At 45.2% G+C, this 72,089-nt stretch overlaps 1 protein-coding gene across 1 annotated transcript; it reads left to right on the top strand.

Moving 5' to 3' along the window:
• The first annotated feature begins 29,989 nt into the window (after window positions 1–29,989).
• On the top strand, window positions 29,990–57,042 carry GZF1 (GDNF inducible zinc finger protein 1). Its single transcript, XM_089658848.1, has 6 exons — window positions 29,990–30,122; window positions 33,862–35,219; window positions 37,093–37,187; window positions 41,176–41,343; window positions 46,485–46,642; window positions 56,518–57,042. Exons 2-6 carry the CDS (start codon window positions 33,877–33,879, stop codon window positions 56,851–56,853), a joined length of 2,100 nt encoding a protein of 699 aa, XP_089514974.1. The 5' UTR covers window positions 29,990–30,122; window positions 33,862–33,876; the 3' UTR covers window positions 56,854–57,042.
• The last annotated feature ends 15,047 nt before the right edge of the window (window positions 57,043–72,089 follow it).

Genomic DNA, 72,089 nt, shown 5'->3' with positions numbered 1-72,089 from the left:
GCTTTTTACATTTTCTGCTTCAAAGAAATGAATCAATTATACCAAAGCATTTTTCTTCTCCGCCTGCTAGTACGTGTACCTGTTAAGGACAAAGAAACAGATTTGCTGGATAGCAGGCAACCTTCAGTGCTTGTACTTAATGTCTACTTGCTACTCACCACCCTTTTTGCTCTCCAGAACCCCCCCAAATATGCTGTGTAAGGTAGAGGTTGGATTAGAGTTGGAATCCTCACTGGCCTGCCTCGCCGCTGGCTAGCCCCGCTTCAGTCGATCCTGAATACGGCTGCCAGACTCATTCACCTTTCCAACCGCTCCATCTCCGCCACCCCCCTCTGCCAATCCCTCCACTGGCTTCCGATTGCACAACGGATCAAATTCAAAATCCTAACGCTGACGTACAAAGCCGTCCACCATACTGCCCCGAACTACATCACTGACCTAATATCCAAGTACCACCCAGCAAGCACACTCCGCTCCTCACAAGACCTCCTTCTCTCTAGTTCCCTGGTCTCCTCCTCCCATGCCCGCCTCCAGGACTTCTCCAGGGTGTCACCCATCCTCTGGAACTCCCTGCCCCAACCCATCAGATTATCACCTACTCTCCTCTCCTTTAGGCGCACCCTGAAAACCCACCTCTTCAGGGAAGCCTACCCCACCCCCTGCTAATTGCCGAACTCCTCCACTCTTCCCACCACTCCATCCCCCACAGGCATTTCCTCCTGTACCACTATCCCCTCCCTCCTAGATTGTAAGCTTGAAAGAGCAGGGCCCTTGAACCCCTCGTGTATCACATTGTATTGTTATTGTACTGTCGCATGTTCTGTCTCCCATTGTAATGTACAGCGCTGAGCGAACTGTTGGTGCTTTATAAATACTGTATAATAATAATGTAGCATATTGTGGGTTCAGGCACCAATTTTTGGCCAGAAAATCAGGTTCTCCCAAGGTTGCTTCAAACCCAAACCTCATCTCTAATATCTACCTAGAGATGGTTGTAAGGATAACTGTTGCTCTAAATTCTATACAGCTTTCCACAAAACTCAGTAAGTCAAATACAGGAATACCGGAATTAAAACTCTTCGAAATAAAAAATGTTAAGGTTGCATGAAGGTGACATATAAATGTTTTGTTTGTTTTTTAAAAAATTAAATTCCCATCAATGTGCATGTTGACATGAAATGTTATTTTTCACAATATGTATTTATAAATTGTTTGGGTAGCATTTATACTATAGGTCAAAATTTGAAATGTCGAGGGGGGTTTGTGCCCAGGATGATCAGGGATGTTATGTTACTGTATAAACATCTGGATGCATTCAGTCATGAATTGTCGGTGAAGGGGAATATTTCAGCTGATACATATCCACCCATCATAAGACAGACATACATACATAGGAGCTGGTTTATATTAATCTGGGAAAATATGAGAGAAATGTTAAAATCAACAAGTGGGCATTGTCTAAAGGAATTATATACATTTCTTGAATGGTAATCCTCTTGAGTTTCCAAAAGTAGTTTGGAATGCATTCCTACTCCCACCACACAAGACAGACCCAAGATACCTACTAACAGTGGAGAGCAAGAAATGGGAATATGCATCATTTCATTCTCAGATATACTGTATATTGTAACAGCTGAATTTAAATACTGAATTAGTAACAGTAAACTTTTAAAAATGTACCTCATTAAGAAGCTTTCTGCTATACCTACCAACCGTATGAGTTGCTTGCTCACCGACAAAACCTTCTCGATTCCCTACAGTCTGGCTCCTGCCCACAACATTCCACTGAAACTAGGTAAAAAACATATAAAGATCCCCCTGCGCTCTTATGTATAAAGTTATAATTATATAAAATAATTAAAAAGCAGCTAGCATCCTATCCTATACCATACCTGGCCCTGCAGGGTCATGAAGTAGAGGTGAGAGGCCATTGCAGCCATTCCTTTGGGAATCACATTGAGGGTGTTTTGACATCTACACCGTGCATGAACAGGAGGATCGCTGCACCAATTTATGGACTTTTAACCACCTTATATATGATGTGTGTTTCACATAGTGTGTTGCTTTGATCCCTTATCAGGGATTCACGTTAGCGTTTGCTACCTTGTGTCCCATTTGGGTGCTTGGGGGTCACTATTTATTATATCCCCATGTGGATTGGGGTCACGTGTGTTATATGATCACTGGTAGGTCTAATTCTTTGGACCTTTTTTTAGTTCATTTGTTTATATACTCTTTCACTTATACAGTTGCAAGAAAAAGTATGTGAACCCCTTGGGATTACGTGGAGTTTTGCATGAATTGGGCATAAAATGTGCTCTGAACGTCATCTAAGTCACAACAATAGAAGAACACAGTCTGCTGAACATAATACTACACAAACATTAGATGTTGCCATGGTTTAATTGCACATAACATGTAAACATTCACAGTGCAGGGAGGAAAAAGTATGTGAGACCCTAGCTTAATGACTTCTCCCAGAGCTAATTGGAGCCAGGAGTGAGCCAACCTTGACTCCAATCAGTGTGATGATATTGGATGTGTTGCTGACAGCTGTCCTGCCCTTAAAAAACACACACCTGTTTTGGGTTTACTGGTTTCAAGAAGCACTGTCTGATGTGAACCATGCCTCGCAGAAAAGAGCTCTTAGAAGACCTACGATCAAGAATTGTTGACTTGCATGAAGCTGGAAAGGGTTACATAAGTATCTCCAAAAGCCCTGATGTTCATGTGTCCACGGTAAGACAGACTGTCTACAAATGGAGAAAGTTTAGCACTGTTGCTACTCTCCCTAGGCGTGGTCGTCCTGTAAAAATGACTGCAAGAGCGCAGCGCAGAATGCTGCATGAGGTAAAGAAGAATCCCAGAGTGTCAGATAAAGACCTACAGAAATCTCTGGCACATGCTAACATTTTTGTTGACACCTCTACAATAAGGAAAACATTAAACAAGAATGGAGTACATGGGAGGACACCACAGAGGAAGCCATTGCTGTCCAAAAAGAATATTGCAGCACGTTTGAAGTTTGCAAAAGAGCACCTGGATGTTCCACAGCACTACTGGCAAAATATACTGTGGACAGATGAAACCAAGATTGAGTTGTTTGGGAAGAACACACAACACTATGTGTGGAGAAAAAAAGGCACAGCACACCAACATCAAAACCTCATCCCCACTGTAAAACATGGTGGAGGGAACATCATGGTTTGGGGCTGCTTTGCTGCCTCAGGGCCTGGATGGATTGTTGTCATTGATGGGAAAATGAATTCCAGAGTTTATCAAGACATTTTGCAGGAAAACGTACGACCATCTGTCCGCCAACTGAAGCTCCACAGAGGATGGGTGATGCAACAGGACAATGACCCAAAGCATACAAGTAATTCAACAAAACAATGGCTGCAACAGCACAGAATACGCCTTCTGGAGTGGCCCAGTCAGAGTCCTGACCTCAACCCGATTGAAATGCTGTGGCATGACCTTGAGAGAGCGATTCACACCAGACATCCCAAGAATATTTCTACACTGAAACAGTTTTGTGAAGAGGAGTGGTCCAAAATTACTCCAGATCGTTGTGCAGGTCTGATCTGCAACTACAGGAAACGTTTGGTTGAGGTTATTGCTGCCAAAGAAGGGTCAACCAGTTATTAAGTCCAAAGGTTCACATACTTTTTCCTCCCTGCACTGTGAATGTTTACATGTTATGTGCAATTAAACCATGGCAACATCTAATGTTTGTGTAGTATTATGTTCAGCAGACTGTGTTCTTCTATTGTTGTGACTTAGATGACGTTCAGAGCACATTTTATGCCCAATTCATGCAAAACTCCACGTAATCCCAAGGGGTTCACATACTTTTTCTTGCAACTGTAACTGTTTATTCTGCTATTATAGCGCTGCATCATTATATGTATATGTGATTCCACTGAAACCGCCCTACTAAAACTCAGTAACGTCCTACTAACTGCCACAACCTACTAAACCAATGGCCATTACTCCATACTCATACTCTTAGACCTTTCCTCTGCCTTTGACACAGTCAGCCACCCAGTCCTCCTCAGTAAATTCCACTCCCTTCACTGGCTTACACTAGCCCAACATATAAAATTCAAAATACTAACCACAACGTACAAAGCCATCCACAACACTGCCCCTAACTATATTATTATCCTCATCTGCAGATATTGTCCAAATCGTCCGCTCCGCTCCTTCCAACACATCTTGCTCTTTTTACTTCCACCCATGCTCACCTCCAAGACTTCTCCAGAATCTCTCCCATACTCTGGAACTCCCTACACCAGTATGTCCGATCAGCCCCCTACCCTGTCCACGTTTAGGCGATCTTTGAAAAATCTCTTAGTCAGGGAAGCCTACCCCACCTCCACCTAAAATTCTCCCCTGCAGATATTACTGGCACAAGTTTCGTTTGTGTTCTTACCTTCTTGCTGCAGTCCTGTTCCTGATCCCTTTCACATGTGTGTTTGTCTGTGCTCATCTATGGGCATTGTCTGCTGTCCTCTGGGTTTTATTTCCTTTCCTTCCATCACTTCCTGTCCCGCCTCCTTGTCTGCCTGTCTATATAAGATGTGCTCAGACTAGGCCACTTTGCCTGAGCAACTTCCTAGTTGTTGGAGCTCCCATGTGGTTCTGCTGTCTGAATCCTATATTATCTACTCGTGTACCAACCCTGGCTTCGTTCTCTGACCTTGCTTGTTTTCCTCCTGTCCTGACCTCGGCTTGCCTATCGGATTCCGTTTGTCTTCTCCCGTTATACTCTGCTCCCACGAGCGGAATCCTCCACCTCAGCTGGGTGTACCTGGGGGCCATGACCTGGTCCCAGCTTGCTGAAAGTCCATCCCCACCATCAGGGGCTCTGGTGAACAAGCAGGCTGGGGCTTAGACTCCACGCCCTGGGGAACCCCAAGTTGAGAATCAGTAGAACTCACTACCACAGGTGCTGACAATTACCTTTTGTACCACCTCCCCTTCTTATTGCCTCACACATTGTCCTCATTTAAAATGCAGGGCCAGTGACCACATGATGCCCGCATTCGATGCTACAGAAAAGAGAATTAGAGCACCAGCTGTTGCAGTATAAAATATCCTGTTTCATGTCATCCTCTAGGCTACTGGTTTCCAAACTGTGAGCTGGATGCAGCCCTTTGCTTGTCCTTGGCAGGCACTTGGGGCACAATTCCTCCCACTGACACCAACGATGAGGCACCATTCCTTCCACAGACACCAACAGTGGGGGATCATTTCTCCCACTGACACCAACGATCAGGCACCATTCCTTCCACAGACATCAACAATGGGGCATAAATTTCTGTCACTGACACCAATGATGAGCATAAGTCTTTTTCTGACACCAATGATGGGGCATTATCCCTCCCGCTAACACCAATGATGAAGAACTATTCCTCTTATTGATACCAAGAATAGGACACTATTCCTCCCTCTAGCACCAATGATGGGGTACTATTCCATCTACTGACACCAAGGATGAGGCACCATTCTTTCCACAGACACCAACAGTGGTACATAATCTCTCCCACTGTCTCCAATGATGGGGCACTATTCCTCCCACTGACACCAATAATGGAACACTATTCCACTCACTGACACCAGTAATGGGGCACTATTCCTTCTACTGACACCAATGAGGCACCATACATTCCACAGACACCAGCAGTGGGGCATCATTTATTCTACTGACACCAATGGGGCACTATTCCTCCCACCGATAACAATAATTGGCAATATTTCTCCTCCTACCGACCACTGGCGCTATGCAATTTGTGTTCTCCCACTGACCACCAAGCTTGAGGTATTGTTACTTCCACTGCCAATGGGGCATTTTCTACTCCCACTGGCCATAAGCCGGCCATAGATGGTTCAAATCTTGGCCGGTGCACCAGGGACAGGCTGATATTTGAACCATCTATGGGCAGGATGATTGTACCCAAGTCGACCCATGAATCAACTTGGGTACTACCAGCATTTTGGATTTTCAGAATGGGATTATTGCCAGTGGCTATACCCACTAGTAATAATTATTGTGTTCTCCCTGCAGGGACAGCTCCCTGCGCCCCCCCCTCCCTGCTGGGAGAACACAATAGCTCAGTGGGAGAGACTCCCCTATAAACACTGACTGTGTCAATGGAGGAATCAAGCAATTTTCTTTTCTGTAGCCTGTGGTTGCAGGAAAGAAAATTGCAAAATCTTTGGCCTGCCATAGTTTGGCCCCTCTACAGTCTGAAGGACAATAAACCGGACCCCTGCTGTAGGCAACACAAGCATTTGATATTGTATCCACAGTAGGAAAAAGGATGGGGAAAGGCAGCATATTCATTGGTTTTGTTACTTTCTGAAGTTCAACTTTAAGGTTGGAGCCTTTTATGTACTTACTTAGAATCTTGAGGCAGCTTTTTAATTCCCAGAAATGTTCCTGATCTCCCACCACTGATATCAATGGCTGGACGGAGGGATAGTTGGATAAAAACGGCACCAACGCACGTAAAGTAAAGTCATTTTGCTTGGCTTAATTTCTTCTTGGAAACAAATCTCACAAGAACAGTACAAGCAGTTTCTGTCATCCTGAGCTTTCCAAAAGCCGCAATATCCTCTCACCTCCGTGTGGAGGGATTTTTCGATTAGTCTGCTAAAACCATATGAAAGAAGTTTAATTTAGAGAAGCACAAAAGAAAGTTTTCCTCAAGCAGTTGCATCCTGAACATGATTTCCAGGAATAATATTTGTAACTCGGAAATCATTACAGAAACATATAAGAGTGACGGCAGAGAAAAAGACCAAGCGGTCCATCGAGTCTGCCACTTTTTTTTTTAATTTATATTTTTTTGGGGAAGAGGGGGTGGACGGGGGTTTTTTTTTTTAATGTTTACATTTTTGCCTGAATATACTGTAGAAAGGTTTATACCAAGCATATGTGATCCCACGTATTAATGACAAACTCACTACTAACCTGCTGGAAGTCTAAATCAAGCATCAAAACATACTTTCCAAGATTAATTCTGAACTTTCCTCCTGCTAGTTTTAAGTCAAGTCCCCAAGTTCTTGATCTTAGCTACATATTGAAAACACTACCCTCATGAACCCTATATACACCCTTCATGTACAGGCTCGGATCTAGGGGGGTGCTGATGTAGACTATGCCCCCACAAATTTTAGTTGTGCCACCCCTGACTTCTGAGAGTGCATCTACAAATTCATGAGGCACGATGGGGACATTTGATGTAAGGGGGAACTCTGATGGGGATAGTTAATGTCAGGGGGAACTCTGATGGGGACATTTGATGTAAGTGGGCACTCCAATGGGGACAGTTGATGTAAGGGGAACTCTGATGGGGACAGTTGATGTAAGGGAGCACTATGGTGGGGTCAATTGATATAAGGGGGCACTCTGATGGGGACAATTGATGCAAGGGGGCACTCTGATGGGGACAGTTGATGTAAGGGGCACTCTGATGGGGACAGTTGATGTAAGGGGCACTCTGATGGGGACAGTTGATGTAAGGGGGGCACTCTGATGGGGACAGTTGATGTAAGGGAGCACTATGGTGGGGACAATTGATATAAGGGGGCACTCTGATGGGGACAGTTGATGTAAGGGGCACTCTGATGGGGACAGTTGATGTAAGGGGGCACTCTGATGGGGACAGTTGATGTAAGGGACACTCTGGTGAGGACAGTTGATGTAAGGGGCACTCTGATGGGGACAGTTGATGTAAGGGGGGCACTCTGATGGGGACAGTTGATGTAAGGGAGCACTATGGTGGGGACAATTGATATAAGGGGGGCACTCTGATGGGGACAGTTGATGTAAGGGGCACTCTGATGGGGACAGTTGATGTAAGGGGGCACTCTGATGGGGACAGTTGATGTAAGGGACACTCTGGTGAGGACAGTTGATGTAAGGGAGCACTATGGTGGGGACAATTGATATACAGTAAGGGGGCACTCTGATGGGGACAGTTGATGTAAGGGGGGCACTCTGATGGGGACAGTTGATGTAAGGGAGCACTATGGTGGGGACAATTGATATAAGGGGGCACTCTGATGGGGACAGTTGATGTAAGGAGGCACTCTGATGGGGACAGTTGATGTAAGGGGGAACTCTGATGGGGATAATGTCAGGGGGAACTCTGATGGGGACAGTTGATGTAAGGGGGCACTCTGATGGGGACAGTTGATGTAAGGGGCACTCTGATGGGGACAGTTGATGTAAGGGAGCACTATGGTGGGGACAATTGATATAAGGGGGCACTCTGATGGGGACAGTTGATGTAAGGGGCACTCTGATGGGGACAGTTGAAGTAAGGGGGCACTCTGATGGGGACAGTTGAAGTAAGGGGGCACTCTGATGGGGACAGTTGATGTAAGGGGGAACTCTGATGGGGACAGTTGATGTCAGGGGGAACTCTGATGGGGACATTTGATGTAAGGGGGCACTCCAATGGGGACAGTTGATGTAAGGGAGCACTATGGTGGGGACAATTGATATAAGGGGGCACTCTGATGGGGACAATTGATGTAAGGGGCACTCTGATGGGGACAGTTGATGTAAGGGAGCACTATGGTGGGGACAATTGATATAAGGGGGCACTCTGATGGGGACAGTTGATGTAAGGGGGCACTCTGATGGGGATAGTTAATGTCAGGGGGAACTCTGATGGGGACATTTGATGTAAGGGGGCACTCCAATGGGAACAGTTGATGTAAGGGAGCACTCTGATGGGGACAGTTGATGTAAGGAGGCACTCTTATGGGGACAGTTGATGTAAGGAGGCACTCTTATGGGGACAGTTGATGTAAGGAGGCACTCTGATGGGGACAGTTGATGTAAGGAGGCACTCTGATGGGGACAGTTGATGTAAGGAGGCACTCTGATGGGGAAAGTTGATGCAAGGGGCACTCTGATGGGGACAGCTGATGTTAGGGGGCACTCTGATGGAGACAGTTGATGTAAGGGGCACTCTGATGGAGACAGTTGATGGAAGGGGACACTGATGGGGACAATTGATGTAAGGGGGCACTCTGATGGGGACAGTTGATGTTAGGGGGCACTCTGATGGGGACAGTTGATGTAAGGGGCACTCTGATGGGGACAGTTGATGTAAGGGGCACTCTGATGGGGACAGTTGATGTAAGGGAGCACTATGGTGGGGACAATTGATATAAGGGGGCACTCTGATGGGGACAGTTGATGTAAGGGGCACTCTGATGGGGACAGTTGATGTAAGGGAGCACTATGGTGGGGACAATTGATATAAGGGGGCACTCTGATGGGGACAGTTGATGTAAGGGGCACTCTGATGGGGACAGTTGAAGTAAGGGGGCACTCTGATGGGGACAGTTGATGTAAGGGGGCACTCTGATGGGGACAGTTGATGTAAGGGAGAACTCTGATGGGGACAGTTGATGTCAGGGGGAACTCTGATGGGGACATTTGATGTAAGGGGGCACTCCAATGGGGACAGTTGATGTAAGGGAGCACTATGGTGGGGATAATTGATATAAGGGGGCACTCTGATGGGGACAATTGATGTAAGGGGCACTCTGATGGGGACAGTTGATGTAAGGGAGCACTATGGTGGGGACAATTGATATAAGGGGGCACTCTGATGGGGACAGTTGATGTAAGGGGGCACTCTGATGGGGATAGTTAATGTCAGGGGGAACTCTGATGAGGACATTTGATGTAAGGGGGCACTCCAATGGGAACAGTTGATGTAAGGGAGCACTCTGATGGGGACAGTTGATGTAAGGAGGCCCTCTTATGGGGACAGTTGATGTAAGGAGGCACTCTTATGGGGACAGTTGATGTAAGGAGGCACTCTGATGGGGACAGTTGATGTAAGGAGGCACTCTGATGGGGAAAGTTGATGCAAGGGGTCACTCTGATGGGGACAGCTGATGTTAGGGGGCACTCTGATGGAGACAGTTGATGTAAGGGGCATTCTGATGGAGACAGTTGATGGAAGGGGACACTGATGGGGACAATTGATGTAAGGGGGCACTCTGATGGGGACAGTTGATGTTAGGGGGCACTCTGATGGGGACAGTTGATGTAAGGGGCACTCTGATGGGGACAGTTGATGTAAGGGGCACTCTGATGGGGACAGTTGATGTAAGGGAGCACTATGGTGGGGACAATTGATATAAGGGGGCACTCTGATGGGGACAGTTGATGTAAGGGGCACTCTGATGGGGACAGTTGATGTAAGGGAGCACAATGGTGGGGACAATTGATATAAGGGGGCACTCTGATGGGGACAGTTGATGTAAGGGGGTACTCTGATGGGGACAGTTGATGTAAGGGGGAACTCTGATGGGGATAATGTCAGGGGGAACTCTGGTGGGGACAGTTGATGTAAGGGGGCACTCCAATGGGGACAGTTGATGTAAGGGAGCACTATGGTGGGGACAATTGATATAAGGGGGCACTCTGATGGAGACAATTGATGTAAGGGGCAATCTGATGGGGACAGTTGAAGTAAGGGGGCACTCTGATGGGGACAGTTGATGTAAGGAGGCACTCTGATGGGGACAGTTGATGTAAGGGGCACTCTGATGGGGACAGTTGATGTAAGGGGCACTCTGATGGGGACAGTTGATTTAAGGAGGCACTCTGATGGGGACAGTTGATGTAAGGGGCACTCTGATGGGGAAAGTTGATGTAAGGGGGCACTCTGATGGGGACAGTTGATGTAAGGAGGCACTCTGATGGGGAAAGTTGATGCAAGGGGCACTCTGATGGGGACAGTTGATGTAAGGGGCACTCTGATGGGGACAGTTGATGTAAGGAGGCACTCTGATGGGAAAAGTTGATGCAAGGGGGCACTCTGATGGGGACAGCTGATGTTAGGGGGCACTCTGATGGAGACAGTTGATGGAAGGGGACACTGATGGGGACAGTTGATGGAAGGGGGCACTCTGATGGGGACAATTGATGTAAGGGGGCACTCTGATGGGGACAGTTGATGTTAGGGGGCACTCTGATGGGGACAGTTGATGTAAGGAGGCACTCTGATGGGGACAGTTGATGTAAGGGGCACTCTGATGGGGACAGTTGATGTAAGGGGGAACTCTGATGGGGACAGTTGATGTAAGGAGGCACTCTGATGGGGAAAGTTGATGCAAGGGGGCACTCTGATGGGGACAGCTGATGTTAGGGGGCACTCTGATGGAGACAGTTGATGGAAGGGGACACTGATGGGGGCAGTTGATGGAAGGGGGCACTCTGATGGGGACAATTGATGTAAGGGGGCACTCTGATGGGGACAGTTGAAGTTAGGGGGCACTCTGATGGGGACAGTTGATGTAAGGGGCACTCTGATGGGGACAGTTGATGTAAGGGGCACTCTGATGGGGACAGTTGATGTAAGGGAGCACTGTGATGGGGACAATTGATATAAGGGGGCACTCTGATGGGGACAGTTGATGTAAGGGGCACTCTGATGGGGACAGTTGATGTAAGGGAGCACTATGGTGGGGACAATTGATATAAGGGGGCACTCTGATGGGGACAGTTGATGTAAGGGGGTACTCTGATGGGGACAGTTGATGTAAGGGGGAACTCTGATGGGGATAATGTCAGGGGGAACTTTGATGGGGACAGTTGATGTAAGGGGGCACTCCAATGGGGACAGTTGATGTAAGGGAGCACTATGGTGGGGACAATTGATATAAGGGGGCACTCTTATGGGGACAATTGATGTAAGGGGCAATCTGATGGGGACAGTTGAAGTAAGGGGGCACTCTGATGGGGACAGTTGATGTAAGGAGGCACTCTGATGGGGACAGTTGATGTAAGGGGCACTCTGATGGGGACAGTTGATGTAAGGGGCACTCTGATGGGAACAGTTGATGTAAGGAGGCACTCTGATGGGGAAAGTTGATGCAAGGGGGCACTCTGATGGGGACAGCTGATGTTAGGGGGCACTCTGATGGAGACAGTTGATGGAAGGGGACACTGAAGGGGACAGTTGATGGAAGGGGGCACTCTGATGGGGGCAGTTGATGGAAGGGGGCACTCTGATGGGGACAATTGATGTAAGGAGGCACTCTGATGGGGACAGTTGATGTTAGGGGGCACTCTGATGGGGACAGTTGATGTAAGGGGCACTCTGATGGGGACAGTTGATGTAAGGGGCACTCTGATGGGGACAGTTGATGTAAGGGAGCACTATGGTGGGGACAATTGATATAAGGGGGCACTCTGATGGGGACAGTTGATGTAAGGGGCACTCTGATGGGGACAGTTGATGTAAGAGAGCACTATGGTGGGGACAATTGATATAAGGGGGCACTCTGATGGGGACAGTTGATGTAAGGGGGTACTCTGATGGGGACAGTTGATGTAAGGGGGAACTCTGATGGTGATAATGTCAGGGGGAACTCTGATGGGGACAGTTGATGTAAGGGGGCACTCCAATGGGGACAGTTGATGTAAGGGAGCACTATGGTGGGGACAATTGATATAAGGGGGCACTCTGATGGGGACAATTGATGTAAGGGGCAATCTGATGGGGACAGTTGAAGTAAGGGGGCACTCTGATGGGGACAGTTGATGTAAGGAGGCACTCTGATGGGGACAGTTGATGTAAGGGGCACTCTGATGGGGACAGTTGATGTAAGGGGCACTCTGATGGGGACAGTTGATGTAAGGAGGCACTCTGATGGGAAAAGTTGATGCAAGGGGGCACTCTGATGGGGACAGCTGATGTTAGGGGGCACTCTGATGGAGACAGTTGATGGAAGGGGACACTGATGGGGACAGTTGATGGAAGGGGGCACTCTGATGGGGACAATTGATGTAAGTGGGCACTCTGATGGGGACAGTTGATGTAAGGAGGCACTCTGATGGGGACAGTTGATGTAAGGAGGCACTCTGATGGGGACAGTTGATGTAAGGGGCACTCTGATGGGGACAGTTGATGTAAGGGGGCACTCTGATGGGGACAGTTGATGTAAGGAGGCACTCTGATGGGGAAAGTTGATGCAAGGGGGCACTCTGATGGGGACAGCTGATGTTAGGGGGCACTCTGATGGAGACAGTTGATGGAAGGGGACACTGATGGGGGCAGTTGATGGAAGGGGGCACTCTGATGGGGACAATTGATGTAAGGGGGCACTCTGATGGGGACAGTTGATGTTAGGGGGCACTCTGATGGGGACAGTTGATGTAAGGGGCACTCTGATGGGGACAGTTGATGTAAGGGGCACTCTGATGGGGACAGTTGATGTAAGGGAGCACTATGATGGGGACAATTGATATAAGGGGGCACTCTGATGGGGACAGTTGATGTAAGGGGCACTCTGATGGGGACAGTTGATGTAAGGGAGCACTATGGTGGGGACAATTGATATAAGGGGGCACTCTGATGGGGACAGTTGATGTAAGGGGGTACTCTGATGGGGACAGTTGATGTAAGGGGGAACTCTGATGGGGATAATGTCAGGGGGAACTCTGATGGGGACAGTTGATGTAAGGGGGCACTCCAATGGGGACAGTTGATGTAAGGGAGCACTATGGTGGGGACAATTGATATAAGGGGGCACTCTTATGGGGACAATTGATGTAAGGGGCAATCTGATGGGGACAGTTGAAGTAAGGGGGCACTCTGATGGGGACAGTTGATGTAAGGAGGCACTCTGATGGGGACAGTTGATGTAAGGGGCACTCTGATGGGGACAGTTGATGTAAGGGGCACTCTGATGGGGACAGTTGATGTAAGGAGGCACTCTGATGGGGAAAGTTGATGCAAGGGGGCACTCTGATGGGGACAGCTGATGTTAGGGGGCACTCTGATGGAGACAGTTGATGGAAGGGGACACTGATGGGGACAGTTGATGGAAGGGGGCACTCTGATGGGGGCAGTTGATGGAAGGGGGCACTCTGATGGGGACAATTGATGTAAGGGGGCACTCTGATGGGAACAGTTGATGTTAGGGGGCACTCTGATGGGGACAGTTGATGTAAGGGGCACTCTGATGGGGACAGTTGATGTAAGGGGCACTCTGATGGGGACAGTTGATGTAAGGGAGCACTATGGTGGGGACAATTGATATAAGGGGGAACTCTGATGGGGACAGTTGATGTAAGGGGCACTCCGATGGGGACAGTTGATGTAAGGGAGCACTATGGTGGGGACAATTGATATAAGGGGGCACTCTGTTGGGGACAGTTTATGTAAGGGGGTACTCTGATGGGGACAGTTGAAGTAAGGGGGCACTCTGATGGGGACAGTTGATGTAAGGGGGAACTCTGATGGGGATAATGTCAGGGGGAACTCTGATGGGGACAGTTGATGTAAGGGGGCACTCCAATGGGGACAGTTGATGTAAGGGAGCACTATGGTGGGGACAATTGATATAAGGGGGCACTCTGATGGGGACAATTGATGTAAGGGGCAATCTGATGGGGACAGTTGAAGTAAGGGGGCACTCTGATGGGGACAGTTGATGTAAGGAGGCACTCTGATGGGGACAGTTGATGTAAGGGGCACTCTGATGGGGACAGTTGATGTAAGGAGGCACTCTGATGGGGACAGTTGATGTAAGGAGGCACTCTGATGGGGACAGCTGATGTTAGGGGGCACTCTGATGGAGACAGTTGATGGAAGGGGACACTGATGGGGACAGTTGATGGAAGGGGACACTCTGATGGGGACAATTGATGTAAGGGGGCACTCTGATGGGGACAGTTGATGTTAGGGGGCACTCTGATGGGGACAGTTGATGTAAGGAGGCACTCTGATGGGGACAGTTGATGTAAGGAGCACTCTGATGGGGACAGTTGATGTAAGGGGGAACTCTGATGGGGACAGTTGATGTAAGGATGCACTCTGATGGGGAAAGTTGATGCAAGGGGGCACTCTGATGGGGACAGCTGATGTTAGGGGGCACTCTGATGGAGACAGTTGATGGAAGGGGACACTGATGGGGGCAGTTGATGGAAGGGGGCACTCTGATGGGGACAATTGATGTAAGGGGGCACTCTGATGGGGACAGTTGATGTTAGGGGGCACTCTGATGGGGACAGTTGATGTAAGGGGCACTCTGATGGGGACAGTTGATGTAAGGGGCACTCTGATGGGGACAGTTGATGTAAGGGAGCACTATGGTGGGGACAATTGATATAAGGGGGCACTCTGATGGGGACAGTTGATGTAAGGGGCACTCTGATGGGGACAGTTGATGTAAGGGAGCACTATGGTGGGGACAATTGATATAAGGGGGCACTCTGATGGGGACAGTTGATGTAAGGGGGTACTCTGATGGGGACAGTTGAAGTAAGGGGGCACTCTGATGGGGACAGTTGATTTAAGGGGGAACTCTGATGGGGACAGTTGATGTTAGGGGGCACTCTGATGGGGACAGTTGATGTAAGGAGGCACTCTGATGGGGACAGTTGATGTAAGGGGCACTCTGATGGGGACAGTTGATGTAAGGAGGCACTCTGATGGGGACAGTTGATGTAAGGGGCACTCTGATGGGGACAGTTGATGTAAGGAGGCACTCTGATGGGGACAGTTGATGTAAGGAGTCACTCTGATGGGGAAAGCTGATGTTAGGGGGCACTCTGATGGAGACAGTTGATGGAAGGGGACACTGATGGGGACAGTTGATGGAAGGGGACACTCTGATGGGGACAATTGATGTAAGGGGGCACTCTGATGGGGACAGTTGATGTTAGGGGGCACTCTGATGGGGACAGTTGATGTAAGGAGGCACTCTGATGGGGACAGTTGATGTAAGGGGCACTCTGATGGGGACAGTTGATGTAAGGGGGCACTCTGATGGGGACAGTTGATGTAAGGATGCACTCTGATGGGGAAAGTTGATGCAAGGGGGCACTCTGATGGGGACAGCTGATGTTAGGGGGCACTCTGATGGAGACAGTTGATGGAAGGGGACACTGATGGGGGCAGTTGATGGAAGGGGGCACTCTGATGGGGACAATTGATGTAAGGGGGCACTCTGATGGGGACAGTTGATGTTAGGGGGCACTCTGATGGGGACAGTTGATGTAAGGGGCACTCTGATGGGGACAGTTGATGTAAGGGGCACTCTGATGGGGACAGTTGATGTAAGGGAGCACTATGGTGGGGACAATTGATATAAGGGGGCACTCTGATGGGGACAGTTGATGTAAGGGGCACTCTGATGGGGACAGTTGATGTAAGGGAGCACTATGGTGGGGACAATTGATATAAGGGGGCACTCTGATGGGGACAGTTGATGTAAGGGGGTACTCTGATGGGGACAGTTGAAGTAAGGGGGCACTCTGATGGGGACAGTTGATTTAAGGGGGAACTCTGATGGGGATAATGTCAGGGGGAACTCTGATGGGGACAGTTGATGTAAGGGGGCACTCCAATGGGGACAGTTGATGTAAGGGAGCACTATGGTGGGGACAATTGATATAAGGGGGCACTCTGATGGGGACAATTGATGTAAGGGGCAATCTGATGGGGACAGTTGAAGTAAGGGGGCACTCTGATGGGGACAGTTGATTTAAGGAGGCACTCTGATGGGGACAGTTGATGTAAGGGGCACTCTGATGGGGACAGTTGATGTAAGGGGCTTTCTGATGGGGACAGTTGATGTAAGGAGGCACTCTGATGGGGAAAGTGGATGCAAGGGGGCACTCTGGTGGGGACAGCTGATGTTAGGGGGCACTCTGATGGAGACAGTTGATGGAAGGGGACACTGATGGGGACAGTTGATGGAAGGGGGCACTCTGATGGGGACAATTGATGTAAGGGGGCACTCTGATGGGGACAGTTGATGTTAGGGGGCACTCTGATGGGTACAGTTGATGTAAGGAGGCACTCTGATGGGGACAGTTGATGTAAGGGGCACTCTGATGGGGACAGTTGATGTAAGGGGGCACTCTGATGGGGACAGTTGATGTAAGGAGGCACTCTGATGGGGAAAGTTGATGCAAGGGGGCACTCTGATGGGGACAGCTGATGTTAGGGGGCACTCTGATGGAGACAGTTGATGGAAGGGGACACTGATGGGGGCAGTTGATGGAAGGGGGCACTCTGATGGGGACAATTGATGTAAGGGGGCACTCTGATGGGGACAGTTGATGTTAGGGGGCACTCTGATGGGGACAGTTGATGTAAGGGGACACTCTGATGGAGACAGTTGATGGAAGGGGGAAATCTGATGGGGACACTTGATGCTAGGGGGCACTTTGATAGTGCAATTGATGTAAGGGGGCACTCTGATGTAGAGATGTTTTGTGGGGGCACTCTCATGAGGACACCTGATGAAGGACTGACTCCTACAGGGGCCCTGATGTAAGGAGGAACTCTGAGGAGAATTTATGATATAAGGAAAGACTGTTAGAGAAATCTGATAGAAGGGGGGAACAGGTTCTGCTTAACTGCCCTAAACTAATGATAGCCTAATTCGGACTAGCCTTGCACCGCCTCTGCATTACCTGTCAGACATTACTTCCGGGTTATGACTCGGTGGTACAGAAGTGTGCTGAGTGAACAGGGGATACTGGTTCCATGCATCTCTGTCGCACTATTGACATTATGCCCCCTGACTTTTTTCACTGCAACCCCAGATCAGAAAGGCTAGATCCAGTCCTGTTCATGTATACTGTATAAAGGTTTCAGTCATGTCCTCCCTTTTGCCTTCTTTCTTCCAGACTGTACATAATAAGTTCCTGCAGTCTCTCCTTTAGACCTGTCACCATTTTTTTGCCCGATTCTGGACTAATTTCAACATATCAATATCTTTTTGTAAGTGAGGTCTCCAGAATTGAATGTGGTATGCTAAATGAGGTTGAACTAAAGATCTAAATAGGGGAAACAGGACCTCCTTCCTCCAGCTGGTGACCCCTCTAGTGATATAAAGATCTATATAGAGGAATCAGGACCTCCTTCCTCCTGCTGGTGATCCCTCTAGTGATATAAAGATCTATATAGAGGAATAAGGACCTCCTTCCTCCCGCTGGTGATCTCTTTAGTGATGTATCCTAGAATGCTATTTGCTTTTTGCCAATAGCGACCCTTTCATACTCAACACTGGGACTGTAGAATTCTTACCTAACATTAGGCGGGTTCAAAATTTGCAGTTCCTGTAAATTAATCCAGAAATTTGCCAGACTGAATTATTTTTAACCATAATGCATTGCCTGGTCTTTGAGGCTAGGCCAGCTGTCTTAGAAGGGTCAACAAGGGGACTTTTTGGATAGGCCAGCCCCTTCAATATAATAAGGGTGAGGTCACAGTATTGACATATTGACAATGTGCATTATTTGATATAGGAAAATGTTGAGAGTGCTACTGAAAAACTGCATAGGGAGATATTAGTATAGCGTTTGTAGGCCCTGGCAGGTCTGTTAAAGTGATAAAAACCCATACTGAAGGACATGATGGTAGCAAAATGATGTGTACTTTAGAGAACTGGGGGGCAGGGGGTACCTTTTCATTCATTCTGGCAGGAAGCTGGGCATGGTGACCAGGGAAATCCTTAAATATGACAGAGCCTTTGAAGAGAGGAGTTGGGTGTAAGATGGATTGAGAGAAGGCTGGAGTGTGGAGCCTGGGAGGAGGCCCCAGGGAGGGGAGCCTACCTACAGGCTGATTGCTGGATGGGAGGATCTCTACTGCCTCAAGGTCTCCTTTGGAGGACAACCTGTTAGCAGGGAAGGAGCCAGCTCAGGGGAAGCCCTCAGTGCAGCTGGGCGAAGAGGAGAAATAATCCAGGGTCTGAGGAGGTACACCAAAGGGGCATGAGTGGTCCTTACTAAAGACTGTTGCTAATCCACATTTTTGTGCATAGTTGCTGAGTTGTTGTTCTTGAGTTCTAAAGTTTTTTGGGCATCCCATATACCCCCAGATCCCATCCAAGTTCCTAACCCCTAATAAAAACCATAAAACTAAGTTAAAGGACTGTTTTACTAACTATGAAAGTGTGGAAAATGCGTGTTGCCTGACCATGCAAAGCTTAGGGGGACCCAATTCAAATCCAGCAGCCCCTAAGGTGGTAGTGCTACATATAAACAGTGGGAAGGTTGGGCTCAGGGAGACTTTCCAGGAGGCCCTGACTTGTGCCTACTGCCATGGAATGGGGTCGCAAAATGAATCTACCTTGGAACCAGGGGCGGACTGACAACTCATGGGGCCCCCGGGCAATAGGGGATCATGGGGCCCCTGTGCCCTTGCCCAAACTCAAAAAAGCCTATGAAAAAGGTACCAGGGGAATCTCATGGGGCCCCCTACTGACCCCGGGCCCTCGGCAGTGCCCGAGTTTCCAAATGATCAGTCTGCCCCTGCTTGGAACACAGGACCTGGCTTCAGTTAGCCAGTTAGGGTTAGATCATTATACTTCATGTTATCGTGAACTTTTGCAAGCACTTTAAGTAAAGCTTTTAACAGCTTTGAGCCTGGTCTGAAGTTATTCAAAGGGGTGCATGGTAGATTTTTGCATATCAGAAGAACAGGTCCTTAAGGAGAGTATGCTGATCACTGACCTTGCGGCATTGTTGAGAAAGTTAATCTGCCAGCAGGTGGCCAGATGGAATGCTGCAGGTGGGACCAGAGAGTGTGTGTAGGCCTTATTGAAGAAGAGAGAATGACCGCCAGAATTCACCAGATGTCATCAATCGAGTGAATGAGTCCCAAGCATTACCAAGGGCAGGGAACACTGACACTTGCTCCACCTTTGCTATTTATGTGCCCATAGCTGCACATAGTTATTAGAAGTTGCGGCCTAGTTCCTTCAGCCACTATAGTTTGACCGTACTCAACAAAGCCTTATCATCAGAGCTGATAACAGGACAGTCAGTCCACAGGCTGAACCACTGCTGTGTCATCACTATCATCAATTCACTCTATTAAGGAGGCCTTTTCCTATTGTGACAATAGTCTTTCAGTCTGAGGAGGAGTTGCCCTGTGCCAATAATCACCTCTGCCAGCTTAACCACTTGTTGCTTTAGATTTACTAGTGACTGGTGCTTTAAAGGCATATTACACCAGTCAATTGCTTCTTCCTAGGGAAGTGCTGTTTACCCTTCCTTTATTGCATTGTTCCTCCGAGAATCATAATTCACTCTTCTTCTCACTGTGCACCAAGTGGGCCCCATCACGCGCACAGAAGACTCTTCACTGCCTTTAAAGAACATTGGTTGTTTTGGGGTAAAGAGCTCTTTCCTTATTTCAGGCTACCTCCTTGACATCAGGTCCTGAGGGCCCGAAGTGAGCTGTTTGATAGTTCTCGCTGCTCACTGGGGACTATAAAGCCACCTCAGGTTGAAGGTATTGGGTTAGTTTCTGAAAAGCAGGTCTGCTAACCCTAGCTGAGACTATGTGATTATTGTTGTTTTCTTTCCTTGTTTAAAGTTGACACAAGTAGTAAATGATTTTGCGTGTGTCAATTCTGTTTATGTTGTAACCAAGCTGCCTTGAGGTTGGTATAAACCTCTTACCAGGTTACCGCAATCGGTGTGTGAGTCTGCTTATTGAGGGTGATTCATCCGGTTCAGAGTGTACTGTGGAGTCAGCAGGGGTTGGGCTTTCAGAAAGGGTTCAGAGAAACAGGAAGCCCGAAAATAACTCAGCGACTCCTAAGGGGGTAGTGCTTCTCAAGGATGTCTGTACTTCCAGCACATATTGGACCACCTCCAGCCAGTTGTACATTCTCAACATCCAGTGGTCCACTTTTTTATTTACAGCCTTGCCATCCGTGCCCATGTTTGCATTCCTAAAGCCAGGGGCACCTTGGGGGAAAAAATAATATAATAAAATAATAACAATAATTTTAAAAGTAAATCGGTAAACAATGTTCAATTAATTATAAAACACAAATGGACGTATGTTAATGTGGGACCACCCCAACCATGACCTGGGGTCTTTTTTCACCAGCTAGAATAGAATCAACTGAAGCAGTTGAAGTGTAAAGCAGCTTTGCCTGCTTCCAGGAGTTGGCTGTAGAGACGTGGGGTGGTTGTTGGGGACTTTTTACTTCCACTGCAGTGTGACTATAGGAAGGTCTAATGAATCCCAAATTATGTGTACAGGATGGGGACGTGCTAGTGAACACCATGCAACTCTCATTTTCCCAGGAACTCAAAGGTTGGTAACAAGGCGATCAGATTAAAATCTCTTGTCTGTGTTAAAGCGGTATTAAACCAAAAAGCAAACATTTATTATATTGCAGTTTACCATTTCTTAGAAGTGATGGCTGCATTAGTTTTCTTTTTTCTATTTTTAACTGGGGATCCAGTCAGTAAGTCTGTTCAAAAGAACAAGCTCTTTTCCAGATATATCACTTTACAGAGATAAGACAAACCATTTACCCCCCCACCACCACCACCGTCACCACCACCATCACCACCACCGTCACCACCACCACCACCATCACCACCACCTTCCCTCTCTTCCACCAAGTCTTTGAACAGTTCTTACATGGTAAAACCAGACATACTCACCTCAGTCCCCCACCCTTGTCACTGCCATTTCTAGGTGCAAGGGATCACTGTTACAGTGTTGCAAATCTGCCCAAAACCACCAGTTCTCTTCCATCCCCTTGAGGTGACGTCAGTCTTTCTAGGGGTCCTGAGAGGACCACTCAGCTGAGCAGCCAATAGGAAGTATCCATGTTCCTGAAGAAGGACCCAAAGGAATTAAACAGAAGTATAGAGAAGGATCAGGCCATCGGTGCCACGGGATTGTAGCTTCCACTAAGTAAAATTAGCAATTCTTTTTTTTTTTGCCAGTAATTATTTAGAGGGGCTGTGAGCGGAGCTGCTATTATCCCAGAGAGGGCCTTTAAATGTGTGATTCACAGAATTTCACTTTTTTTCTTCATTATTTGTTGTATGATATGTAACATTTATGTATCAAATAATTCTGAGGAAGACCTGGAGCTCCACCTGGTGGAAAATCTGGATCAATAAAGTAAATATTAGACAAGTTCATGAAGATGCAAACTTAAAGCCGGCTCCAGGAATATTTTAAATGATCCCATCGCAGTGGTGCTGCACCCGACCGCAAGGCTTAACTGACAGCTGTACAAGAAGACATTCAAGACCTTCAATGTGTTGGAGCCCACATTTTTTCATGCTTGGATGTGGTAGAAACCTCCTGCCTGTCCATGGTTGCTCCTCACAATTCACCTGAATCTGACCACAGTGCAAATATCTTGTAACCCACCCATCTCCAGCTGCAAATTAAGGATCTTGAAGATAGAAGCTGGAGAAATAATGTCCAAATCAGAGGCCTACTAGAGGCTACACCACCTTCCAGAAGGAGCCAAAAACTACATTTGCCTAGTATTCTATGCTAAGAGGGTGCTACAACAGTATACCATCATATAGTTGCCAACCTGGGGCGGAGTGACCATTTGGAAACTCGGGTACTGCCTGAGGGCCCAGGGTCAGTAGGGGGCCCCATGAGATGCCCCTGGTACCTTTTTCATAGGCTTTTTTGAGTTTGGGCAAGGACACAGGGGCCCCATGATCCCCTATTGCCTGGGGGCCCCATGAGTTGTCAGTCCGCCCCTGTTGCCAACTGTCACGGATTGCCTGGGACGGTCCTGGATTTTAAAGCCCTGTCACAGCCAGTCTTCGTCCTGAAAATTGGAAATATTCCAGGATAGTGTGTCCCCTGTGCCGGGTGGCCATCGCCCGGGTGGCCAGCTCCACAATTCACTCCCCCTCCCCAGCAGCTCTGTTCAGGCGCTCTGATTGAGGACTCCCTATGAGGCTTTGCAGGGGGAGTGGGTGGGAAGGGGTGTGGCCAGCATCACAGATAATCGCACCCAGCCCCTCCTTCTTTTACCTAGGGCAGCATGAGCAATGAAGGTAAGTGCTGTGACAGTGTATGTAGTGTATGTATATGTAGCGTGTGTGTATGTAGTATGTCCATGCCCAATATTTAGCGTAATGGAAACCATGCCCATTTTTTGCTGCGGTGCGCATTGCAAGCCGCATTTTTTTAAATTGATGTTGAGACACACCCACAATTGAATGCCCCACCTATAATTAACCACTGCCCGTCTGGCCCATGTATATAAACGGCCAGATGGGAGCAGTGCAGCAGCGGGTGGCCGTTTATAAAAGTCCTCCCGCTTCCCTGCCTGTGCGTGCTCCCTAGGAGCGCCAAGCACCACAACCCGATGCCTGCTGTGTCCGGAGGACACAACAAAACACCAATCGTTGTACAGGACCTCTGTGTGAGGTCCCGATCATGTGATCACTGACTGGCCAATCAGTGAACACATGAATAGTAGTAAGCTAGGTGTCACTTCTTGACAATTGCTTAATACTAGTGAAATCTGTGAAGATCACAGAGGTCACATGGTACAAGGATATTCACAACAGCCTTGTACCATGTGACAAGCTGTGACCAATCACAGCTCACACAGTATTTCTCAATGGCTGCAAGAATGCAGCCAGAGAGAAGGAGAACTTATTGCTTTTACAGCCTTTATGGGTGTAAAAGCAATCAGTGTAAAAAAAAAATTCTTCATCACCCCCCACAAGTAGTACAGTGTCACTATGGTGACACTGTACTGCTACGATGACAGTATGTTAAAAAAAAACAAAGTATAAGAAAACAAAATAAAAATGTAAAACAATTTTTGAAAAATTATAATTTTTGGTTATAAACTAGTTTGGGTTATTATTTTTTTTACTAAAAAGATAACTGAATACATTTTGGCCAAGATTTATGAAGAAAGATTATTTATTTGCAAAATTTTATAATAAAAACATTTTTTCAAAATGTTTGGAGTTTTTCATTTATATAGCAAAAAAAATAAAAGTCCCAGTGGTGAATAAATACCACCAAAATAAAGTTTTATCTGTCTCAAAAAAATGCTAAAAAATTCATATGGGTACAGTGTTGCATGACTGCGCAATTGTCATTCAAAGTGTGATAGCGCTGAAAGCTGAAAATTGGCCTGGACAGGAAGGGGGTGAAAGTGTCCGGACTTGAATTTGTTAAAATGTTACTCCACCCATAGCGCCTTTCTGGATATACAGAAAAAAATAAGTGTCCCTAAAAATTTTTGGGAAATGTTGACAACTATGCCATTACATCCATTGATATGTTTGTTGAATAAATGATTAAAAATGCAAATTAAATGTGGTATTTTAATAAGTATGACACCTTCATCTGTAGGCACTGACTGAATAAAGATCTAATGTTTACCCATTCAAATGTGTTGAAAAAGTCAACAGTTACAATGCGATGTTCTGACTTTTTCACATTTGATATATGTGGAGTATATATGCTATTGTATCTGGAGAGGAACTTGTATTAGTTGATATTATTGTCCATTACGGAATATTTGTGGTTGCTGTTTGTAGTGCAGAGTTACACAGCTGTTATTTAATTGCAGCGCTATGTAATAAATTCCATTTTAATTCTCAGAATTTCCTGTCAAAGGAAGGAGGTAAGACTTCGAATCCAAAGTAGGTGCCACGTACCCAGGGGCGGACTGACCGTTTGGAAACTCGGGCACTGCCTGAGGGCCCGGGGTCAGTAGGGGGCCCCATGAGATGCCCCTGGTACCTTTTTCATAGGATTTTTGAGTTTGGGCAAGGACACAGGGGCCCCATGATCCCCTATTGCCCGGGGGCCCCATGAGTTGTCAGTCCACCCCTGCACGTACCTTTGAAACGCGTCGGCTATTTCCCTTTTTAGGAACCGTTTACTGCTTTTGATAGCGGTTCACATTTATGTGATCTTTGGATTTGGTGCTCCCACCACCAGCTGTTGGCTTCTTAACTAACATTCAGTCAGTAAAATTGCTTTCACATGTAACTTTTTCTTTTTAATGTTCTAATGGAAGACAAATTTAAAAAAAAAAAGGCACCCTGAGGTTTTTCAATGTGTGCATGCTGTTCCTTTGATTTTTGCTAAACCAGTTCTTTGTGTTCTGCATGCGCTTGTAGCCATATTGAAGCAATAACATCTAAATAAAATATTATAATGCCGCTCTTCTCAAAACTCAATAAACATTAAACATACTTAAATAAATACAAATAGCAACAAATATAATAAAGATTCAAAATTCGTGAGTCCTCGAAGTTGTGATTGAGATATAAATAATATTGTGACATCCTTTTCTCAAACCTATATCTGTATTCTTATGAAGACATGCACATCTTCATTTTCCAAAATCCGTGCTTCTTCACCCAACACCACAATTGTGCCCTCACCTGAATATTTTGACCTCACATATAATGCTTGGTCAGAATGCACTTGTGTCCCTTTAATGGACTGGGGTGGCGATGAACCATGAGGAGGAATCTTCTTTCAAAGTAGACAGATCACCTTCTCCACACACCTCTTACTACTCCTTTCTCCTAAAGTGTGCTCCAGCCAGGAACCAGGAGCCCTCACAGTGAAGGTCTCTCACACCCCAGTGCTCCTCAGAGTGGACTTTGTACACATTTAGGCTGCAGTCAGCATAGGTACTGCAAACACGGATCCACATCTTCATATTTCAAAATCCGTGCTCCTTCACCAAACACCACAATTGTGCCCTCACCTGAATAATTTGACCTCACATATAATGCTTGGTCAGAATGCGCTTGTGTCCCTTTAATGGACTGGGGTGGCAATGAACCATGAAGAGGAATCTTCCTTCAAAGTAGACAGATCACCTTCTCCACACACCTCTTACTACTTCTTTCTCCTACAGTGTACACCAGCCAGGAACCAGGAGCCCTCACTTCGAAGGTCTCTCACCCTCTGGTGCTGAGCCTGGGACTATGGATTTAGGAGAAGAAGAAGAAGGGCTCGCTCACTCCCTCCATTCTAGAAGCAGCTTCTGACTGAAGCCCTCCAGGAATGGCTGGCACTCGAGAGACAAATAGTGGGTGTTTGCAGTGCTTGTGCCAACTGCAGCCTCAATGTGTACAAAGCCCACTCTGAGGAGCACCAAAGGGTGAGAGACCTTCGCTTTGAGGGCTCCTGGTTCCTGGCTGGTGCACACTGTAGGAGAAAGGAGTAGTAAGAGGCATGTGGAGAAGGTGATCTGTCTACTTTGAAAGAAGATTCCTCCTCATGGTTCATCGCCATCCTTGTCCATTGAAGGGACACAAGCACATTCTGACCAAGCATTATATGTTTGGTCAAAATATTCAGGTGAGGGCACAATTGAGGTGTTTGATGAAGGAGCACAGATTTTGGAATACATGTCGTGTCTGGGAACACGATTCTTCACTTCCCCTAGTAAAAACACCACCTAGTGTACACCAAGGACATAGCTAGGCACACAGGTAACCCTTTGATCACCCTGATGTTAACCCCTTCCCAGACAGTGTCATTAGAACAGTGTCAGTGCATATTTTAGCACTGAACACTGTATTAGGGCTCATGTACACTGCAGCTGATAAACTGATGTTTAAGAGCTGTTCAGCATTTTTTCCAGCAGTCCCTGAACTCTCACTAATGTTTTCCTATGTGTCCATGTACACATCGTCGTTTACAGTCGTTTACAGGCATTTGAGTTTACAGTCATTTTTTTGAATGCAGAAAACTTGCGTTCAGCGGATTTTATCAGGGTTTCAAACACAAACGCTTGTGAACGTGTGTAAATGCGGCTAACCTCATTTGTAGGTGTTTGTGTTTGAAATTTTTTTTTAACTCTTCCATTTCCAGATGCTGTCCAGAGCCTTTTTTTCATCATGAAAAATGCATGCAAAGCGTTTTCCCAGTACTCAAATGGACCCGGTACTCCATACTTTGAGGTTTTGCATGAAAGAAAATATGTTAGACACTGCTGCAATAATTTCTGCACAGAAATGAGCCGGAACACATCCAAACACCACAAAAACAAAGACAGCTAATCTCAACACATACTGCTCTCTCTGCTTCTGCTCTCTCTATTTCTCTCAAAATGTCTGAAATAGTTAATTTTGTACTGTTTTTCAGTGCATTGTGGGCATTTTAGAAGGTCTCCTGAGGTTATCTTTAAAAAACACTTCTAAATGCAAACGCTCATAAATGCGGTATGCAAACGCAGCTAAACAGATGTTTTTTAACCTACGTTTTGCAGCCATCAGTTTCCATCGTTCAAAAGTGTCCTGTGTACATGGGGTCTTAGTGTCACTGGTTCCCACAAAGTGCCAGTTAGTGTAAAAACGCCGCAATATCGCAGTCCCACTATAAGTCGTTGATCGCTGCTAGTGCTAGTATTAAAAAAAAATTAATTTAAAAATTCTAGTAGATGTTCCATAGATGTTTTGTGCAAACTAATCAATATACGCTTACTGGGATCTTTTTTTTTTTTTACCAAAAATATGTAGCAGGATACATTTTGTCCTAAATTTATGAAGAAATTTGTTTTTTTTAGTTTTTTAATGTGATATGTTTAGTGGCAGAAAATAAAAACTATATTTTTTTTTTGTCAAAGTTGTCTTTTTTTGTTTATAATGCAAAAATTAAAAAAAGGCAGAGGTGATCAAATACCACCAAAATACCACCAAAAGAATGCTCCGTTTAATAGCAAAAAGTCAAAAATATATTTTTTTTCTCAAAATTGTCGATCTTTTTTTTATAGTGCAAAAAATTTAAAAACGCACAGGCGATCAAATACCACCGAAAGAAAGCTCAATTTGCGGGATAAAAATGACATCAATTTAATTTATGTACAGCGTTGCATGACTGAGCAATTGTCAGTTAAATTAACGCAGCACCACATCGCGAAAAAAGTGGCCTGGTCAGGAAGAGGGCATAAATCAAGTAATGTGCAGATGCACAGATTTCTATGTATATGAAAGAAACAATTGAGTACTGTCCGCGATACTTTTTTTATTTGCACTAACAATTTCGAGGACAAGCTTTCGGGGAGTGTCCCCTTCTTCAGTTCAAAGCAGTACTGATCACAAAGGTATAGCAGAATGTTAGAAGAGATGTATGGGATGCAAAAAAAAAAGAGAACAGAGATAAGACACAGCAAAAGCAAAGTCTGGGGGGGGGGGACATAACACTCACAGAGGGAGTCATGCTTGAGGTGATAATGAGTGAGGAATCCCATGTCCAAATTCAGGCCGTGTCAAATAGAATTATCATTCTTAGTTCAAAAGTTTTTCTTTCCTGAATAGATTTGAAATTTCCTTTAAGAACTAAAACATTGAGGTCTCCCAAAGTGTGGTCTGGTTGTGCGAAATTGTGTCCCACAGGTGTGCAGAGGTCATCTTCTTTATGTTCCTTGATGGTATGTCTGTGCAAATTCATCCTTGTTTGCAACTTCTGTCCTGTTTCGCCAACATAAGATCCTTTGTTACGTATATGTATATATGTATATGGAGAAATCGTATATGTATATATGTATATGGAGAAATCGTATATGTATATGTGTATATGGAGAAATCGTATATGTATATGTGTATATAGAGAAATCGTATATGTATATGTGTATATGGAGAAATCGTATATGTATATATGTATATGGAGAAATCGTATATGTATATATGTATATGGAGAAATCGTATATGTATATGTGTATATAGAGAAATCGTATATGTATATGTGTATATAGAGAAATCGTATATGTATATGTATATGTGTATATAGAGAAATCGTATATGTATATGTGTATATGGAGAAATCGTATATGTATATGTATATGTGTATATAGAGAAATCGTATATGTATATGTATATGTGTATATAGAGAAATCGTATATGTATATGTATATGTGTATATGGAGAAATCGTATATGTATATGTGTATATGGAGAAATCGTATATGTATATGTGTATATAGAGAAATCGTATATGTATATGTGTATATAGAGAAATCGTATATGTATATGTATATGTGTATATAGAGAAATCGTATATGTATATGTGTATATGGAGAAATCGTATATGTATATGTGTATATAGAGAAATCGTATATGTATATGTGTATATAGAGAAATCTTATATGTATATGTGTATATAGAGAAATCTTATATGTATATGTGTATATAGAGAAATCTTATATGTATATGTGTATATAGAGAAATCTTATATGTATATGTGTATATAGAGAAATCGTATATGTATATGTATATGTGTATATAGAGAAATCGTATATGTATATGTATATGTGTATATAGAGAAATCGTATATGTATATGTGTGTATAGAGAAATCGTATATGTATATGTGTATATGGAGAAATCGTATATGTATATGTGTATATGGAGAAATCGTATATGTATATGTGTATATGGAGAAATCGTATATGTATATGTGTATATGGAGAAATCGTATATGTATATGTGTATATGTAGAAATCATATATGTATATGTATATGTGTATATAGAGAAATCGTATATGTATATGTGTATGTGTAGAAATCGTATATGTATATGTGTATGTGTATATAGAGAAATCGTATATGTATATGTGTATATAGAGAAATCGTATATGTATATGTGTATATAGAGAAATCGTATATGTATATGTGTATATGGAGAAATCGTATATGTATATGTGTATATGTAGAAATCATATATGTATATGTATATGTGTATATAGAGAAATCGTATATGTATATGTATATATGTATATAGAGAAATCGTATATGTATATGTGTATATGTAGAAATCATATATGTATATGTATATATGTATATAGAGAAATCGTATATGTATATTGAGAAATCATATATGTATATGTGTATATAGAGAAATCGTATATGTATATGTGTATATAGAGAAATCGTATATGTATATATGTAGAAATCGTATATGTATATGGAGAAATCGGTAACTATCGCACAGCTCCACAACACTGCCAGCTGTAATTGATTGGTTTTAAAAATATCTGCTCCCGAGCCCTCCCGGTCGCCATTTTGCCGAAGCCTATCATCTGAGACGGATAGCATATTAAAAGTTCACGCCTATATCCCCAACAGCAGCCAATCAGCGCTCTATCTGCAGCAGAGGGAGCCGCTCAGGTGCTGTATATTTGCATAGCGCGCTCTGATTGGCTGTACGGCAGCCTAGGCTTGGGGAAGCGTTCGGCTGGGTTACCGTATATCTTCATTACTTCCGGTCCTAACCGTAATCATCCGTGATTGAGCGACACCGTGCGAGTGTGTTTGCTGGCTCTCTGAGTGCTACCGCTGGTAGGTAGCCGGCTGAGGTGGGGGGAGGGGAATGAGAGAGAGGGCGCTGTGCTCTGCATTTGGGGGGCATTCATTGTCTGTAGAAGGGGCCCCTAGCAAGTTGGGGTCCCTTTATCCAATATCTGCATTGGGTGCCATCCAACTGACAGCTTCCTTATTAGGAATGTCAATTTTGTGGCAAATGATTGTGTTTTGCTACAATGTACATTTTTTTGTTTGTTACTATATATAGATATACATTGTAGCAAAACACACTATAATTAGAATGAACAATGGATAGATTTCTGATTTTCTAATTTTTTTTTTCTATACTTCTATCCATGTAAGTAACACGTGAACCACTTCCATACCAGAGGGTTGTGTGGTTTTTTTTTTGCATGTAATCTGCATTTTCTGCTCAGAATGCCTTTAACACCCCCCCCCCCCCCACCACCAGTTATGTATTTTAACCAGCATAAAGCCCTCGAGAATAAAATGGTGGCGGTTGCAATTTTTCTTTTTATGCAGCATATTTGTGAAGGTTCTTTCTTTCCTTTTTTGTATTGGTGTGGTTGTGGTGGTTTTTTGTTTTTTTGTGTTTTTTGTTTTTTTTTTCTATTTTCAGGAATAAAATCCATAATGCACTAAAATGAATTTAAGTGCAAATGCACCTAATATTGTATCCATTTTTTATTTTTTTTTTTGTAAAATATAAAAAGATGAGGTTGGACCGAACAAGTAGATACCCAACATGCCAAGCCTTAGGGCCGGTTCAAATTTATTTATTTATTTTTTTTATTTTAAAATATTTACAAAAATGTGAGGGGTGTACTCACTTCTGTGAGATACTGTATATGACGCCATCAATTTACGCAGTGTGCTTTACATCTATATTGTACATTCACATCAGTCCTGCAAAATGCATAGATGTGAACCTATATTCAAAGTCGAAAAGGTGCCTGCACTACTTTGGTGTGACGTTTCATGCAACTCTGGTCCAGAGAATGTAAAGTTTCATCAGTCATTTATTTCAGGTACTTATATAGCGCCATCAGTTTACGCCGCACTTTACATATATATTGTACATTCACATCAGTCCCTAACCCAGACCTTAATCCTTGAGAAAATTTCTGGAGGGAGCTGAAACTTCCAGTTGCCAAGCAACAGCAGGACAGCACAGTGGCTAAATGGTTAGCACTTCCGCCTGGCAGTACTAGGGTCATTGGTTCAAATCCCAACCATGGCACCACCTACCTGGAGTTTGCATGTTCTCCCTGTGACTGCGTGGGTTTCCTCCGAGTGCTCCGGTTTCCTCTCACACTCCAAAGACATGCTGGTAGGTTAATTGGCTCCTGTCTAAATTGGCCCTAGTATGTGTATGTATGAATGTAAGTTAGGGACCTTAGATTGTACGCCCCTTGATGGGCCAAGAAACCTTAGGGATTTAGAGAAGACCTGTAAAGAGTGGACCAAAATCCCTCCTTAGATGTTTGCAAACCTGGTAACCAACTACAAGAAACGTCTTACTTACTTACTTGGTGGAAAAAACCCTTGTTGGAAAGCACATGTATAATACATAAGGGGGATATGATCTCCATGTATAATACATAAGGGGTGATATGATCTCCATGTATAATACATAAGGGGGGATATGATCTCCATGTATAATACATAAGGGGGGATATGATCACCATGTATAATACATAAGGGGTGATATGATCTCCATGTATAATACATAAGGGGTGATATGATCTCCATGTATAATACATAAGGGGGGATATGATCTCCATGTATAATACATAAGGGGGGATATGATCACCATGTATAATACATAAGGGGGGATATGATCTCCATATATAATACATAAGGGGGGATATGATCTCCATGTATAATACATAAGGGGGGGATATGATCTCCATGTTTAATACATAAGGGGGGATATGATCTCCATATATAATACATAAGGGGGAATATGATCACCATGTATAATACATAAGGGGGGATATGATCCCCATGTATAATACATAAGGGGGGATATGATCACCATGTATAATACATAATGGGGGATATGATCTCCATGTATAATACATAAGGGGGGATATGATCTCCATGTATAATACATAAGGGGGATATGATCTCCATGTATAATACATAAGGGGGATATGATCTCCATGTATAATACATAAGGGGGATATGATCTCCATGTATAATACATAAGGGGGGATATGATCTCCATGTATAATACATAAGGGGGGATATGATCGCCATGTATAATACATAAGGGGGGATATGATCGCCATGTATAATACATAATGGGGGATATGATCGCCATGTATAATACATAAGGGGGGATATGATCTCCATGTATAATACATAAGGGGGATATGATCTCCATGTATAATACATAAGGGGGATATGATCTCCATGTATAATACATAAGGGGGGATATGATCTCCATGTATAATACATAAGGGGGGATATGATCGCCATGTATAATACATAAGGGGGGATATGATCTCCATGTATAATACATAAGGGGGGATATGATCGCCATGTATAATACATAAGGGGGGATATGATCGCCATGTAGAATTCATAAGGGGGATATGATCTCCATGTAGAATACATAAGGGGGGATATGATCTCCATGTAGAATACATAAGGGGGGATATGATCTCCATGTAGAATACATAAGGGGGGATATAATCTCCATGTATAATACATAAGGGGGGGTATGATCTCCATGTATAAATACATCAGTGGTTCATATAGTGAACTCGGTGTAGTTATTCACCCTGAGGTCATCACAGAGTACAAGGGGGCGCTCTTTACATCTGGAGGAAAAGAAATTTAATCTTCAAACACGGAAAGGCTTCTTCACAGTGAGAGCTGTGAAAATGTAGAATAGACTCCCTCAAGAGTTGGTTGTGGCCAGCTCAGTGGATTGCTGTAGGAAAGTCCTGGATTCTTTCTTGGATACACAGAATATAACTGGATATAACATTTATAGGTAAACTCAATCCAGGGAATATCTGATTGCCTCTCGGGGGGGTCAGGAAGGAATTTTTTTTTCCCTTGCAGGAGCAAATTAGATCATGTTTTGCTGGGTTTTTTGCCTTCCTCTATATCAACTGTGGGTATAGGATTATAACTTTTTTTTTTTTTAATGGTTGAGCAAGATGGACTTGTCTTTTTTCAGCCAGACGAACTATGTAACTACAAAGTCATGTATTGCTTTGGAACCAAATACTTATTTTATGCACTGGACTGTGGGGGGGGGGGGGGGGGTTCTGGATTTTTGGTTGATATTCTGGCTCTATCATTTTAAAATACACCTATGATAAAAGAAAATTTTAGACCCTTCATTTCCTTGTAAGTGGGCAAATTTACAAAATCTGCAGGGGATCAAATAACTATTTTCCCCACTGGATGACAGGTCCAACTGATCATAGTAACCCCTGCAGCACTAGAAGAAGGGTATGGGGGGGGCAGGGGACTTCAGACTAAGAGTTGAGTTGGTGGATCTACTAAGAGAGCAGCCATTAGCACAAGGGACATTTCATATTGAATAGAATTACCATCCCTTGTGCTGATTTTAAAAGACAAATAACTAAACTTAGACTGCTCTGTGGTCCTGGAGATCTATTATAAGTACAATGGTGCCATCCATTTGCCACTTTGAACACATCTGTATGAATAGAAGCAATGGTAATCATGCAAATTATTTACTGGCTTTTCCTCTGTTTCTGCCAAATTCCAGGAGGGCCCAAGTACAATGGAAAGCACCACAGTCTTGCTGGAATCCAAGTCTCTACCCATCCATCTCTTAAAGGAAATGCACCAATTCCGGCTGCTGGGCCACTTATGCGATATAACTGTCAGAGTGGAGCATCAGGGGACCACAGAGGACTTCAGCGCCCACAAAACCATCTTGGCGGCCTCCAGCAAATATTTCAAGGAGATCTTTACCAGCGATGGACTCCTGGGTTGTAGTTCTGTCTTGTTGAATGAAATATCAGCCGTGGATTTTGCCTTGTTTCTGGAATTTGTCTATACAGCCAAGCTGGAAGTAGACGAAGACAAACTCCAGCGGATAAGTGATGTAGCTGAAAAACTAAAATGCTTTGACCTGGCCAAGGCCTGCAGTCAACATAAGAAGCAGATGCTGGAGGAGTCGGTGTGGTTGGATCTGCAGAATATTGCAGAATCGCAGGACACTGAGGATGACATGCAAGAACTGCATATAAATTCTCTTACAGACATCCAGTCCTCTGGAGCAGATGAGGTCCAAGGTACGGATAACTCTGTTTTTCCCAATGGCCAAGACGGCAAACTCAGAGAGTTGTCATGTTTGGACACCTCCTCAACCATAGTAGTGGAAGAGTATATGGAAAAAAAGGAGCCCTCAAAGCATTCAAGCTCCAAATCCAGAAGGTCAAGTGGGCGCCTAGCTGGGAGGAAAGCCGTCGTTGAAATTCCCAAGAAGAAATACACAAGACGACTTCGGGAACAACAAGATGGTGAAGATGTTGACTCCTTACTGAACGGCATTGGCAGAGAACCATTTCCATGTAATGAGGAGCTGATCAGCGAGCAGACTGAGGACAGCATCAAAGCTGAAGAGGACGAGGACAGTCCATGCGAATTAGCAGAGAGTGGAAAAATCTCCAATGATGATGATAATCCTCAAGCTACCAGTAAATACGTAGTATGTTCTATCTGTGGGGAGAACTTTGAAGATGAAAAGACTTACTTGAAACACTCAAAACAGAATCATGGAACTTCTGAAGAGATCTACCAGTGCGATATATGCAACCAAAGCTTTGCAAATAAGTGCAACCTAAAAAGCCACCAGCGCCATGTGCACAGCAACGAGCGTCAGTTTCCGTGTGAGCTCTGCGGAAAAAAGTTCAAGAGGAAAAAAGACATTAAGAGGCACATTTTGCAGGTCCACGAGGGTGGTGGTGAAAGGCACTTCTGTCAAGTGTGTGGGAAAGGTCTAAGTTCCAAGACTGCTTTGAGGCTCCATGAAAGAACGCACACTGGGGACAAACCCTTTAAATGTTCATTGTGTAGTGCCAGGTTTTCCCAGACGTCTGCACTGAAAACACACATGAGGTAGGAATTGAGGCTAAAAGAGGTATGGGGGATGTCTGGTAACCAGAAGGGCGATTCTCCGTACCCCCCTTTTTTTTTTTTTTTTTTTTTTTTTTTTTTTTTTTTTTTTTCTCCTGTTTCATAAATGTTCATTGAAGTATTAAAGATAGACATACAACTTCAATATTCACAACTTTCAGCATTGAAACAATCATAGTATGTCACAAAGAAGGATAAATTGAATATATAGAATGCATATTATCAAACCAATGCAAGTAGACTATCTTTAAGGTGACTGCTACAGTAATTACACATTTTAAAGCGTTACTGAACCCTGAACCCCACATTCACTATATCCGCTCTCCCCGGACCCTGCATTCACTATATCCGCTCTCCCCGGACCCTGCATTCACTATATCCGCTCTCCCCGGACCCTGCATTCACTATATCCGCTCTCCCCGGACCCTGCATTCACTATGTCCGCTCTCCCCGGACCCTGCATTCACTATGTCCGCTCTCCCCGGACCCTGCATTCACTATGTCCGCTCTCCCCGGACCCTGCATTCACTATATCTGCTCTCCCCGGACCACGCATTCACACATCTCCCAAAAAACATCAATATACCACCTGGGGAGCCCCTTTGCAACGTGGATCTGCTTACAAACCAAGGCGTATTGGCAAGTAACTGAACCCTGTAACTTCCTTCCTATTATCTCTTTGCTGTATCTTTATCTATATATAAATATATATCTTAGTTACATCTTTCTGTAAATATTTTATTGCTCCTGTTTGACTCTTTTAGTAATAAATCTTTCTTTCTGAAAGTGTTAAACTGTTTTTAAGTGCTTACTTCCAATTCACAAATTCCTGCCTTTGAAGAGACGCTACTGTTTGTTATAATCTCTGTATTACAGGCCTGCGGACCGTGTTATATAGATCAATATTTCAATCATTATAGTGTATATTTGATAGCGGGAGTTTCCCAGACTCCGACAAAAGTGGTGGTGGCAGTAGAGGGTTAGGTGCGTAATTAACCTGACCCAGTAACCAGCGCATTCAGGCTGCAGGCACAGATTGTAACCCATTAGCTGGACAATTGCTGTGCAGGGTGCAGCTGGGTGTGGCCTTGTTACGCGCGTCACACCGCGGTTTTAGATCGGCCGGTCCTTTGGTCACGAGTTTGGTGAGAAGATCTGGGGTCTGACGCCGTGAGCGTGACGTATTATTGTTGGTCGCGGTCGTGCGATTGTCGCATGTTGAGGGTGGCGATTGTGCGATCGTAGCAGCATTCACTATATCCGCTCTCCCCGGACCCCGCATTCACTATATCCGCTCTCCCCGGACCCCGCATTCACTATATCCGCTCTCCCCGGACCCCGCATTCACTATATCTGGTCTCCCACAGTACACACAACATGGAAATGCAAATATTGTAGTAAATATAAACTTCTAAATACCTTTTTCTCATCAGCAGTATATCGCAGTCTTGTGACTTCTATCAGTGTCCAGCAGAGAACATGTTAAAGCTTGTAGAAGGAGTTTTCATTCTCCTCTGACTGTCTTATGAGGCCGTATGACCCCTGACTCTCTGTCTGGACAGTGCTGATTGGCCCTGTTGATCACATGCACTCTCCCAAAGAAGAATAAAACTCTCTAGTAATACACACTAAAAACGGAGCATGTGCAGAGTGACCCCTAGAATAGTTTGTTTTTGGAATGGATGTGCGGCGAGGGAGGTGTTGCACCGGAGAATAGTCGAGCGATTCAGTAGTAGTAATGTCATGTACCTGTTTCCAAAAAAGGTTCTCATTTGGAGAGTGGCCACCACATGTGAAGCATCAGATTTCTACAAAACTTTTGTTTAATACGGGAAACCTTTTTTTTTTTTCCCAGAATTCACACTGGAGAAAAGCCATTTGCCTGCGAGGAGTGCGGAGCCAAATTTACCCAGAACCACATGCTGATCTATCACAAGCGCTGTCACACAGGTACGTGGTCATTAATGTGGTGTTCTGAGCAAATGGAAGTGCGTGTGTGTTTTGTAGAAGGAGCTCTGAAGTATGTGAGGAGTAGGGAGGCCGAGCACCAATTATTATATATATATATATAAATTTTTTTTTTTTTACTTTTATGCTGAAGGTTTTTGGGCATAATAGGGATATTGGGGCTGTTTCACACTATAGAAATGCGTCCTAGATGCGTTTTTGTATGCACGTTTTTGATACGATTTTTGACGTGTTCCAGTGAGTTTTTTTGGGTTTTTTTTTATGCATTCCACTTCATTTTTTCCTCTTTTTCTTCAATTTAAATAGGGACATGTGCGTTTTTGGTGCGTTCTGGTGCGGTTTACCGAGTTCCAGTACAGTTCTGTGCAGAAAAAATGCAGCCTATTTTCTGCACCCGTAACGCACTGGAACTGCAAGCGCTGATGTTTACTATGACATTGACAATCATATCACCTACTTTCTCTACATTTTGGATGCAGAAAAAATGCAACTGAAATGCATGGAGTGTGAACCAGGCCTTAAAGCAGAACTAAACCACCAGGAAGACTCCCGTCCACCTTCCATTGATGTGTCGGCTAAATCCCTCACCAGATGCTGTCACCTTCCTGGCTACTTCCAGGTGACGGGTTTTCAGCCTCCTGATTGGCCAGTGGTGGAATGACGTCATCCACATGGGAGTCAGTCATTCCAGCACAGCCGGAGTTTGCCAGGAATGTGCAGCTCTACATGTGATGATGGGAAGAGGGCGAGCAGGGAAGTGTTATTGCAGAAGAGACATTGCACATCTATTCTGCAATAAAGAGCTGCCTGCCCCACAGTTTTGGAAGTTTAATTCCACTTTAAGGCCTCATGCATATGGACCTGAAAAACAGCATCACTTGCGGGCATTACCTGGGGTGGTCTGCATGCAAGCTCAGCCTTCCTAGGACACGCCCACTCCTCCAGACTGATACCCACCCATCAAGACCTCACCCCCTCGGTCTCTGCCCGAATCACACACCTACTGAGCGACATATCAGATTGGATGTCGCTCCACTTCCTTAAACTGAACCTCTCCAAAACCGAGTTTCTTGTCTTCCCCCCAGCCCGGACAACCCCCCCCATTGGCTTCTCCATCACATCCAACAACGCCACCATCAAACCCACCCTGCAGGCCAGAGTACTTGGTGTCATTCTGGACTCCAACCTATCCTTCCAGCCCCAAGTCCAATCTTTGACAAACTCGTGCAGACTCCACCTCCGCAACATCGCCAAAATCCGCACGTTCCTAACCCCAGAAACCACTAAACAGCTCATCCACTCCCTCATCATATCACAACTCGACTACTGCAACTCCCTCCTCACTGGCCTGCCTCGCCGCTGGCTATCCCCGCTTCAGTCCATCCTGAATACGGCTGCCAGACTCATTCACCTTTCCAACCGCTCCATCTCCGCCAGCCCCCTCTGCCAATCCCTCCACTGGCTTCCGATTGCGCAACGGATCAAATTCAAAATCCTAACACTGACGTACAAAGCTGTCCACCATACTGCCCCGAACTACATCACTGACCTAATATCCAAGTACCACCCAGCACGCACACTCCGCTCCTCACAAGACCTCCTTCTCTCTAGTTCCCTGGTCTCCTCCTCCCATGCCCGCCTCCAGGACATCTCCAGGGTGTCACCCATCCTCTGGAACTCCCTGCCCCAACCCATCAGACTATCACCTACTCTCCTTTCCTTTAGGCGCACCCTGAAAACCCATCTCTTCAGGGAAGCCTACCCCACCCCCTGCTAACCTGCCGACCTCCTCCACTCTTCCTACCACTCCATCCCCCACAGCTATCTCCTCCTGTGCCACCATCCCCTCCCTCCTAGATTGTAAGCTTGAAAGAGCAGGGCCCTCGATCCCCTCATGTTTTGCATTGTATTGGTATTGTTCTGTCACATGTTCTGTCCCCCTTTGTAATGTACAGCGCTGAGCGAACTATTGGCGCTTTATAAATACTGTATAATAATAATTTGCATAGTTCCTCCCAAGGGCCAGCCTACTGCTTGCCTCAGAGCTGAGGGCTCTGGAGAAGATTATGTAGGCAGGTTGCAGAGGTGTTTTCGGGAAGCTATGTTCAGCAATTTTCCAGCCCCTCCCACCAACCTTGATCTCTCTGCAATGCATAGACAAGTACAGAGACTTAGTGATGATGTTACTGGGTCTAAAATAAGTTATGTAATGAAAAATGGAAAAATGTATTTAAATAGGTCATTAGCATGTTGATGATTGGGGAAAGAAGGAGCCAGAGGAGATGAAACTTCAGCTCTAAGGCCCAATGCATAGTACAGAATGCAGATTGATGTAAATATCGCTGCTGAAAATGGAACTGCACTGCATCTGAGCACCACAGACAAAAAATGCTATTTAATTCATTGTTAATATTCAAAGCAAACTCCCCCCATCCATCCATGTCTCCATGCTTTATTTTGCTGAGAAATCACTTTGAAAAACACCCCCTGACATTTTAGGAAGTGGCCATCTTGAGTGAGGGCAGATGATTCATGATAGCATTTACTTCCTGGAATCCATCTGCCCTTAGGTCAGGCTGGGCTGAGAACCCTCCTCTCCTAAAGACTCCTGGGATGTATGACATCATTTGCCATAGGCATGGAAACCAGGAAATAACTGAAGAAAAGTATAAAAAAAAGTTTAAAACAAGTAAATATGATATACCTTCCTATCTATTTACTAATGTTAGCAACATAAGGATTGCAAATAGTCCATGTTTGATTGAGAGAGTGAAAGTGTTCCTAAACCCAGGACCCTGCATTCACTGTATCTGGTCTCCCCGGACCCTGCATTCACTGTATCTGGTCTCCCCGGACCCTGCATTCACTGTATCTGGTCTCCCCGGACCCTGCATTCACTGTATCTGGTCTCCCCGGACCCTGCATTCACTGTATCTGGTCTCCCCGGACCCTGCATTCACTGTATCTGGTCTCCCCGGACCCTGCATTCACTATATCTGGTCTCCCCGGACCCTGCGTTCACTATATCTGGTCTCCCCGGACCCCGCGTTCACTGTATCCGGTCTCCCCCGGACCCCGCGTTCACTGTATCCGGTCTCCCCCGGACCCCGCGTTCACTGTATCCGGTCTCCCCCGGACCCCGCGTTCACTGTATCCGGTCTCCCACAGTACACACAATAGGAAAATGTAAATATAAACTGCTAAATACCTTTTCTCATCAGCAGTATATAGCAGCCTTGTGACTTCTATCAGTGTCCAGCAGAGCAGTGGTTAAAGCTTGTAGGAAGAGTTTTTTTTTTTTTTTTTTTTTTTTTTTTTCTTCTTCCTGCTCTGGGAGGATGCAGAACCCCTGATCCTCTGTCTGGACAGTGCTGATCACATGCGCTCTCATTTGACTTAATTAGTTACAGCAAACAGGTTTTTTATTTTGGGATAAATTGTGAGCTGGAGTTCAGCTTCAGGTTGTTATTGTATATAAATATGGTAGTACATCTAACATTCCCCTCAGACTGACCATGTCCAAAGGTGCCCCCTGTGCTCCTTCATCCAGTGTGGGGGTACTTGTAATATAGGTGGTGCGTTACTGGCCAGATCACCAGGTGAAAGGAAAAAATGCAGCTGCCAAATCTAATGTTCGGTAAACTGCTTTATATTAAATTTTGTAATACCATGTTAAGGCCCACCTCCACCCCAAACAATTTCCTTTGTCTTGGATGGAGCCAGGGGAGGGTTAGATCCTTATTGTTTGTTGATATGTGCCTTTGGGAATGGTTCTTTTTTTTTTTTTTTTTTTTTTTTTTTTTTTTTTTTTTGAGGTTGTTCTTGGGCAGAGAGCCAGTTTTGCGTTTTTGTTTTGGGGGGTTTTTTGTTTTGTTTCTTGGTGTTTTTTATTTTTTTTTCCCTTGTTCACCTTCCAATAATTTGTTAAAAAATCAGCCCAGGTTATGTTGATGACTTTTATGTTTCTTAGGGGAGAGGCCTTTTATGTGTGAGACGTGTGGGAAAAGCTTTGCCTCAAAAGAATATTTAAAGCATCATAACCGCATTCACACCGGAGCCAAACCCTTCAAATGCGACATCTGCTTCAGAACGTTCGCTCAGAGGAATTCTCTCTATCAGCACATTAAAGTTCACACGGGTAAGAAACAACCAACTGAATCCTGCAAAGGAGGGCGGCAGGGAGATGGGACGTTATTTGTTTTATGTTCAGGTGTGAAAGCATTTAATGAAGGCAAATAGACTGTGCACTATACAAGCGCAATTACTCCAGAACTTTGTAAATGAGATAAAGATGGAAGGAAAATTGGGGGGGAAAAAAAACACTTTTGCTTGCACATGATTGGATGATGGAAGTCAGCAGAGCTTCTGCTCATTTATTAACCGCTTTCCCGCTGCCCTATAGCAGAAATACTGCTACAGGGCGGCAGGGCTGCTCAAAAGTGTGCGTGTGATTTTCCATTTCCGGGTTGGCGGCCTCACCTGTCAATCACTGGGTCCCGGGCGGTGATTCTCCGCCGGCACCTGGTGATCCCTGTGTGTCAGACTGGGGAGAGACCTTTTTTTTATATAAACAATGCAGATCTCTCTCGTCATCTTCTGCACATTACTTTATATCAGGGGCGGACTGACCATTTGGAAACTCTGGCACTGCCTGGGGTCAGTAGGGGGCCCCATGAGATGCCCCTGATGGCTTTTTTGAGTTTGGGCAAGAACACGGGCCCCATGATCCCCTATTGCCTGGGGGCCACATGAGTTGTCAGTCCGCCCCTGCTTTGTATGGCTCTGCATAGCAGCTATGGCCTGTAAAGAGGCTTCAAAATGTATGCTCAAAGTTCAGGTTTAAAGCGAGAATAAACTTCACTGTTTAACAACTTGAGCTCCATGACAAACAACGTAAACTGTACTATCCATAGGCGACATTTTAAAAGCCTTTACAGGTTACCACTTTAGATTGGGGGGGTCAATGGTGGAGAAGGATCTGGGGGGGGGGGGGGGGTCATTGGTGAAGGATCTGGGGGGGGGTCATTGGTGAAGGATCTGGGGGGGGATCAATGGTGAAGGATCTGGGGGGGGGTCAATGGTGGAGAAGGATCTGGGGGGGGTCAATGGTGGAGAAGGATCTGGGGGTTCTGGTAGATCACAAGCTTAATAATGACATGCAATTCCAAGCTGCGGGTTCTAAAGCGAGCAAAATCCTCTCTTGTATTAAAAGAGGTATAGACTCCAGAGAGAGAGAGATCATTTCCCCGGTACAAAAATCATTAGTTATACCTCATCTGGAATATGCAGTTCAGTTTTGGGCTCCAATTCACAAAAAGAACATTGGGGAACTGGAGAAAAAACAGAGAAGGGCAAACAAACTGATAAGAGGCATGGAGGAGCTGAGCTATGAGGAAAGATTAGAGGAACTGAATTTATTCTCCTCTTCTTTATTGAGAAGAGGAGATTAAGGGGGGATATGATCTCCATGTATAATACATGAGGGGGGATATGATCTCCATGTATAATACATAAGGGGGGATATGATCTCCATGTATAATACATAAGGGGGGGATATGATCTCCATGTATAATACATAAGGGGGGATATGATCTCCATGTATAATACATAAGGGGGGATATGATCTCCATGTATAATAAGGGGGGGATATGATCTCCATGTATAATACATAAGGGGGGATATGATCTCCATGTATAATACATGAGGGGGGATATGATCTCCGTGTATAATACATGAGGGGGGATATGATCTCCGTGTATAATACATGAGGGGGGATATGATCTCCGTGTATAATACATGAGGGGGGATATGATCTCCGTGTATAATACATGAGGGGGGATATGATCTCCGTGTATAATACATGAGGGGGGATATGATCTCCGTGTATAATACATGAGGGGGGATATGATCTCCGTGTATAATACATGAGGGGGGATATGATCTCCGTGTATAATACATGAGGGGGGATATGATCTCCGTGTATAATACATGAGGGGGGATATGATCTCCGTGTATAATACATGAGGGGGGATACGATCTCCGTGTATAATACATGAGGGGGGATACGATCTCCGTGTATAATACATGAGGGGGGATACGATCTCCGTGTATAATACATGAGGGGGGATACGATCTCCGTGTATAATACATGAGGGGGGATACGATCTCCGTGTATAATACATGAGGGGGGATACGATCTCCGTGTATAATACATGAGGGGGGATACGATCTCCGTGTATAATACATGAGGGGGGATACGATCTCCGTGTATAATACATGAGGGGGGATACGATCTCCGTGTATAATACATGAGGGGGGATACGATCTCCGTGTATAATACATGAGGGGGGATACGATCTCCGTGTATAATACATGAGGGGGGATACGATCTCCGTGTATAATACATGAGGGGGGATACGATCTCCGTGTATAATACATGAGGGGGGATACGATCTCCGTGTATAATACATGAGGGGGATATGATCCTCAAGAGTTGGGTGTGGCCAGCTCAGTGGATTGCTGTAGGAAAGTCCTGGATTCTTTCTTGGATACACAGAATATAACTGGATATAACATTTATAGGTAAAGTTGATCCAGGGAATATCCAATTGCCTCTCGGGGGATCAGGAAGGAATTTTTTCCCCCTGAAGGAGCATTACCCCGGTATAACCACTTAAAGTCCAGCAGCATACGGGTACATCATTGGTCCGCAAGTGTACTTGTACCTACAGGTAAGCCTATAATAAGACTTACCCAAAGGTACTGTAAATATCTCCTAAATGAGCACCGTTTAGTGGATATGTGCATGTGCAGCAGCCAGTGATGTCACCGGCGCATGCAAATTTCACTTTTAATGAACTGCATACTGTCCATTGAGAGAGCTGTGCTGCGGCCGTTACACCCGTGTGCATGCATGGGAGTGATGTCATCCTGGCTTGGCTGTTCAAATGGCCAGAGCCCGCAAACCAGGAAGGAAGATCGGGTGAGCATGGGTTCCCTGTCAGAAGTGACAGCACACCGCTGGAGGGATCTGTTTTTTGGGTAAGTCTATGATAATGTGGTGTATCCTAGTACATTGACATGAGGCTGTGGCGGGGCTGGTTGTGTTTTAATTTGTCTGGTTTTTTTGTTTTTTTTTCTTTATAGACCTTTACTACCGCCTTAAGGCTGATCATGGGCATTTTTGTGCCTTCTGTGCCCCATTGCGAGATTGTCCTTTTACTTCTGGTCCTGTAGACACTACAGGAAGCCAAGCAGAAGTGTCTCTAAACAGAGGAAAATTATTTCAGCTTGCAGAGGCCACTGCTGCCTGTAAATGGCATTGTGTCTTTGTTTAATACTTTAGTTGTCTGAGACAGTTACAGTATGAAAAAAATAATTGAAAAAAGTCTTATTTTATCCACTGCAGTTTTATTTATTAATATAGTGTACAAGATAAATTCCTTTATATACTTTTTTTTTTTTACAGTGGAAATGAGCTCATCTCCGCTCCAGCAATGCAAAGTCTGCAAGCTCCACCCCCAGCCTTGACCTTTGTCTTTTTCTAGGGTTGGAGTCTTGTACCATCTTAGCCTGCATTGACGTAATGCATTTGCCCAGGAATTATTTCATCATGGCACACAGAAATGGCAAGAATGTGAGAGTAGACCTTTTACCAAAACAACTTGATAAAAAATAATCTTCTTTAGCAAGGAACATACATCCCACATTAATAATTTATGCCACCAAAATTAGAGTGCGCTGTAAATTGCCTCCAGCATTGTACCTATTTCTTCTTGCTGGAGGCAGCCATTTTTGCTGAAGCCCAGAGCACCTTAGCAGCAGTAAATCTTTAGGCTGTCAGCAGATTGGCCTCTACAAATTCAGCACCGTGCCAAAAATAGAGAGCATCTGAGCATGTGCAGAGCAGGGTGAGACAGTGTATTACTGGATTTTAAACAGTATAGGCACTTATATTTATTATAAAACACAAAACCTGCGCTTAGATAAAAACACACTCCAAATTTAGAAAAAGGGGCAATAAAGCAAAATAGCAGCTAGCACACAAAAGGCGATATTACAGAAGTGAACAGAAAAAATGCAGCGCTAATTTTAATATATATAAATGTCAGAAATAAAAATCTCAAGTAAATAAAATGGGTTGCTGGAGAAAATTCTGATGTCATAAGCCGTCACCATACACCTGTAAAAATTAGCCCCTTTCCAGACATTCGGATCATATAACACCGGTCAATATGCGCAGTGTGATAAGGAAACAGTGTGGTAGGTAATCTTCAGTAGAAATCCTCTCCCAAGTATAGGATGGTTCGTCCCATTTTAAGGATCTCCAAACCCTGAAGAAACTCTCATCCGATAGATAAGGAATAAAGGATAAAAACAACTCATAGAGCAGTACTTCATTAAAGACCCCTGACGTCTTTATGATGACGGAACGCGTTGGTTGAGCTTCAGCATGTGACATCACCACGGTCTGGGGGGACGGTGGCCATATTTTTGGTTTGAAAAAAACCCAGCATTGAATATGAATTGTTTAAAACCAAACCAAAAATATGGCCACTGTCCCTCCAGACCATGGTGATGTCACATGCTGAAGCTCGACCAACGCGTTTCGTCAACAGAAAGACGTCATCCATCAGGGGTCTTTAATGAAGTACTGCACTATGAGTTGCTTTTATTCTTTATTCCTTCTCTATCGGATGAGAGTTTCTTCAAGGTTTGGAGATCCTTAAAGGGGACAACCATCCTATACTTGCGCGTATTTACTGGTGTTATATGATCCGAATGTCTGGTAAGGGGCTCATTATTTTTTCAGGTGTGATGGCTTATGACATCAGTATCTTCTCCAGCAACCTGTTTTATTTACTTGAGGACTCATATGGATTTTTATTTCTGACATTTATTTATTTATATATATATATATATATATATTTATTACAATTGGCGCTGAATTTTTCTGTTCACTTATATTTATTGTTTTACATAAAACGGCTATACCTGCAAAAGGGGTCAGCCTGAAGTCATCTCGCAGGACTTAATTTTCTGACTAGAGTTCCACTTAAAAAAAAATGTATAGCATTATTTAGGTGAGTAAATTTTGCATTGTAGTCAAATGAACCAACTTATACTATTGCTGCTAAATTTGGGCTGGACATTTGAAATGAATTGACCCCTGGACAAGAAAGGGTTAATCCATCCATTCATGCGTGCCAATGTGCGCAGAGGAGGTCCCTAACCGCGCTTGGTGCTAATGTTGCGTAATGTATTCCTCTCTGCTTTCAGGAGAACGCCCGTATTGCTGCAATCAATGTGGAAAGCAGTTCACTCAGCTGAACGCACTACAGAGGCACAACCGCATTCACACCGGAGAGAAGCCTTTTATGTGTATAGCGTGCCAGCGGACGTTCACCGATAAATCCACTCTGCGGAGACACACCTCGGTGAGACCATGGGTTCATGGGTCGCTTTTTCGGCAAATCTAGGATGGGAGCTCGTTTTGAATCATCAGCTTCGTAATCTTACAACAAAGATTCCGAGGCGTATTGAAGAAGATGAACCCCTGTTATCTGCAACAGTTGGGGAATAATTTGCTCTTTTAGGGCCGGATCACACTGAAGAAATGCGTTCCGGATGCGATTCTACATGCACGTTTTTGGCGCTTTTCAGTGGGTTTTTGATGCGTTCCGGGTACATTTTAATTTTTTTCCCCCTTTTTCTTCAATTCAAATGGGGACGTGTGCAATTTTCCGCGTTCCAGTACTGTTCTGTGCAGGAAAAATGCAGCCTGTTCTTTCTTTTTTTTTTCTTTTCTACATCGCGAACTGCAAGCACTGATGTGAACTATGACATTGACAACCATATAACCTACTTTCTGTGCGTTTTGGATGCAGGAAAAAAAAAGCAACTGCAACGCATGTAGTGTGAACCGGCCCTAAAAGGATTTGTAAGCAGGTGAACTTCACAGCCCCCACCCTGATAGGTTTTGGATTTCCCCCCCCCCCCAAGCCCTTCTAATCTACTAATCCCCTCTGGTTTGCTGAGTTATACTTAACCAGCATACTCGCATATCAAGTGACTGCTGCAACACCCTGTAGTGATCCTCCGCTCTCACTTGGTCCCACGCTGCCATCTTAACAGAATATAGGGTGCCTCATATTCATGACTACTGAGGCTATGCTGCCACCTTCAGGTGGAAACCCATTGGCCAAAAAAGGATTCCCCACCCAGGCATAACTCTCCCAAGTCGGGTGATGTCATCAAGCGCAGGCGCAATTTTTTCTTTCCCCTGACATGGAAACGCATACAGTAAGAAGCTCCCAGCTACAGCACAGGCACAGCTCCAGCGCAAGTCCAGCTACAGCACAGGCACAGCTCCAGCGCAAGTCCAGCTACAGCACAGGCACAGCTCCAGCGCTAGTCCAGGCACAGCTACAGCCACAGCACAGCTCCAGCGCTAGTCCAGCCACAACACAGGCACAGCGCCAGGGCTAGTCCAGCCACAGCACAGCGCCAGGGCTAGTCCAGCCACAGCACAGCGCCAGGGCTAGTCCAGCCACAGCACAGCGCCAGGGCTAGTCCAGCCACAGCACAGCGCCAGGGCTAGTCCAGCCACAGCACAGCGCCAGGGCTAGTCCAGCCACAGCACAGCGCCAGGGCTAGTCCAGCCACAGCACAGCGCCAGGGCTAGTCCAGCCACAGCACAGCGCCAGGGCTAGTCCAGCCACAGCACAGCGCCAGGGCTAGTCCAGCCACAGCACAGCGCCAGGGCTAGTCCAGCCACAGCACAGCGCCAGGGCTAGTCCAGCCACAGCACAGCGCCAGGGCTAGTCCAGCCACAGCACAGCGCCAGGGCTAGTCCAGCCACAGCACAGCGCCAGGGCTAGTCCAGCCACAGCACAGCGCCAGGGCTAGTCCAGCCACAGCACAGCGCCAGGGCTAGTCCAGCCACAGCACAGCGCCAGGGCTAGTCCAGCCACAGCACAGCGCCAGGGCTAGTCCAGCCACAGCACAGCGCCAGGGCTAGTCCAGCCACAGCACAGCGCCAGGGCTAGTCCAGCCACAGCACAGCGCCAGGGCTAGTCCAGCCACAGCACAGCGCCAGGGCTAGTCCAGCCACAGCACAGCGCCAGGGCTAGTCCAGCCACAGCACAGCGCCAGGGCTAGTCCAGCCACAGCACAGCGCCAGGGCTAGTCCAGCCACAGCACAGCGCCAGGGCTAGTCCAGCCACAGCACAGCGCCAGGGCTAGTCCAGCCACAGCACAGCGCCAGGGCTAGTGCAGCCACAGCACAGGGCCAGGGCTAGTGCAGCCACAGCACAGGCACAGGGCTAGTGCAGCCACAGCACAGGGCCAGGGCTAGTGCAGCCACAGCACAGGCACAGGGCTAGTGCAGCCACAGCACAGGCACAGGGCTAGTGCAGCCACAGCACAGGCACAGGGCTAGTGCAGCCACAGCACAGGCACAGGGCTAGTGCAGCCACAGCACAGGCACAGGGCTAGTGCAGCCACAGCACAGGCACAGGGCTAGTGCAGCCACAGCACAGGCACAGGGCTAGTGCAGCCACAGCACAGGCACAGGGCTAGTGCAGCCACAGCACAGGCACAGGGCTAGTGCAGCCACAGCACAGGCACAGGGCTAGTGCAGCCACAGCACAGGCACAGCTCCAGCGCTAGTGCAGCCACAGCACAGGCACAGCTCCAGCGCTAGTGCAGCCACAGCACAGGCACAGCTCCAGCGCTAGTGCAGCCACAGCACAGGCACAGCTCCAGCGCTAGTGCAGCCACAGCACAGGCACAGCTCCAGCGCTAGTGCAGCCACAGCACAGGCACAGCTCCAGCGCTAGTGCAGCCACAGCACAGGCACAGCTCCAGCGCTAGTGCAGCCACAGCACAGGCACAGCTCCAGCGCTAGTGCAGCCACAGCACAGGCACAGCTCCAGCGCTAGTGCAGCCACAGCACAGGCACAGCTCCAGCGCTAGTGCAGCCACAGCACAGGCACAGCTCCAGCGCTAGTGCAGCCACAGCACAGGCACAGCTCCAGCGCTAGTGCAGCCACAGCACAGGCACAGCTCCAGCGCTAGTGCAGCCACAGCACAGGCACAGCTCCAGCGCTAGTGCAGCCACAGCACAGGCACAGCTCCAGCGCTAGTGCAGCCACAGCACAGGCACAGCTCCAGCGCTAGTGCAGCCACAGCACAGGCACAGCTCCAGCGCTAGTGCAGCCACAGCACAGGCACAGCTGCAGCGCTAGTCCAGCCACAGCACAGGCACAGCTGCAGCATGCCAATAGCACCAGGACTCCACAACTACTGCAAAACTTGCATGCTGGGCAGGCTTGCCATTTAAGTGGTTGATTTACTAAAGGCAAATAGACTGCTCCAGATAGATTGCTCCAGAGCTTAGTGAATGAGGTAAAGATTCACTTTGCAAAGAATACCCAATTATGTGCAAGGAGAATAGAAATAAAACTGCATTTTTTGCTTACACATGATTGGATGATGGAAGTTGGCAGAACTTCTGCTAATTTACTAAGCTCTGGAGAAAGTGCACTTTGCAGTTTATTTGCCTTTAGTAAATCAACCCCTAAGTGTCTGGCTTGGGCTGATGCTCCTCAGTTGTCTGGCCACTCCATTATTTGGTGTTATAGGCCTCATAACTCGCAGCAAGCCATGGCATTATGCAGGTAGAGTGGCGGGGGATGGTGGGATGGTCTTTCAAACCCCTTAGCAGGTACGGAGGACCTCCTGTAGTTAGTTCAGTAATGACTCCCCTAAGGATCACATTGGCTCTAAAGCCCCGCCCTCACCTGGTATTTCTACTGTCTCTGGGGCTGTCACAAGGGGACAATCATCAGGTTCCTTTGTGTTAAGGGTGGAATTTTCTGTGGCCATTTCTGGTTTGCTGGAACATCTCCCAGGGGTTCTCACTCGTTTGGAACATCCGGGATGCTAGCGTGAGTGCTCCCTTGGAGAAGGAGGAAGCTGTTTATAGAGTTCCGCTAGGAGAGATCTTGGGCCTCATTGACACCATGGTGTAGAGACGTCCATTTTTCTGCACACGGTCTGCGAGGGCACAACACCTTCAGCTGTTCTATGTTCCATGTTCACACCACAAGACTAGTTTTTTTTTCTTCTCAGGAATCTGCAACGTGTATAAACTCATTGGAGCGCAGATGTCTCTGCAAGTGAAATCTGCATGTCCGTTTTTTCTGCACATACAGTGTGATTGAGGTCTTGGGGTCTGGGGCCAGCTCAGACACAGAAGACCACAATGGGCTTCCTGGCAGACGTGGTGCAAGCTAACTTGAAATTCCCTGTTGAAAAAGTCCGGATGTGACGAAACGCGTCCGGGGCACGTGATGTGGTGACGTATTGACGTTTTTCCGGAAGTGCCGTGGTGGCCATTTTGGGTTCTGGAACACGCGGCTGTTCCGACCCTGGAGACTTCCATTCTTTGCCTGGCTCTCCTTCAGAGTGGTATGGCCATATAAATAGAGTTACCGCTGAGGAGTGGCGTTATCTTGGACTATCTCACTATATGGAAGCTGTTTTCATCAAATTTTAATGTATATGAAGATTTTCTGGAGTATACCATCAATCTTATTCGGGGATAAAGATTTATTGGGAAATCACCTGCAAGAATTTTTTGGATTTGGATTTTAAGTTGGACTTTATTTGGACTCTAGGTGTATGGGACTTTGTATTTTTATTTATTTATTTATTTTTTATTATTGATTTATAGTCAAGTTTGCTTATTATTATTTCATAACCTGAAATTGCCACTTCCAGTGTCCTCTTCTGCAAACGTCCCTAGATTTGGATCCTGGCAGCTGCCAAAACCTCTTCCTATAAATCTTCACTTGCAGGAAATGATGTAAGTCGATTTGGCTCACCCCGGAGAAGGTATTTTCAACACAGAAGCGTTTCATGCAGGAATATCCTGTGGAGAAGACACTAACAATTGGGTTCTCCTGCTGTTGACCCAGCCATTTCCAACTTGAATAAGTCCTCCCTGGTCCCGGGCTTTAAAGAACCAGATAAGAGATTGGCTGCTCACCTTAAGGAGCAGCTCTGGGGTGGCTATGATTGGAGTTTTTCTGTATGTGTACCTTTTGCGTTCAGCGTTCACATATCAAATGAAATCGTGCAACAAAAGAGAAATACTTGGAAAGCAGCACTCTGAAAGGTGCCAGAAAACATAAACACCACACTTTTTAAACATATAAAATCAGCCTGTATATATGGGCAGCACAGTGGCTAAATGGTTAGCACTTCCGCCTGGCAGGACTAGGGTCATTGGTTCGAATCCCAACCACAGAACCTCCTGCCTGGAGTTTGTATGGTCTCCCTGTGCTTGCGTGGGTTTTCTCCGGGTACTCCAGTTTCCTCCCACACTCCAAAGACGCGCTGGTAGGTAAATTGGCTCCTGTCTAAATTGTCCCTAGTATGTGTATGTAGGAATGTGAGTTCGGGACCTTAGATTGTACGCCCCTTGAGGGTTAGGGACTGATGTGAATGTACAATATATATGTAAAGTGCTGTGTAAATTGATGGCGATATATAAGGACCTGAAATAAAATGGGTGCGCTATTCCTTTAAACAAAAAACTTCAATATGCAAAATTGCTGTATTAAAGGGTGATCAATCTCAGAAAAAGGTAATCTATAACACCTCAAAAAACACTAAATAAATGTGAATAATAAAGTGCTAGTGCAGATAAACAACATAAAATCTCATAGAAATTAATAACAATTTCATATGTTGATTTAACCACCAATAATTTGCACCAACTTTCTTATGAACCACTATGTGCAAACTATAAAGTGCATGTGCAATAAATAAAGTTCAGAATGCATTTCGTAGATCTTACAGAAAGTCCTGTGCAAACGTGAAAAACAAACTTGTGCGGGTGAACTGTGAACTGTATATTATAGTTTGCACACAGGAAGCTGGTGGGTAAATCAACATATGAAATTATGTATTCATTTCTGCCTATGAGGCTTCATTGATTTGTCTGCACTAGCACTTTATTATGCGCATGTATTAAATGTTTCCTGATTTTTTTTATTTTTTTTTTATGTTGCATTTATCACCCTTTGATACTGCAGTTTGGCACATTTTGAAGTTTTTGTTTAAAGGAATAGCACACCCATACTTTATACAGTTGGCCTTTGCCAAGCACCCAAAGTTTTGACAAAACATATGCGTCCTTCCAGAGAAGCCGGCCCAGAGGGTCCTGCCATTTGGCAGTTTCTGGAAGATTTTCCTAGAGCCTTGGATTTCTCAGATGCTTTGGAAGACTTCATAAGGCAACTTTCGCAGTTGGGCACCATGTCTGGTCACGTTGCTCAAATGACTCGAGTGGTGGCTTGTGACATTTCTCTGCAAGGAGCAACTTGAGAGGCTGCCCTTTTGAGGGCGAGTACTTATTTTGACCATCATTGGATGCCTTCTTCCAGAAAGTGACTGTGAAGAAAAGCACGGTCTGGCCCCTAAAGGAGAAGGTGAAGATGTGTCGGGACAGAAACTGGTGCCGCCTACAGAACCCAAGAAGAGTTCCTTTCGTAAGCAGCAAGCCTTGGGCGCTAAGCAGAAGCTTGGATACCGGAAGATCTTTTATTCCAATAAAGGCTTTGGAGGTGTTCTGTAGAACCTTAGGGATCATGGTCTTCAGAGGAATGGAAATAGATTTTCAACACACTGGAGCCTCAGGCCATTTGGCTGGCTCTCCTACACTGGTCTGTCTGCCTTTTGCAGTCTCTCCATTAGGGTGTAGTCAGAAAATGTCAAAGTGGTGGCATACATCAACCATCGAGGGACAAGAGGTGGACCCTGATCTGATAGATGCCCTGGTGGCTCCATGGAATCAGTTTTCCCGGATCTATGACTTCCTTTCACTGTAGCCTCTTCCTCACCTGTTGCACAGGAAAAAGTAGGACAACATTCCTGTGATTCTGATTGCAGCTGCTTGTCCAAGAAAAACAAGGTACGCAGGCATCTTAAGTCTCTTGGCAAATGAGCCTTGGGCTCCTCCAGAGTGGACAGATTTGCTGTCATAGGTCCGATCCTCCAGGCTGTCTTGTGGTCACTTGCTCTGACGGCATCAGTGTTGAAGCCCAGGACCTGAGTGATACGGGTGTTTCTGACTCTGTGATCCTAATCCTCCTCCAAGACAAGAGATTTGACCTCCAAGAAGGTTTAGTATCAATCATGGAAGGCTTATTTCCCCTGGTGTGAGGCTCATGATTTTCATCCACAATAGTATGTTGTAGGGCACATTTTGGCTTTTCTTCAATCTGTTGTGGAGATGGTTCTGGCTTTAAGTATCATCAAGGAGCAGATCAAGTCTTGGTGATTCTGGGTCCAAGACCTATGGCATCTAATTTTTTTTTTAAAAGCCTTTGTACAGGGTGTCACATGGGTTGTTCCACCTTTTTGTCTCTAGAAGACCGTAGGTCAGTCTTGTCTTTTTTGCTAGGCTTCTTCTTTTTGAGGCTTTCTAAGAGATTCCCTTGTCCCTTCTTACACGCAAAGGTGTCTTTTTGGATGGCATTGCTTCAACTTGCAGTGTCTTGAGTTTTTCCTGCAAAGATCCATTCCCTGTTCTCTGCCAGGAGAAGCCCCCATGACTGCCCTTATAGCAAGCAGCTTGCTGTGGTGGAGAGAGGAACAAGAAGCGGCAGCGGGGGACCCAAGAAAAGGAGAGTCTTGGCTGCTGTGTGCAAAACCATTACACAGAGCAGGTAAGTATAACAGGTTTGTAAACCCTTTATTTTTTATTTACAGTTGTGTTCAAAATAATAGCAGTCAGACATCACTAACCGGATCAATCACTGTTTTTGGTAGAAATGATATTTCTACATGGCAAATAATTTCCTAGCAGGTGTAGTAGAGTAATAGAAATCCAACAGACCCGACAGTCATGACATGCATGCTGCTGATTCTGTGTCATTGAATCACTCATTGAAAGGGGCGTGTTCAAAATAATAGCAGTGTGGAGGTCTATTAGTGAGGTCATTCATTCTTTGAAAAACAGGTGGCAATTATTGCCCTTATTTAAGGAAGGAAGGCAGCAAATGTTGGACATGCTGTTTACAGTGCATTTCTCTCTGAAATTCTGAGGAAAATGGGTCGTTCAAGACATTGTTCAGAAGAACAGCGTACCTTGATTAAAAAGTTGATTGGAGAAAACATATAAAGAAGTGCAGAAAATGATCGGCTGCTCAGCTAAAATGATCGTAAATGCTTTAAAATGGCAACCAAAACCTGAAAGACGTGGAAGAAAGCGAACAACTACCATTGGAATGGATAGAAGAATAGCCAAAATGGCGCGGACTCAGCCAACAATCGGCTCCAGGAAGATGAAAGAAGGTGTGACGTTCCCTGTGAGGACTGTTACAATTAGAAGACGCCTATGTGAAGCCAAGCTATCTGCAAGAAGCCCCCGCAAAGTCCCACTGTTGGAAAAAAGACACGTGCTGAAGAGGTTACAATTTGCCAAAGAGCACATTGACCGGCCTAAAGAGAAATGGCGCAACATTTTGTGGACTGATGAAAGTAAGATTGTTCTTTTTGGGTCTAGTGGGCGGAGACAGTTTGTCAGACGACCCCAAACACTGAATTCAAGCAACAGTACACTGTAAAGACAGTGAAGCATGGTGGTGCAAGCATCATGATATGGGGATGTTTCTCATACTACGGTGTTGGGCCTATTTATCGCATACCAGGGATCATGGATCAGTTTGAATACATCAGAATACTTGAAGAGGTCATGCTGCCTTATGCTGAAGAGGAAATGCCCTTGAAATGGGTGTTCCAACAAGACAACAACCCCAAACACACCAGTAAACGTGCAACATCTTGGTTCCAGACCAACAAGATTGACGATATGGAGTGGCCAGCCCAATCCCCGGATCTTAATCCAATAGAAAACTTGTGGGGTGACATCAAAAATGCAGTTTGAGGCAAAACTAAGAAATAGAGAAGAACTGTGGAATGTGGTCCAATCATCCTGGGCTGGAATACCTGATCACAGGGGCCAGAAGTTGGGTGACTCCATGCAACACAGAGGTACAGCAGTTCTCAGAAACAGTGCGACTACAACCAAATATTCATGAAGTCATTCAAAGGAAAGCAAAATCTTCAAACATTTCTCAGTTTATATAGTGAATGTTTGAGTTTGTAAAGAAGAATACAAACACTGCGATTTTTTTGAACCGTCTAATATTCACTTTTCTTCAATTGTTTTAGAGGAACAACACAAATTTGATCTTTTTTTCTTCATGTTTTGATCTGGAATAGAATGTGTCGTGTTCCCAATGCATTTGTGTGGATGGAAATAAAAGCTATTAGAAGGATTTTGAGCTTTATTCACTTTTTTCAACACACTATTATTTTGAACACAACTGTATTTGAAAAAAAAAAAAACTCATTGCTCGTTTATAAGGCTTCTACCTAGTCCTCTATTCACACATTTACTAAGTGCTACCAAAAGGTCTTGCAGGCAGCTTTGTATTGGGGTTCTTCCCTAATTTTTTTGGGAGGGTATGTTGGTCTTGTTGCCGTGTTGCCCACCCCTTTTATATTCCGTGTCTTGGGACATCCCAAGTAGTCCTGTAGATGAAGTACCCGGTGTCCTGTGATGTACCATTAGGACAGTGGTTCTCAACCTGTGGGTCGCAACCCCTTTGGGGGTCGAACGACCCTTTCACAGGGGTCCCCTAAGACCATCAGAAAACACATATTTCCGATGTGTAAAGAGCAGCTACTGTGTAGAAAGCAGCTGCTGTGTTGAAAGCAGCTGCTCTGTTAAAAGCAGCTACTGTGTTGAAAGCAGCAGTATTGGAGGTAAAACGACACTCATGAATTATAATTACTGGGTAAATAATTTTATGGTTGGGGGTCACCACAACATGAGGAACTGTATTAAAGGGTCACGGCATTAGGAAGGTTGAGAACCACTGCATTAGGAGATTTGGATTTTTGGTTTACATATAAAATCCTTTTCTTGGAGTGTATCACAAGACACAGATTCCGCCACACGTTTGTCTGTGTTCTTCATTGCTTGCCTCAAAACTGTGAGGATTAGCTGAGCGGTAAACCAAAAATGCAAATGTTTCCAATTTTGGATAGACCTGGGAAGTGTTAGAACCATGGACTTGTTGGTATTGCCATCCATGTCCCAGCTGCGAAGATCCACCTCCTGAGTCTTGGTGACCAGAATGTAGTCTGATTTTTGTATTGTGTTTTAGACAGCACTGATGTAAATGAGAGAGGTTCTGTTATCTTATACTTGTTCTCTTTTCTTTTGGTGAAGATACATGACAAAAACATGCCCTGGAAGTCATTCCTTGTTGTTCTGGATCCAAAAGCTGAAGATGGGCAGAAATCGGAGCTTACTGAAGAGGACAGCGAAGATTCATCTAAACCTGCAGAAAAGCTCACTTACACAGAGAACGGTCACTACCAGAACCTGACTGTCGTACCGGGAACTGTGGACTTATTACATGAAAACAATGCTACCTCCATCCTTAATTGCAAAGCTGACTGCACAATTCTACCTCAGGAAGTGTATATAGCCACCACGCTGAGCCACCTGACTGTCCTCCACGCACAGTCGGAATCTATCCCAGCAATGGTCAATATGGAATAGTATCTGTGTGGCCAGGACCAATATCTGATAGTAGTGTGATCAATATCAGTGGCCAGGACAATTCCACTACCAGTCTTACCAGTGTTTGGAAGATTGAGCTAGTTCTTTGTATGCAGACTGTTGCAGAATTCCCCCTCCCCCCCAAACTGAAATTTCATTCATAATAAATTTCCATTCCACCCTTGTCAATTAACTGTGTAAGTACAGAATAGGAAAGAAAAAAATGTCAGTATGTAGAGAAGACTTGACCAAACTTAAGATACCCAATCAGAATTCAGTCTTTGACAGTTTGTGTCAGATTAGTGATGGGCGGGTTCTGATTGGCTGATTTTGGTTATTGTAAATCAAAGTGTCGTATTTAAGGCTGAACTTTAGCTTCAGCTGAAGACCTGCTCTTTCATCCTGTTGAAGAAGGCCAGTTTCAGCTTGTGTAAGAGCAGTGTGAATAGCAAACTTTGACCAGCAATTTGCAGAGCTTTCAGCAAGCTTTGTTGGAGCTTTTACAAGCTGGAGTTATTTATTATTATTATTTATTTCAGGTACTTATATAGCGCTGTCAATTTACGCAGCACTTTACATATATATTGTACATTCACATCAGTCCCTAACCCTTGGTACTTTTAAATGTTGAACACAAAATCTAATGGAAGTGTTGATTGTCACTTTAAACAAGCTACTAGTAGGCTTTCAACAAGCTTTAAGAAGTTCTGAAGCCTGCTAGCAGCTTGTTTTAAAGTGGCAATCAACACTCAATAGGATCTGTGTGCAACAAACTGGAGCTGAATGGTACTTTAACCTCCCTGGCTGTATGATTATTTCAGATTTTTGGTGCTGAAAGCGGTACCATTATTTTGCATAGAAAGTTGGCGTTTTATATTGTAGGCCTGTAATTCTTAGGAATAACTCACTGAAATCTGTCCGAACAAGAGTCTAGTAAACATCCCGGGTATGATAAAACTTGAAACACGAAATCATAAATTATAATTTAAATAATCATAAAAAATAATAAATTTAATTCAATAATATAATCAAACCAAAAACACTGAAATTTGAAATATAGCGCCAAGTTCGCACATCGCTGAGCAAAGTTGCAGAATCGTTTTCAGTGTTACCGCTGTTCTCTAGCCGGTCTAAAACCGCGTCTGACCTAAAGGGACGCTTTTTGGACGCCATGAACGTTTCTCAGTTTCCAGGCAGAAAGAACAGTAAAAATGCAGGCAGGGCGCCGGACAAAGCACTCGGGACAAAATGTATGTGAAATGGTTTGATACAGGAATGTTATACTATGTGATTTTAGTGAATGTCACTTTTTGTCATTTTCAAATTTCCCGCCATTCCGTCCCCCGTACGTCCCGACGTCGCAGGAAACGGAACACAGAAGACAGATGCCGGCATCCACCGGATTACATTGCCGGGGACACTGCAGGGGGGACATCGCGGGAGCGCAGGACAAGGTAAGTGAAGAAGAGATCCCGGAATAACGCTGCAGTGTATTCCTGAGTGTAGCTCGAGGTTACCACTTGTGGTGCTGAAACTTTACCCCGAGCTACACTCGGGAATACCACCAGGGAGGTTAAACAAGCTACTGGTAGGCTTTCAACAAGCTTTAAGAAGTTCTGAAGCCTGCTAGCAGCTTGTTTTAAAGTGGCAATCAACACTCAATAGGATCTGTGTTCAACAAACTGGAGCTGAATGGTACTTTAAAAGCTTCAAAACTTGCTGAATTCTCTGTAAATGCCTTGTCAAAGATTGCTGTTCACACTGTTCTTATACAAGCTAAATCCTATATGAAACAGGCCATAGATTTTTTTTTTTTTTTTTTTTGTGAAGACCAGCACATCCTTATTTTCTTGAGAGATCTGCCTTCCATCTTCATTTCTGTTAAAAATGGAGGAGGAGCAGCAGCTACTATATATTACAGCTGTACCTGCCCATCTGTGCACTAAAAGTTTCAAAAAGCAATGATGCAACATTGGGCCGATATCTACACAACACTCAAGGGGACACCTATAGAGTGCCTTATTGTATCGCAATGCATCTTTGGTATACTAGTGAGGTGGATCGTAGACGGTTCTTCCAACGCATAGGAGGCCAATGGGTCAGGTGGTCCTGTGGGATTGGTGATATATGGCTTGTGCAATATTACAATGGAGGAAAGGACTCTGCAAGAAGAAAAATAACAACTCTCTCTGCGCGCCCTGCGCACTCCCGGCACAGACATCTGTGGGGACCAGAAAGCTCCCAAAGCGTTCTAGCAAAATTCCTGCCTCCGCCACCTGACATGTAAAAGCTCTTTAAGGTCTGGGAGGTGGTGGCGGGAAGGGGTTCATGAACTACATTTGTTATCGGTGCAAGGATTCAAGTACTAGAAACCATCCTGAATAATTTTGCAACGGGGTTGATTTTACTAAAACCGGAGAGTGCAAAATCTGGTGCAGCTGTGCATGGTAACCAATCAGCTTCCAGTTTTTTCTTTTGCCAGAACTTAATTGAATAAGCTGAAAGTTGAAGCCGATTGGCTACCATGCGCACCAGATTTTGCACTCTCCAGTTTTAGTAAATCAATATGACCCATTTGTGACCATCTGACCATTCATTTTGTAAAGCACTGTGCAATTGTTGGTGCTATATATCTGTTGGGCAGCACAGTGGCTACATGGTTAGCACTTCCACCTGGCAGTAATAGGATCGCTGGTTCGAATCCCAAGCACGTCTCCACCTGCCTGGAGTTTGCATGTTCTCCCTGTGCCTGCGTGGGTTTTCTCTGGGTACTCTGGTTTCCTCCCACACTCCAAAGACATGCTGGTAGGTTAATTGGCTCCTGTCTAAATTGGCCCTAGTATGTGTATGTATGAATGTGAGTTAGGGACCTTAGATTGTACACCCCTTGAGGGTTAGGGACTGATGTGAATGTACAATATATATGTAAAGCGCTGCGTAAATTGATGGGCTATTTAAGTACCTGAAATAAATAAATATAAATCCTGTAGAATGATAATCACAGCTGCAATGGGGTTGATTTACTAAAGGCAAAACGACTTTGCAATTGCTCCAGAGCTTAGTGAATGAGGCAAAGCTTCACTTTTACCATGAATGCCCAATCACATGCAAGGAAAATTAAAATAAATAAATAAAGCATGTTTGCTTGGATGATGGAAGCTCTGCAGCAACTGCAAAGTACACAGTCTATTTGCTTTTAGTAAATCAACCCCATTGTGTAGTAGTTCTAGAGTTCGATTGTTGCCAGTGAAGGGCACTGATCACATCCAGTATACAAAGACATGTTTAGATAATTGTGCTCTTCCAACCTCGTAATAATAGTTTGGGTAAGGCCAGGGGCGGACTGACCATTTGGGAACTCGGGTACTGCCCGAGGGCCCGGGGTCAGTAGGGGGCCCCATGAGATGCCCCTGGTACCTTTCATAGGCTTTTTTGAGTGTGGGTGAGGACACAGGGGCCCCATGATCCCCTATTGCCCGGGGGCCCTATGAGTTGTCAGTCCGCCCCTGGGTAAGGCCATGTTCTTGTTCAACCTTTACTGTACCCCTGGGCACGGCACCAATGTCATAAAGGCATGAGGGCTGATTTACTAAAGCTGGAGCGTGCAAAATCTGGGGCGGCTGTGCACGGTAGCCAATTGGCTTCTAACTTCAGCTTGTTCAATTAAGCTTTGACCCCCCCCAAAAAAAAACAAAAACCTGGAAGCTGATTGGTTTCTATGCAGAGCTGCACCAGATTTGGCACTCTCCCGTTTTAGTAAATGAACCCTGTGGTTTTCTGTGAAGGAACGTGGCTGATTTACAGAGTTCTGGCCTCAACCTCAATGAATACTTTTGTGATGAACTGAAGTGCAGATTGTGAGCAGGGCTCCTCCTCCAACACCATCGCTGAATGGGCCTGAATTCCCCCCAGATAGATCCAACATTTTGAATATGATGACCAACCAGCTTCTATGGGTGCCGAAAACTTGGCCAATTAATGTAGCTGAGTTGCGTTTTTATCCTGAAAAACTAAAGCTCCTCCATAACGTTTAATTCTTCCAAACCTGAATACTTCCCATCATGCTTTGCTCTGTATGGTTTCCTTAATCAAATACTTGGGAATCTGTTACAAAATTTCTTACCTAGAGATCCTGCCAGTAACAGCAGTGTTGTCATCCTGCCGTGTGTTTCTTCAGTTGACTGTTGGGCTGCTTATCAGGTCCATCAGATAGGCGGTTCAATGGCTACATGAAAGCGCTTGCATGGCCTTGGCTTAGCGTTATCAGTTTGCCGTTCTTGGCCGAATCGCAGATTAACCTACTTTCTTAACCACTTCAGCTCCGAAAGGTTTTACCCCCTTCGTGACCAGGCCTTTTTGTTTTTGTTATTCAGCACTGCGCTACTTTAACCTGCCTAGCAGTATGATTACGTCAGTATTTCTGTGCTTAGAGCGATACTTTTTTTGCATGGAAATATGTATTTTTTTTTTTATTGTAGGCCTGTAATTTTTAGGAATAACTCACTGAAATCTGTCCGAACAAGAGTCTAGTAAACATCCCGAGTATGTTACAATTTGAAACGTTAAATCATAAATTATAATTTAATAAATAATCATAAAAAATAATATAATAATAATAAAAAATTTAATTCAATAATATAATCAAACCAAAAACACTGAAACTTGAAATAGAGCGCCAAGTTCACACATCACTGAGCAAAGTCGCAGAATCGTTTTCAGTGTCTGATGAGTAATTTCCCCCACGAATCATTATCACTCAATTCTGCAAGTGGTTCTGATTTACTATCGCTGTTCTCTAGCCAGTCTAAAACCACTTTTGACCTAAAGGGACGCTTTTTGGACGCCATGGATGTTTCGCAGTTTCCAGGCAGAAAGAACAGTAAAAATGCAGGCAGGGCGCCGGACAAAGCACTCGGGACAAAATGTATGTGAAATGGTTTGATACAGGAACTATGTGGATACTATGTGATTTTAGTGAATGTCACTTTTTGTCATTTTCAAATTTCCCGCCGGTTCCATCCCCCGTACGTCCACAGGGAACAGAACCTAGAAGACAGATGCCGGCATCGGCTGGAGGACATTGCCGGGGACACTGCAGGGGGGACATCGCGGGAGCGCAGGACAAGGTAAGTGTAGAAGAGATCCCGGAGCAACGCTGCAGTGTATTCCCGAGTGTAGCTCGGGGTTACCACTTGTGGTGCTGAAACTTTACCCCGAGCTACACTCGGGAATACCTCCAGGGAGGTTAACTGGCAATTGCATGGTCATGCAACACTGTAACCACAGTATTTTCACACAAATAGAGCTTTCTTTTCGTGGTATTTGACCTCCACTTGATTTTTCATTACATAAACAAAAAAAGACAAAATTTAAAAATAACATGTTTACTTTCTGTTATAAAACATATTCAATAAAAAAAAATCAAACTTCATAAATTTAGGCCAAAATGTATTCTGCTTCATATTTTAGGTAAAAAAATCCCAATAAGTATATATTAATTGGATTGTGCAAAAATCATTGTGTTAACTTTATAAACGATGGTATCAGGGGCGGACTGACAACTCATGGGGCCCCTGGGCAATAGGGGATCATGGGGCCCCTGTGTCCTCGCCCACGCTCAAACCACACCCAAAAAAGCCTATGAAAGGTACCAGGGGCATCTTATGGGGCCCCTTACTGACCCCGGGCCCTCGGGCGTTGCCTGAGTTTCTGAATGGTCAGTCCGCCCCTGGATGGTATATACTGTAGACTGGAATTTGTATTTTTTTTTAACTGGTAATTGAGGCGATCAGCAACTTATAGGGCAATCTGACACTGATACAGTGATCAGTCCTAATGATGATGGATGCAAAGGAATTAACTTCTAAGGGCAATCAAGGGGTTAATTGTGTGCCTAACAGGTGTTAATGTGTGTGCTTCCTATCACTAAATATCCATTTGTTTCTTTTCCCTGCTTAGCAGGGAAAAGAAACAAAATGATTGTTCCCGCTGTATAGAGTCCTGTGTTCCTCATCAACACGGGGCTCTGGGCTATGATCGGGGGATCAGCAGGTCTCTGCCTTGAATCATTAGCCGAGATCTGTTGACAAACTCCCGACGTGTCAAATCTCAAGGGAGTAGGCAGGCGGAGGTGTGCTCGCACCCCCAACCCACAAATTGGCAGTGACATACCAGTAGATCACCCTGCCTGTAGCTGTCACCCTGATGCATTATACGTATTGCAGCGGGTCGGCAAGCAGTTAAGAAAGCATCGCACAGGAAGGCATAATGTCAAACATACTGAAAAATAGATGGTAACAGTTGGGTTTACATACATTTGAATGGGGTAAGATTTTATCATATTGGAGGCCAGTTAGCTGGTTGGCTATAGTTACCTGTCCTTGCACTCTTTGTACTGATAAGAGGGGTGGAAATGATGGTTTAGTTAAAGACAACATGCACTCACCGGCCACTTTATTAGGTACATCTTGCTAGTGCCAAGAAATTATCCCCCCCCACACCATGACACCACCATCACCACCAGCCTGAACCATTGATACAAGGCAGGATGGATCCATGCTATCCTGTTGTTGGCCCATTCTCCACATTACACCAGCACCAGTCTGAACCATTGATACAAGGCAGGATTGATCCATGCTTTCCTGTTGTTGGCCCATTCTCCACATTACACCACCACCAGCCTGAACCATTGATACAAGGCAGAATGGATCCATGCTATCCTGTTGTTGGCCCAGTCTCCACATTACACCACCACCAGCCTGAACCATCGATACAAGACAGGATGGATCATGCTTTCCTGCTGTTGGCCCATTCTCCACATTACACCACCACCAGCCTGAACCATTGACACAAGGCAGGATGGATCCATGCTTTCCTGTTGTTGCCCCATTCTCCTATTGCCAAGAATATCTTTCCCCCCCCACCCCCCCACCATGACATCACCACCATCAGCCTGAACCGTTAATACAAGGCAGGATGGATCCATGCTTTCATGTTGTTTATGCCAAATTCTGACCCGATACAAGACAGGATGGATCATGCTTTCCTGCTGTTGGCCCATTCTCCACATTACACCACCACCAGCCTGAACCATTGACACAAGGCAGGATGGATCCATGCTTTCCTGTTGTTGGCCCATTCTCCACATTACACCACCACCAGCCTGAACCATTGACACAAGGCAGGATGGATCCATGCTTTCCTGCTGTTGGCCCATTCTCCACATTACACCACCACCACCAGCCTGAATCATTGATACAAGCAAGATGGATCCATGCTTTCATGTTTTTGGCCCATTCTCCACATTACACCACCACCAGTCTGAACCATTGATACAAGGCAGGATGGATCCATGCTTTCCTGTTGTTGCCCCATTCTCCTATTGCCAAGAATATCTTCCCCCCCCACCCCCCCACCATGACATCACCACCATCAGCCTGAACCGTTAATACAAGGCAGGATGGATCCATGCTTTCATGTTGTTTATGCCAAATTCTGACCCTACCATCTGGATGTCACAGCAACTAGTCTGTCCATTCTCCTCTGACATCAACAAGGCATCTTCATCCACACAACTGCCAATCACTGGATATTTTCCCTTTTTCGGACCATTGTCTGTAAACCCTAGAGAGGTTTGAGTATGAAAACCCCAGTAGATCAGCAATTTTTGAAATACTCAGACCAGCCTGTCTGGCACCAACAACCATGCCACGTTCAAAGCCACTTAAATCCCCTTTCTTCCCCATTCTGATGCTCGGTTTTAACTTCAGCAAGTCGTCTTCACCACATCTAGATGCCTAAATGCATTGAGTTGCTTCCATGTGATTGGCTAATTAGCAATTTGTGTTACCAACCAATTGCACAGGTGTAGTTAATAAAGTGACCGGGGAGTGTATATTTGCAAGTCGCCTAACTGCATTTCTCAGGAGCGTTAATAGAGAATTCTTTCTCATGAAGTAGATAACTATTGGAAGCATTTTTGTCTCAGGAAACATTATTCCATGTTAAACCACTTCATGGCATTGTATGTCCCTCAAAGAGGAGGATCTGCACACCTGCTGTGACCTTTATGATTGGCTCACGCTCTCCATGTCGTACTGTCAGTGTAGCATAAGGCCAGATTCACAATGTTTCTCTGTGGTGGCATTCATCATTCATGGGACCCGGACATACCGTCACAATGCTTGGTATTGCCCTATTTGGGCTTTGTGATGTTCTGAGTTACAAAAAATAGGGCATGCACCATTTTTGGGGCATTAGGCAGACAATTCAAATGAATAAGCTGCCTTCACACCAGGGGAGGATTGACCATTTAGAAACTCGGGCACTGCCCGAGGGCCTGGGGTCAGTAGGGGGCCCCATGAGGTGCCCCTGGTCCTTTTTTCATAGGCTTTTTTGAGTTTGGGCAAGGACACAGGGGCACCATGATCCCCTATTGCCCGGGGGCCCCATGAGTTGTCGGTCAGCCCCTGGCCCAGACTCCCCTGTGTTCCCCCACCCACAGTGCTGCCGGCTTTCCTCCTCTCCTTCCCACCTGCAGCTGCAAGCACATAAAAGAATCCTTCAGGATAGAGAGTAAGGGAAGGGTCACATTTACCAACCCCTTCCTTTCCTGAATGAACACAAAGAGCGATCAGTACCGATCACCATTCAATAAAACTGAAGCATAGTAAAAAAAAATTTTCTTGGGGGGTCAGACCCTATCAGGTTGGCTGTATGGGGCCCCGTCCTTTCTAACAGCTGCACTGGGTTCAATGCTTTTGCAGGTGCCTGTAATGTGCAATAAAGTTTTCTTTCAGCAAAACTATGTTTATTATTCTTTCTAGAAGGTGAAGTTAGCCTTTAAGGGGTTACATAAAACCCACCTCTGCAGGCAAGGGGCTCCTGTAGATAAATATACACTGTGCGGCTTTAACCACTTCCCGACCGGCCGTTGCATATAAACGGACGGTGGCAGTGCAGGGTCGGGTGGCCGTCTATAAACGGCCTCCCCACACCCTGCTTGTGCACGCTCCCTGGGAGCGCGCAGCACCGCGATCCGGTGCCCGCTGTGTCCTCCGGACACAGTGAAACACCGATCGTCGCACGGGACCTCTGTACGAGGTACCGATCATGTGATCACTGATTGGCCAATCAGTGATCACATGCAAAGTAGTAAGCAAGATGTCACTTGTGACATCATTGCTTACTACGTGTGAAATCTGTGAATGATCACAGAGGTCACATGGTACAAGGCTATTCACAACAGCCTTGTACCATGTGACAAGCTGTGACCAATCACAGCTCACTCAGTACTTCTCAATGAATGCACACAGAGAGAAAGAGAAATGATTGCTTTTACATCCTATATGGGTGTAAAAGCAATCAGTGTAAAAAAAAAAAAACAAATCTTCATCACCCCCCACAAGTAGTACAGTGTCACCATGGTGACACTGTACTGCTAGGGTGACAGTATGTAAAAAAAATAAATAAATAAAAAATAATATAAAAATGTAAAAAAAAATGTTTAAAAATTATAATTTTTGGTTATAAACTAATTTGGATTTTTTTTTTTACTAAAAAGATAACGGAATACATTTTGGCAAAGATTTATGATGAAATATTATTTATTTGCAAAATTTAAAAAAAAAAAACACTTTTTTTCAAAATTTTTGGACTTTTTCATTTACATAGCAAAAAAAATAAAAATCCCAGCGGTGAATAAATACCACCAAAATAAAGCTTTATCTGTGTCAAAAAAATGGTAAAAAATTCATTTGGGTACAGTGTTGCATGACCGTGCAATTGTCATTCAAAAAGCTGAAAGCTGAAAATTGCCCTGGTCAGGAAGGGGGTAAAAGTGTCCGGACTGGAAGTGGTTAACTAGATTTGAATAATGCCCTTGCTATAGGTGTAGATCATTTGCTTACCTGCCTGGCCAAAAAACTCCAGGAAATGGCATCGTCCTGCCCTGCCTTGTTGCTTTGAGTTTGGGCAAGGACACAAGGGCCCCATGATCCCCTATTGCCTGGGGGCCCCATGAGTTGTCAGTCCGCCCCTGATGTCAAGTGTGCATGAAGACTAAATGAAATCTCTGCCAACTGAGCTCAAACCTAACTGCTGGAAAACCAGATTTTAGACCATCTGTGAGTTTTGCATTTCTTTCACTCTCCGAATTTATAATGAATTAAAACACATTTGTTTTGCAGTTTTTTGGTGCAATATTACTGTTTTGTTAGCTATTTCCATAACAGAATCAAAGAGTTTTTAGACAGTTATTTCTTTATTTGTGTATATATATATATATAGTTCATAATGTTTGTCTTTCATAGAATATAAAATATTTAGTTTTTAAGAGATGATACATCACTGGTTTTCCAAATGTAGGTTGTCTAGTAAAAGGGGTATATAGACAGAGGTATACAGCTAGGGCTTCTTCACACGGGTGTTGACAATAGGAGGCTGGGTCATGTTTTTACCGCTTATCAATGTGACTCAAAATTGTTAAAGGATCATTTCACTTTTTGACCAAAAATAATAAATGCACATTTTTTTTTTTGCAGGTAAAAAAAATGTGCATTTATTATTTTTGGTTGCAGGAGCCTGGAAAGCATTGCACCAGTGAGCAGCAGAATACAATGTCCTGGCGGGGGGGATTTTTAATTTGTTGTGCATGGAGGAATCCTGTTGTGTTTTTTTTTTTTTTGTTTTTTGTTTTGTTTTTCTAAACTACCCATCTATGGCGAGCTTACCAAAAAACTGCCAATTCAGGTAAGTGTTGCCTGTAGATGAATGCAAACTGCAGCTTTGACCAAAGTTAAATAATGGCCAACACAGTGTCTAAATGGTTAGCACGTCCGCCTGGCAGTACTCGGGTCGTCGCTTTGAATCCCAACCACAGCACCACCTGCCTGGAGTTTGCATGTTCTCCCTGTGCCTGTGTGGGTTTCCTCTGGGTACTCTGGTTTCCTCCTACACTCCAAAGACATGCTGGTAGGTGAATTGGCTCCTGTCTAAATTGTCCCTAGTATGTGTATGTATGAATGTGAGTTAGGGACCTTAGATTGTACGCCCCTTGATGGTTAGGGACTGATGTGAATGTACAATATATATATGTAAAGTGCTGTGTAAATTGACGGCGCTATATAAGTACCTGAAATAAATAAATAATGCCCTTGATATGAAATTCCCAGAAATGGCATTATTCTGTCCTGCCTTGTTCCTAGGGTGTTGCTAAGTGACTCCCAGCCGAATCTAACCCCCCTCACATTCACGCTCTCTTCCCAGTCCCAGTAGCTCTGAGCTCAGTGATGCTGAAACTGAGGATATACAGTAATGGACCACACATAACGCGGGGGTCTGAGAGCTCACTCCTGTGATTTATTTCAGGTACTGATATATCGCCGTCAATTTACGCAGCACTTTACATATATATTGTACATTCACATCAGTCCCTAACCCTCAAGGGGTGTACAATCTAAGGTCCCTAACCCTCAAGGGGCGTACAATCTAAGGTCCCTAACTCGCATACACATACTAGGGACAATTTAGACAGGATTGAATTAACTTACCAGCATGTCTTTGGAGTGTGGGAGGAAACCAGAGTACCCGGAGGAAACCCACGCAGGCACAGGGAGAACATGCAAACTCCAGGCAGGTGGTGCTATGGTTGGGATTTGAACCGGCGACTCGAGTACTGCCAGGCGGAAGTGCTAACCATTTAGCCACTGTGTTTTTTGTGATGGAGGGGGTAACTGTAACAGCTGGGAGTGTCTTAGCAATGTTCTAGCAACAAGGCAGGGCAGGACGATGCCATTTCCTGGAGTTTTTTGGCCGGGCAGGTAAGCAAATGATCTACACCTATATCAAGGGCATTATTCAAATCTAGTTAAAGCCGCACAGAGTATATTTATCTACAGGAGCCCCTTGCCTGCAGAGGTGGGTTTTATGTAACCCCTTTAAAGGCTAACCACCTTCTGGAAAGAATAATTAAGATTCTTTTGCTGAAAGAAAACTTTATTGCACATTACAGGCACCTGCAAAAGCATTGAACCCAGTGCAGCTGTTAGAAACGACGTGGCCCCATACAGTCAACCTGATAGGGTCTGACCCCCCACCCCCCAAGAAAAAAGTTTACTATGCTTCAGTTTTATTGAATGGTGATCAGTACTGATCGTTCTTTGTGTTCATTCAGGAAAGGAAGGGGTTGGTAAATGTGACCCTTCCCCCACTCTCTATCCTGAAGGATTCTGTTATGTGCTTGCAGCTGCAGGTGGGAAGGAGAGGAGGAAAGCCAGCAGCACTGTGGGTGGGGGAACACAGGGGAGTCTGAGCCAAGGGCTGACTGACAACTCATGGGGCCCCCGGGCAATAGGGGATCATGGGGCCCCTGTGTCCTTGCCCAAACTCAAAAAAGCCTATGAAAAAGGTACCAGGGGCATCTCATGGGGCCCCCTACTGACCCCAGGCCCTCGGGCAGTGCCCGAGTTTGCAAATGGTCAGTCTGCCCCTGGTCTGGGCAGCAGGGGGAAATGTATGGTGCACAGGGAGGGTCATGGGTGCAGCATGGGGGCAATTCCTGGAACCAATCCCCTGTATGGCTCTCCCTGCAGCAGCTGAAAGCCAGCGGGAGGGAGAGGAGAAGAAGCCAGCTTTCAGCTGCTGCAGAGAGAGCCATACAGGGGATCGGTTCCAGGAATTGCTCCGCCACGCCGACCACCCTCCCTGCACACATCCGCTTCACCCAGCTGCCTGGGCCCCGTACAGGAGGACCTGTGCTACCCCCTTATCCATGGCCCTGCTTGCACCCATGATTAGCAGATTGTGGGTGCAACGTCAGGTTCCTGCACGCTTTCCCTCCAGCTGTCTGCCCGTACCTCTGCTGGAAGAAGAGTGAGCAGACTCTGGCAGACGGGACCTGTAGTTTACTCGTTCATAGAGCTCTGTGAATGAATGACAAGGCTTTGCAGGGGAAATATACTACAACCTAAAGACAGAGTGTGGCAATTTAATTCCCGGCATGCCTGCTGCGTAACGCTATGGTGGGGAGTTGCACACCAATTCGCACTCCAGCGTGTTCTCATATGTTCTAACTTGCACTCTTCTGGGTCGCAGACCAGTTGACACAGTCTACACGGAGTAGTAAAAGAAATAACGTGTGTGTGCGTGACGCTGTTAGCGGAAAATGAGTGACGGGAATCCGGAGCAGCAGATGGACCCCAAATTTTGTGTGAAAATTGGCAAAAGTGAAACTTTAGCTCTATTACAACAGGCTTATGGGGAACATTCCATGAAGAAATCAAGTGTTTGTGAATGGCATAGGCAGTTTAACCTCTTGGCGCCCGCCGCACGCAAATGTGCAGCCTCCCGGCGTCTGGGCCTTGACGCCAAGCAGCTGCACATTTGCGTGCAATTAAGAAAAGCATATGTGCTGAAAGCGCATGCCCTGCTCACTCCCAGCACACGTCTGGTACTCACGGAAAGGTCCCAATCTCCTCTTGCGATCGAGACCTTTCCCGATCATGTGACCGCCATAACAGCGAATCACAGTGGTCACATGACCCTAAAAACCCACCCCACCTCCTGGCTTCTGAAACCCTTAAAGGGCCAGGAGGCACCGGCACCAAGGGGTTGAGAAGGGGTAAGAAGATGTCCACGATGACGCAAGAAGAAGAAAGGAAAGATGCAAATGTGGACAAAAGGTTACGAGAATCTGGAGAAAAAAAAACGGAAACTCTGGCCTGACAAGTGGATTCTCCACCACAACAATGCTCCTGCACACAATGTGTTTGCGAACTCCTGGCCCAGAAATCCATTCCTGAAACTTGACCACCTTATTCCCCTGATTTTGCACCCTGCGACTTCTGGCTGTTTCCAAAATTTAAAAATGTCTTAAAAGGACCCAAATTTGGAACAGGAATGTTTCCAGCAGTGGCATAGTCATGACTACTTTGAAAGCGACAACAGCTGCTAGTGTATAGGTAAGCTAATTTTTTTTTTTTTTTTTACAGTCCATTCCCGGGAATTAAAGGATAAGTTCATCTTTTAACAAAAAATAATATTGAACTTTTTTTGCAGAAAAAAAATGTGCATTTACTATTTTTTGTTTTAGTAGCCTGGAAAGCATTGCACCAGCAATCTGCGGATCGCTGGTGCCATGCAGGTCTCCTGCAGACGTGTCATTGTGATCTGTCTGGCTGTACATTTTACGGGTAGGGTAGGCAGTTTTACACAGACAGGAAGAATCAATGAACTACCACAGCGCGCTCATCAGTGCCATGGAAGTTCATTGAGCACTACAAGCCGACAGCCACAAACGCTGTCTGGACCTGTAGCTTCCCATTCACAGTGAATAAATGACGCGGCCGGGTAGGCAGAGCCCTGCCCAGCTGTGTTTTTTTTTTTAAACTTCAACAGCTACTAGGAGAAGATTCCCCACTAGCTGTCACAACGGGGAATCAGGGAATGATGCGGTGGCTGGTCCTACAGTCAGGGCCGGTGCTTCCACTAGGCAAACTAGGTGGCTGCATAGGGTGCACTGCCACCTAGGGGAGCCTAGGCACAGCACAGGCTGGCATCCTCTTTGTGTGGGACGCTGCCACGTCATGAATGATCCTTCGGCAGAGGGGAGGAAGAAAGGACAGAGGAAGATGCTGGATGTCTGGGGCTAGTGAAGCAGCTGAGCTGCCGATCCTTCCAGTGTTCCTCCCAGACTCCGTCCCTTACTGCAAGCCAACTGGCGGCTGCTGATCACTGTGGAATACCAGCCCTTCTCTTCCCATTCATCAGTGGAGGTGGAGCTTTGCCTGCGGAGGAAGGTAATGTCTGACTCTGATGTCTCGTGTCCACGTGAATGTGACCCAGCCCGACCATCACATGTGCAAAGGTGGTGTGTTGTGTCGGATCTGTCACTGTGTGGGATCGCTCAGTTCAGCTGCCTGCTGTCGCAGCATTTTACCTCCCCCCATTGCTCCTGGAGAATTCCATCCTGGGATCTGTCAGAGTGTGGATCCATCATCCTCCACTCACTGCAACTGTCACCCTGCCACTGCCAGCCACAGATACAGTCCATCCGTGACACTGATTTTGTTTTTAATAGTGGTGCCGGTGGCATCTCTTGGCACTTATTTTTGCAAATGTAAAGAAATTTAGCAGTTTTATGTAATATTTTCTGTTTTTAAAAATTGTATTAATTTTTTTTTTTTTGGGGGGGGGGGGGCACAAGTATCTGGTCTTACCTAGGGTGCAAAATCATCTAG

The sequence above is a fragment of the Staurois parvus genome, unplaced genomic scaffold (genome assembly GCF_062004578.1).
Source record: "Staurois parvus isolate SC_StPar_1 unplaced genomic scaffold, SC_StPar_1.0 ptg001101l, whole genome shotgun sequence".
Lineage (NCBI taxonomy): Eukaryota > Metazoa > Chordata > Amphibia > Anura > Ranidae > Staurois > Staurois parvus.
The sequence above is the reverse complement of the archived record's forward strand: the minus strand, read 5'-3'. Positions and strand labels throughout refer to the sequence as shown.

Excerpts from the sequence above, each read along its gene's own strand:
- GZF1 (XM_089658848.1), top strand. The coding sequence starts at position 33,877 with ATGGAAAGCACCACAGTCTTGCTGGAATCCAAGTCTCTACCCATCCAT. Across the intron at positions 35,220-37,092 it reads GCACTGAAAACACACATGAG|AATTCACACTGGAGAAAAGC; the intron begins GTAGGAATTGAG and ends TTTTTTTCCCAG. Across the intron at positions 41,344-46,484 it reads GCACATTAAAGTTCACACGG|GAGAACGCCCGTATTGCTGC; the intron begins GTAAGAAACAAC and ends CTCTGCTTTCAG.